This window comes from Hypomesus nipponensis, chromosome 4 (genome assembly GCF_054491055.1).
Source record: "Hypomesus nipponensis isolate SF chromosome 4, ASM5449105v1, whole genome shotgun sequence".
Lineage (NCBI taxonomy): Eukaryota > Metazoa > Chordata > Actinopteri > Osmeriformes > Osmeridae > Hypomesus > Hypomesus nipponensis.
The window spans coordinates 12,965,620-13,036,351 of NC_140364.1; the positions used below are offsets into that span (position 1 = coordinate 12,965,620).

Genomic DNA, 70,732 nt, shown 5'->3' on the forward strand with positions numbered 1-70,732 from the left:
TAGGTTGTGTGTACAGTAAACACAATGTGAGTTAACATTCAATGTTTCTCCTGGAATGTGCTGCGATGACCCAAGCCACATCCTCTCCTTCTATACTGCCCACAAGCCCAACGTCATCGTGGATGTTTCCAAAAACCACTGCTCCAAGTCAGCTAAGATAACCGTTCAGCCCTCCCCCTCCCCCAATCTTTCTACCCTCATAGGCTGGGTAAAGAATAGACTATCCAACTGATTTAATCACCTCTGTAAGATTCTGGAGCGAGTCTGTTTCCCATTTCAAACCTCAATGAATCCCATCCTCCTCTTCTAAAAGCAGTCACACAGAGAAGCATGGCCTCAATCGATGCGGCTCTCTGTCATCTCTGTGGAAAGTTCCAGAAGCATTCAAACTCTGCCGATGCATCTACAGTATGAATCCCGACATGTAGAACAGACAGGATTGCTAACAATTGCAATGCTGAGTACAGCAACAACAACGTATACAAATGTTCCAAATGTGTATATGGTATACCAAATAATTTCACTAATTCTAATATACATTATTTTCACATTATTGCTCATGAATTATTTTGAACCCTTTCAGGTTTTTGATCCAATGGAATTAAGTCAGAGAAACCGATGCAGGCTATAGTGTCAAGTATTCTACAAGGTCTCTTTCCAGAACCCCTTCCCCTTGTTGTGTGTCCCTTGATGGGCTTACTGAGTCCTCTGGGTGAACTCCAGTTCCTGGAGGCTGGAACCAGGACCTGAGACGGTCCTGTCTGCTGCTTCTGGCTCAGTGGACCAGCAGAGGAGGGGGGGTGGAGAGACAACCCCAGCTGCCAGTGTCTCTGCAAGTAAACACGGAAGGAAAGACGGAGCCATTAATGTCCTCTGCGTTCAGAATTCATCACAAAGGGAAAGTCCCAAATCAACCGCAGAGCGTGCAACCTCGAAATGGGAACCCCTTCAAACCTCCACTACCCCTGCTCCCCTCTGGTTAGAGTCAAAGCATTCAGTCGCTGTAGGAATGGTTTCACCATCAGCCAGGGTCACATTGATACTAAACATGTCTCGTTTTTATATCCTAATTCACTATGCTTTGTGAGTATATGTTGTATGGGCTTGAGACCAGTGGTAAAGCCACATACAGTATAATTGGACTAGTCTTCGTTTTATTACAAGAAAACCGAGGAGGAAAAGCCCCTAATAACGTGAAAGCTTTATATTTACTTACATAATCTATAAATCAGAGAACTGCAATATGAAATGTTACTCACTGTGAATATATAATACATTCAATTAATCATTATAGCCTTAAGCAGGCCCATTTGGATCTTAGCATAATTGCGACGTTTGCAAAGACTTCACTCAGCTTTGAGCTCTATACCCACAAACCTTAAGCCTCCAACATTAACTTCTGAGCATTCACGTTATCATGTGCAGGCTGTTATGAGCAACTCTCACGTCCAACTTCGTCTTCGTCTACAGCAACAATCAAGTTTAGTCGAAACGCCAGCCGAAAAACATCTTAACAACATACGTCCACCTATAACCCCAGACACGAGCATTACAAGTCCCCGCATTTAAAATGTCTGTTGGCATCACGTAGCAACAAGCAGGGCTGCCCCATGGCTAGCTCAGTGGTAAGGAATGCTTTTATTTTCTATTTCCTGATATTATTTACTTTAAATGCATGCAATGGACCAAAACGAGAACCTGGGCACCTGTGAACATACACTACAATTTCCCAGACACACTTCAATTAAACTTTTATTGGTCACATTCCCCATTGCCTCGAACCTTCGAGAGACTCGATGTACGAAAATGATCAGCCATTAAACACACACACAAAAAAACATGTAAATACTGCCGATTCCCAGTCTCTCAAATTAGTGAATAGAAAACATGTGTGTCACAGGCTTTTTGCCAATGCTCTACATGGAAGGAAAAAACTATTTTCCAGACAGACTTCAGGCATCAAAGCCAACAAGGCTGCAGTACTAAACATATCTGTAATAAGAAAATCATGCAAAGATATTCATAGACTCAGTAATATCCCATCGGACTGTTGCAACAGGGCTGGAGAGAGGTGAGAGGACTCTTTTTCTCACGGGCTGTGTGTGTGCGTGTGTGTGTGTGTGTGTGTCTGTGTGTGTGTGTGTGTCTGTGTGTGTGTGTGTGTGTCTGTGTGTGTGTGTGTCTGTGTGTGTGTCTGTGTGTCTGTGTGTGTGTGTGTGTGTCTGTGTGTGTGTGTGTGTAAGGGGTGTTTATCTGAGTGTCTGTGTGAAAACGCCTGGTTTGATACTGTAAAAGCAAACATGCACCCTTAAAAGCAGGTAAGCTTCTGATCCTACAAGGGCAGTTTTGCTAACCAACTTGACCCGACCATCCACATAGACACCCACTCACTTGTACACACGCACACACACACGCACACACACATTTCCTCCTAAATGCCACGATCAGCTGCCAACTCAGCATCTCTCTAAAGTGCAGCAGGTAGGGCAAATACCCTTTTAAAACCCGCCAGTGAAATCTCCAGGGCTTTGGAGCGCGCCATCCGCCCAACCCTTCAAACCTCGGCCCAAATCCTGGAGATCCCCCCGAGAGGGAACATCTGTGGGCAGGGAGGGGCTGCATGAGAGGGGGCTGGGCCCTGTGTGTAGAAGAGAGAGTGTGTGGACCGTGTGTGTGTGTGTGTGTGTGTGTGTGAACGTGTGAGAGAGAGTACATTCCTGTGTGTGTGTTTGTTTGTGTGTGTGGAGGGGGTGGAGGGAGGGCCAGGAGTCTACGAGAGGCTACAGGTGTGTACGCGTGGGTACCTGAGTGTGTGGAGGCGGTGGTGTCTTCTGATCCCCCCCCCCCCCCCCGCACCCCTGACAACAGGATCTCCTGTAATTGGGATCACATGTGAATAACAAGGAGGAGAAGTGATAGGTCTGCTGTCCAGGCACCCCCCACCAGGTCCCCAGCCCACCACACTGGATAACCACATGGACCAATCAGGGTGTTTTGGTGGCCTGATATAGGTGCAGGAGACGGCTGCCATTCAGATATGCTGTAATCCAGCACCAGGGTAAACTAACATGCTAGTCTGTAATCCAGCACCAGGGTGAACTAACATGCTGGTCTGTAATCCAGCACCAGGGTGAACTAACATGCTGGTCTGTAATCCAGCACCAGAGTGAATTTACATGCTGGTCTGTAATCCAGCACCAGGGTGAACTAACATGCTGGTCTGTAATCCAGCACCAGGGTGAACTGACATGCTGGTCTGTAATCCAGCACCAGGGTGAACTAACATGCTGGTCTGTAATCCAGCACCAGGGTGAACTGACATGCTGGTCTGTAATCCAGCACCAGGGTGAACTAACATGCTGGTCTGTAATCCAGCACCAGGGTGAACTGACATGCTGGTCTGTAATCCAGCACCAGGGTGAACTAACATGCTGGTCTGTAATCCAGCACCAGGGTGAACTGACATGCTGGTCTGTAATCCAGCACCAGGGTGAACTAACATGCTGGTCTGTAATCCAGCACCAGGGTGAACTGACATGCTGGTCTGTGATCCAGCACCAGGGTGAACTAACATGCTGGTCTGTAATCCAGCACCAGGGTGAACTGACATGCTGGTCTGTAATCCAGCACCAGGGTGAACTAACATGCTGGTCTGTAATCCAGCACCAGGGTGAACTGACATGCTGGTCTGTGATCCAGCACCAGGGTGAACTAACATGCTGGTCTGTAATCCAGCACCAGGGTGAACTAACATGCTGGTCTGTAATCCAGCACCAGGGTGAACTGACATGCTGGTCTGTGATCCAGCACCAGGGTGAACTAACATGCTGTTCTGTAATCCAGCACCAGGGTGAACTAACATGCTGGTCTGTAATCCAGCACCAGGGTGAACTGACATGCTGGTCTGTGATCCAGCACCAGGGTGAACTGACATGCTGGTCTGTAATCCAGCACCAGGGTGAACTAACATGCTGGTCTGTAATCCAGCACCAGGGTGAACTAACATGCTGGTCTGTAATCCAGCACCAGGGTGAACTAACATGCTGGTCTGTAATCCAGCACCAGGGTGAACTGACATGCTGGTCTGTAATCCAGCACCAGGGTGAACTGACATGCTGGTCTGTAATCCAGCACCAGGGTGAACTGACATGCTGGTCTGTGATCCAGCACCAGGGTGAACTGACATGCTGGTCTGTAATCCAGCACCAGGGTGAACTAACATGCTGGTCTGTAATCCAGCACAAGGGTGAACTAACATGCTGGTCTGTAATCCAGCACCAGGGTGAACTGGCTGCTGATAATATCCGTGGAGGACAACATTCCACCGACTGTTCCCTTGACGTGCACGTTTAAAAAACACAGACGTTCGTGCGTGCAGGTTCATGCATACACATGCCGACACCCCCACCCCCACACACACACTCACACTCTTAAAACTACACACACACACACACACACACTATAAAGCACACACACTTACCGGACACGTAGTTTGGTTTTGACGGTTCTAAAGGGAGACGCCCATCTCTAGAAGCTGCTGTGGTGATTGGTTGTCTGAAGGGTTCAATCCTAGACTCCTGTCCAAACAGAGGGCCGGGCATGTATTTAAACAGGTTGTTGCCAAGTAGCCAAGGAAAGCAAGAATTTGTAGCCACCTCAGCAAACACAACGATTAAAAGGATTTGCCATCGATTTCTGGGTTAAAGTTACAGTGGAAATATTTGCACAAAAGGCCGCTATCAACGTGAATTACCACTGACATGTTTGCACGTTTGCAAAAAAATAAAAGGTGGGCCTGGGAGAAACCAAAGAAAAACAAGAGGAAGGAAGGAAAAGAAAGAAAGATAGAAAGAACGATAGATAACAGGGTAGAAGTTCATATGTGGGCTTGTTTCAGATACTGTATTGGTTTGTTAGAAGGAATATGTTAGAGGCTCAATATGGTCTGTGGCTTTTCCAAGGACAAACCCAGACACGGCTCACAACTCTCTCTCTCTCTCTCCCTTTCTTTCTCTTTCCCTCACCCCTTTTTGTTCTCTTTCTCTCTTCATTTCTCTCTCCTCTTCCATCTCTCTATCTCTCTCAACCCTTCCTTCCTTCCCTCACTCTCTCCCTCCATCTCTCTCTCCTTCTCGCCCCATCCCTCTCTCTCTCCTTCTCCGAGGGAGAGCCGGGGTTTTCCTGTACACATGGAAAAAAGGAGGGAGACCAGAGAGGGAAGAATGAGAGGCGGTAACCCTAGCCGCCAAGGTGGCCCTCTGGTAGACCCAGAGTCCTGGACACTCCCACCCTCTCTCTCCCCCTCTCTCTCTGTCTTTCTCTCCTCTCTCTCCCCCTCTCTCTCCCCCTCTCCCTCTGTCTTTCTCTCCTCTCTCTCCCCCTCTCTCTCCCCCTCTCTCTCTGTCTTTCTCTCCTCTCTCTCTCTCTCTCTCCCCCTCTCCCTCTGTCTTTCTCTCCTCTCTCTCCCCCTCTCTCTCCCCCTCTCCCTCTGTCTTTCTCTCCTCTCTCTCCCCCTCTCTCTCCCCCTCTCCCTCTGTCTTTCTCTCCTCTCTCTCCCCCTCTCTCTCCCCCTCTCCGAAGTACATTCATGCATATCGTATGTATTGCATACAGACCTAATTCAGAGAAACACACACACACACACACAGGGACAATACGGTGACACATGCAGTGCTGATGTACAGAGGTGAGAGGGTGGGTCTGGACAGTGCTAGCTCTTCTCTTCATTTCAACCACAGCTATGTTACATGCCAGTGAGTGACTGTTCAAGAAGACAAACCAGGACATGGGCCTAAGCCAGGTCTCGTATAGGAAACATATGTCTCCCCACACATTCCTCTATCAGGGATTTAGGAAGAGTCATGCCGTTTACTTGACTGTGGCATGAAGGTCTTACGATCCCAAATGTGATTATCTGTCTTACAAATTGTTTGGGGGATTCCGGCGCATCAATGTTGATTTACAGCGTGGTATTGAGCTGTACTACCAGTGTCAGACATGGCGGTGTTGTGTTACTGGCTCGTATTCTTTCTGTCTCTCTCTCTCTCTCTTCCTTCTCTCTCTCCATCATCCTCCTGTCTCTCTCTATCGTGCTATTTAATAACTTATCTCTGTGTATGTCTCCCCCTTTCTCACCTTCTCTCTAATTCCCTCTTTTCGTCTCATCATATTCTCTCTCACGTCCTCTGTCTCTCATTATCTCTCACCCTCTCTCTCTCACCTTTCTGTCTGTCTGTTGTGGTGTAACTGGTGGATAGTCTCTCTCTCTCTCCATACTCCTCATTCCTTCCCTCCCTCTGTTTATCCCTTCCTCCTCGCCGTGTATCTGGCAGGGTAGCTAGCGAGGGCTCCTATATGATTCATCTCCTGCTGAAGCAGGGTCTGTTGAGGAGGAATATGTATTCCATAAAGAACTCAGCCATATAAATGTCTTCCAATCCACAGTCAGCACCTGGCTAAATATTATCCCAGCGATGCTTTGGTGAAAACAAAAAAAGTAAAAGCTGACAAAATAGATAGTTTTTGATTCACTAAGCGCGGGCCTATCGCTGGCAAGTTTCCTAGCAGGCAGCATTTATTCACACGTCTGAAAAGACGGCAAACGCGTTGGATTGTTGCCCCGAAAACCTGGAAAGTGCTTCAAAACAAACATCCCCTCGAAAACAGCGCCGTAAAGAAAAACACAACAAACACAGCAAAAGCTTTCTGTGGTCTATTTGACCATGCCTCCCTCCTCGGGCTGAGAACAATGTCCAGTGTTTGGACAGCTACTGCCTGGAGAGGGTCAGCAAGGGTTAGGGACCTCTTCCTAACCTGAGACCCATCATCACACAAAGGGGCCTGGACCATAAAACCTGTAGGAAGGGAGACACAGAGCCATGTTTCCTTGTTGCAGTGAACCAGATCCCAGATCAGATTGTGTCTGTGTGTGTGTGTCCGCATGCCTCCGGCTACATACACCTTCGGCCTATCCGTCCACTAAATCACCGACGACAAACACAGGAAGACAGACACTTTTACAGCTCACTTCCTCTTTTTTTTAATCGTACAAAATGGCTGACCAGAGACATACCAGGTGGTAAAAATACTGACAGGGGAGACCTTCAAAGTCCATCGAAACACATTATGAGGCCATAAACATGGCACAAGGACTCAGACCTGACATGTGGCGTGGTGGGCCGTTAAGACGTCACAAAGGGGAAATGGAATACATGTCAACAGGCGAGTTCAGCATCGAGCCTGGCGTTTCCCAGCATCCTCCGCTGACACAGATGGAATGAGTTACGGTCAGAAGAGGCGTCCCAGAATGCTTTGCATTTTTATCCGCGACCGCATTGGTTGTTTTTATGAAGAGAACGTCTTGACTCTGAGGCATCCTGAGCTGTTAAACAATCTTTTGGGGCCTTGCAGCCTAGAACAGGGATGGAAGGGATAAAAGGAGGAATGGAGGGAGGGAGGGAGGGAGGGAGGGAGGGAGGGAGGGAGGGAGGGAGGGAGGGAGGGAGGGAGGGAGGGAGGGAGGGAGGGAGGGAGGGAGGGAGGGAGGGAGGGAGGGAGGGAGGGAGGGAGGGAGGGAGGGAGGGAGGGAGGGAGGGAGGGAGGGAGGGAGGGAGGGATTTGTGCCCCCGGTGCTCGATTCGTTGAATGATATCAATCGATCAATCAGATTTGTGAACTCATAACAGAATGCTGTTTGGATTGGGCCTCTGTTTGTCTGGACATCCATCCAAAACTGAACTTTTTAAATCTCTTCACAGGATCCCAGTTTCAATTCACCACAAAAACTGACTAGTAAAATGAGAGCCAAACCTAAAGCTGTACAATAAACACATCTCTATTTCTGAGGTTTGGTAGTTTCATACACAAAAGGCAAGAATCGACTGGATTCATCTGACAAAAAGCACTCTGACAACCCTGTGAAACCAACAGGAATTTGAGCTGTCAAATCGAGTGCTACAGCTTCATTCCCCTTTGCGGAAGTGACAGTCGCCATGAGCTGGCTCCCATTAGGTGTGCTTAGTCAGTTGCATTCAGTCCCCTTTAAGTTTGGGAATCCCATAGACACGGCTGGAGCCAAGATGGAGGCAGGAGACTGTGGGCTCTGTGTGACCTGGAATAATTCACCCAGTCCACTGACAGAAGATGGAAAAGAAAAACAGTTGGGCGGAGGAAATTAATATCTTACAGTAACACATGGTGTGAAAGACAGAAATGGGTCTAGCTGACCTCCTCGTGTGCCCTCCCTCCCTCCCTCGCACGCTCGCTCCATCCTTTCCTCCTGCACTCCCTCCCTCGCTTCATGCAGATTGAAATATGCAAGCATTATAGTCTAGGAAATAGAAGCGAGAGGTTTATAGGGGGAAAATGGCTTGGGTTGGGCTCCCTCCTAAAGGAAGAGGTGAGAGAAAGAGAGGAGAGAAGGAGAGGGAAGATAAGGATTCAGGGAGAGATAGATGGGGGAAGAAAGAGTGAATTAGAAAACAGTTTGTGGACGTAGCAGAGAGAGAAAGAGAGAGAGATTGGGTTGAGAGTTTGGGGGATGAGTCCTGCCAAAGTCAGTCCTGGAATGAGTAAATGCATCCAGGGTTTTCCTAGGGTTCCTTTGTAATTAGGGCTCAACAAACACCCACACACAATCCTACACACAGACACACACAGACACACACACACAGACACACCCACACAAACACACACAGCACTAATGTATGCTCTCTCTTTGTCTTTTCAACGTGTCTCTCTCCAGTGTCACCTCAGACCCTCTGCTTGTCCTCCACGTGAGCACGGAGACCCTCCAGTCTCCACCACCAGGGGGCCAGCCTCTCCAGGTCTCCTCCCCCGAGCGGCCCGCCCTCCACTGGGGAGAAGCAGAGCCGAGGGTTCCTTCCCTCTGGAGGATGGGGCTCTGTCTGCACTCAGTCATCCAGACCAGGATAATAGAAGCCAATTTTCACGGACCACTGACCTGATAATTACTCTGCTGCAGTCTAAAGACAATTATGGAGGCACAGCTTCCCAGACATGGTGAGCCGACAGCCCTCTGACCTGTAAAAAGGGCTGTACATGGACACATTTACATTGAGTCATTTAGCAGACGCTCTTATCCAGAGCAACTTACAGTAAGTACAGGGACATTCCCCCTCGAGGCAAGTAGGGTGAAATGCCTTGCCCAAGGACACAACGTCATTTGGCACAGCCGGGAATCTAACCAGTGACCTTCTAATTACGAGCCCGATTCCCAATCCGCTCAGCCATCTCACTCCCTGACACAGGACACAGTTTGACACCAGACACTGGTCCAAAGTCTGTACATGCTTGTTTCCTGGGACTGGATCATGGATCACAGATCCCAGGACTGTTCCTCAGCGACAACCCATATCATATCAAAATGTCTCTGTTTAGAACTTCTCACAAGCAATGTCACAGAGGGGAATATGTATTTGGCTTGCATCTTTAGATTGGAATTCTTTTTGGAAAATGACTTTTCTTCCCTTGTCTACTTTGTACATTGAAAAATAGAAGTGTTCTTTGTGACTAAGACCAGTGCAACATGACATGCCACTGTTGAATACAAGAAAGCTGACCTGGCAGGATGTGACATCATCAGTCCTTAAAAGGGCCGAGGCGGGACTTTTGTCTCCAGGGCGACGTGAACAGTGCTGGTGAAGGGGACAGCTGAGGTGGTGGGATGTGTGTCACATCTGGAGAGCTCACTGTTGTAGGAAACACACACACACACAGCAAACACACACACACACACATATGTAAAACTGTCGCAATTTTAAATTCAATGATCCTAGTCTCAGAGCTATTTTTCACTTTGTACTGCTGCAGTGTGTAAAGAGTCATATCTCTCTCTCTCTCTCTCTCCCTCCCTCCCTCTCTCCCTGAGGGGTCTAATCTTATTGGGCAGTAACGAGCTCATGAAGGCTAAAGCAGGGTTCATCCCTGACTTGTGTTACCCAGCTGTTAAACCACGCCCTCACCCTCCTCCTCCACGCAGCCTGTCGGTCATGCCCAGGCCTGTAAGCTGCTTCATCCCAGTGTGTGCATGCATGTGCTCATCGTTCCTGTATGTGCGTTCACTCGTGTGCACGCGTGTAAAAGACTCTCAATGACTGTTGGGGTGGGGGCCTGTGGTGTTTGAAGGGCTCCTGTGTTCCTTTCTGGGTGTGTGAGGTCAGGGGTGACGGAGGTGTGCCCATAGTCTGTGTGTGTGGGGGGGGGGAGGTGAAGGAGGGGGGGGGGGGCAAGAGGGACGATGTTGGTGGAGTGTAGAGGGCGCCGGGACTTTGATTGACAGGGGCTTGTTATAATCACCCACTTATGTTCTGCCTGGAACTCTCTGCGTGTTGCGAACATGTCAGCCAGTTATTATTCCAGGCCTCTCTCTCTCTGTGTCTCTCTCTCTGTGTCTCTCTCTCTCTCTCTCTCTCTCTCTCTCTCTCTGTGTCTCTCTCTCTCTCTCTGTGTGTGTCTCTCTCTCTCTCTGTGTGTGTCTCTCTCTCTCTCTGTGTCTCTCTCTCTCTCTCTGTCTCTCTCTCTCTCTCTCTCTCTGTCTCTGTCTCTCTCTCTCTCTCTTTCTCTCTCTCTCTCTCTGTCTCTCTCTGTCTCTCTCTCTCTGTCTCTCTCTCTTTGTCTCTCTGTCTCTCTCTCTCTCTCTCTCTGTCTCTCTCTCTCTGGTACACGCCACTCTCAGTTAGTGGTCGATTGACATGTTTTCCCAGAGCTTGTGTTATTGCTAATACGGTTAGCGCTGGAAAACCAAACACACCGTGACGATGCACTCCATCACCTTGGCAAGGCCTGGGGTCGTGATGTCATCACGACCCAGCATGCCCCGGGGCTGGGGCCAAAGTCCCCAGCTACCTTGCCTCACGTGTCAAAGGCGCGAGGGGGAGAGAAAGTGTGTGTGAGTGCCTGTGTGTGTTTTCAGGCATGTGTCTGGGCATAGTGGCTCCCCCATTTGTTACAGGCGTGAGTTGTGACAGGGCGAGTACCTGATGCAGTAAAGCAGAACCAGGCCATGGTGTCCCAGCCCTGGCTGTGAATGGGGACCTCTGTACCAGAACAGTCCGCTCTTTCAGCCTCCTCCCGGGGGTCCACCCTGCCAGAGCCAGGGGTCAGGGTGGAGGTGTGACCCAGGGGAGGGTAAGCCACTCTGGCCTCAGGTGTCAGGGGGCCTCAGTATGGTGAAAGGTGTGACCTCTGCCCCTCCTGGTTCCTGTTTACAGTGGTCCACATTACAGTAGACGTTGTCCAGTGGTCACCGGGAGCTCCAGAACCAGGAGGGAAAACTTCTCTACCTTTAGAATACATTGTATTATTACATGCTGTTATGTTAATCACATCGTATGCCTTAGACATTTCCCTCAACCCAGTTAGCACCTTGGAAGAGTTCTGGACATCGTTTTTAATCCACTCAACGCTGTTGGTGTTTGTGTCCAGGGGGCTGGGTTTTACCGTGGCACACACTTTAGGAGAGACACTACCTTGGCGTGTCTGGAGGGAGGCATAGCTTGGTTTGCCAAAAGATAGGAAGACAGAGAGAGAGATTGATGGGGTTAGAACATGCGATACAGAGTCAAATCAGCGTGGCTTACTGGAACCATATGACTGTCCACTTCTCTGACTAACAAAGCCAGGGTGTGTGTGTGTGTCTGTGTGTGTCTGTGAGTGTGTGTGTGTGAGCGACGACAGTCGGGAAAGGCAGACGTCGCCAAGCACACTTCCACTCCTCTGTATGAGGGAGCCCAGACAAGAGGCCAAGAATCCTCCCCACAGGTTAACAATCATTAATATACTTCGCTATGCTCTCTCTCTCACCCTCTCTCTCTCTCTCTCTCTAACCCTCTCTCTCTCACCCTCTCTCTCGCCCTCTCTCTCGCCCTCTCTCTCTCTCTCTCTCTAACCCTCTCTCTCTCACCCTCTGTCTCTCTCACCCTCTCCCTCCCACCTCTCTCTCTCTAACCCTCTCTCTCTCACCCTCCCACCTTCTTTCTCACCCTCTCTCTCTCTTACCCTCTCGCTCACCCTCTCTCTTTCTTTCCCCCTCGTGACTCCAGAACCAGTGTTATGTCTGGGTCCGATTTGGAGATCCGTGTTCCGGCTGGTTCCTGGTGGAGGAGTCCAGGTCGTGTGAGGCCCGTGGAGAAAGAGGTGCTTTCGACACCTCGAGAGAGGCCTGGGAGAGAAGGCACATGCATGAAATGCTCGCACACATACATGTGCACACACTCATGAATTGGATACCTCTACACGTTGATCAATGCCAAAGCAACTCACAAAACAAGTGCACACACGCACACACGGATACACACACACACGCAACTTGAATGGCCTACACTGAGCCATAAAATGTGAGGGAACTCATAATGAAACTTTCAAGATGACAGAAATGACAAGGAATAAAGAAAGCACAAGAGGCTTGCAAATGAGCTGTTTCAATGTCAGTCATACACAGGCGCGCTTTTCCACATGCAAACACACACGTATGAGTAAGTACATTTGTCAAAAGGACTTCCTGCTTGAAAATACAGACATGCCCATGTGTGGACCCTCAAGGGTCGTACTGACACACACAAACACACACACACACATGCATACACTCACACACACACAAACACACACACACACACACACACTTGTCCCCTTCTGAATGCAGGCATGTCCACCTCCCTCTGGAGTTAGTGCAGTGTTGACAGGCTCTGTAGGACATGTGTGGATATCGTAAGGTAGTTCATTCTAAGTGTTTTTATAACGTTAACCCTCACTCTGCCTCTGGCTGCTGCATGTATACAGAGTCGATGAAATGGCTGAATCTGAATCGTTACAGGTAAGTGGGATGGGTGTAGCTCAGTGATTAAAGCATTTGTCTGCAGATCAAGAGGTTTAAGTTTCAATTCCCCTGCACGATGCTTAGGATTGGGGACTCTGAAACGACCACGTTATCGCTGATAGAGATGTGGTAGCACAGTTCTGCCGTCTGAGAGAGAACTTGTACATCTGTGACAGGGACATGTGATACAGAGAGGATGCCTATTGGCGTTTTTTTACAGGATCTTAACTCTTGAACCGAATGACAGGAAAATGATTCGGCAAGGGTTTCATGTCAGTGACATCCTGTCATCGAAAAGATTTAGCTTGTGCCTTTCAATGGAGACAATTATGGAAGGAAACCATGTGGGATTTAAGTTCATTTCATCGTGGAAAGGAACTAGTAAAAATCGCAGACAAGGGGAGAGAAACAGAGAGACAGAGAAGGAGGGAGGGAGACCTTACCTTAGGTATGTCCCTTCACACACACACACACACACACACACACACACAGACACACAGACACACACACACACAGACACACACACACACACAGACACACACACACAGACACACACACACACACACACACACAGACACACACACAGACACACACACAGACACACAGACACACACACACACAGACACACACACAGACACGTCTCACCACATTCAGGTCTCTCCTGATTCCTCATGCTACCAACAGGTCTCAGTGTGGAAAGTCCTCCTCACTTATCACTGAGATTCAACGTAGATTCCTCACTGTCTCGTCAGTCGCACAAGACGGTGGGCGAGGTCCTGGCTGGAAACGAATTAGGAAAGGTTGTGTTTGAGCTTGGTGAAGGGGGACTCACTTCGGCTTGGACGACGGACAGACAAGGGCCGTGACGTTTGACAGCAGGGGAGTTAGTGTGTCGGCTTTTTTTAGGCGTACTTGTTGTTTCACCTTTTGTATGTGTGTGCGTCTTCCTGTTCTCAAACACACACACGCCGGTACACACATACTTGGTCACACACACACGGTCCAGCCTTGGCAGCGCAGTCTGGTCATATCTCGTCCACACCAGCTGGTGTGCAGTCATCAGGCAACCCTGTGTTCTGGAAGGGTAGTCTGGTTAGAATTGAGTCCAGGGCAAACCAGGACTCTCACATTCCTGCTTTTCAATAGAAATTACCGTATTCGTTATGGCGAAGGAGATTGATATAAATGTATGCTTACATATGAGCGTTGGGAGGAGAGGCTGTGGAATGCTTAAGTCTTGGGCGAGGGAGAGCTAGCCTTCAGGGCCAACTGGTGTCAAATTAAACATGACACTTTCTTTTTTTCTTTCCCTCCTTCAATCTTGGTGTGATCTGTTCCAAGTTGGAACGTTCTGCTCGAGTTACATAAACTCCACCTAGCGCTGCACAGAGGGGTCAGGAGACAGAGAGAGGCGAGGACAGAAAAGAGAGAGAGAGAGATAAGGTGAACCCCCCTCCTCTCTCCCCTCCTGGAGAGAAAAAAGACGAGGGAGAAAATAAGGAGCAAAAAAAAAAAAACAACACAAGAAAACGAAGGGAAACGGTGAGATAAAGAGGGTATGGAATGGATGAATCCTGCATCGTCCCAAGACCTTCCAGAGAGCCCTCTTCACAAGATCCTGTCGATGGAGGAAGAGTGAGGGATCAGGGGGAAATTGGAACCAGAGGGACAGCAGCTTAGCAACTCGCTTCCAGCAAGCTGGGAAGAAAGGGAAGAAGGGAATATCAAAACAAGCAAGCAGCCGTCTGGGCCTCAAGAGAGCTCAGCCCCAACCGGGGGAGGATGGCGGGACCCTCTATTCAGCTCACCCCAGGTACAAACAGCGCTGGCCTTCTCTGAAACAACCAGAACATTAAGCATCTCCAGTCTGTAATTACAGGGCCTGTGCACTCAGGAGATACCCTTTGAAAGTTGTGCCGCCGGATATTGCATTGATTCAATCTGAAAACAGAAATATCCAGGCACAATAAGATATTACTAGGGTTTTGTCTTTCTCCAATTCATTTCCTTGTTAAACCATTAAAGTGTCGTATATGCTAAGACAAAACACAGTTCTCATCAAAGAGAAGATTAGCTTCCTTCCTGCTTTTATCCCATATGTACTAAACCTACCTATGAGAGCAGTATGGGGACCAGAGCATGTGACACAGGGACCAGAGGATGTGGCGTGCTTCTTCACAGGAAGCAGCAGGTGATTCATCTCTCAAAATGACTAGCAGGTGGGCACACCAGATATCCGCTCTTCCAGAACCTGAATACCAAACGAACAGAACACAAAATGAGATCACAGACAGAATACAGGCCTCAGTCTTATTAACTGTGAAGTGCACAAACTGGGACATGATATGAAATCGGAAATACACAGAAAAGCTAGCAACAGTACTTGATCCAATAGCTTCATTTCTATGTGCACTTGCCAAGAATGCAAATAGATCGGCAACATCTTCCTACTTATACGATTCACACACACACACTCACACACACACACACACACACACACACACACACACACACAAACGGCATAAGCAGAAACATATGCATCCTGATACACTTTAAGTTGCATACCTCTCTCTCTCTCTCTCTCTCTCTCTCTCTCGGCTCTTCTCTTGAGCCACATTAGCCTCTCTATGACCTCATTACAGGACTTGATCTGATGACGACTGCAGCATAGACATGTATATATGTCTATGGTCTGCAGCCTCTCTGCCCACGCTGCCTCCGCATCGCCGCGGGAGAACACTCCTGTCACAGTTAGCATCCCAGAGCATTAGCTGCCATGACAGCAGCCTGGTCGGCTCTCCTTTCCAGTTCGTCTCCAGTACATCAACCCCCCCCCCGGTCTTCTTTACTGGAAACGAGGTGTTCGCGGTTCATCCTCCCCTTCCCAGAATCCCGAGGGGCTTGCTGTCCATCCGCCTGTCATCTCCTACCCTTCTGCCGGCCAGAAGCGAGACACGCACGGTGACGCACCGGAAAACGCCGGAAAGATCTGGGACCTGGACCGCGCTCCTACGGCTCACCTGGTAGATGAGGAATTCCCGCAGGATGTTTTTATCAGAGCGTGTCCAGTCCAGTGTTCTGATGTGCACATACGGCCCTACATAAGGTCTCTCTCTCTCTTTCACTCTCTATCTCTCAAACTTCCTCTTTGTGTCTTTTCTTTAACCCTTGTCCTCGCGTTGGCAAAGCACAAAAGGGGTTTACTACCGACCAAACTTGTCTGGAAAACCTAGACACATACAGTTGGTAGTAAACAGAGAAGAATGGGGGGATGGAGGATTGACAGTGGAAGAAGTCCAGCTCGAGGCTGTATTACCGAAGCATGCCATTCTCCATTTGTTTCTCATGAAGGCCACATTGAAGCGTTTTGCAGCTTTTAGCAGATTGGCTCACATTGTCTCAGGTCTGCACCATTTGCTACTTGTTTGCCCGGACTGCCTTAATAAAGTTTTGTGAAAAATATAGGGAGCCAGACAAAGGATGAAGTGTGCCGATGGCAGACACGAAACAAATTGTGTGTGGAATAGATGAATGAGGCATGTTCGATACATGAGAAAGTTTCTGTTTGCTGTTAAAGAGATACAGAGAGAAAGGGAGAGAGACAAGACAAATATATTCTCTTCGTGGCTCATGGAAACACTTAACTGTCTCAGAATGACGTACGTGTCATTTTTCTTTTTCTTTTACCTGATACCAAAAACAAAACATTCCCACAATAGAAGTAATCTCCACAAGAGCAGCCAAAGGAAGAATGAAGATAACTACATAATGATTGCGTTTTGGCCATCCTGTCCTCGAAATAACCCATTTATGGAACCCTGATACGCATAAAAACAGAATTGTATCTTTTTTTTTGACGGAAGACAGGGATATATCCCTAAATTAAGGATATATATATCCTTAATTTAGTTTGACAGATGCTTGTCACAGAGACGCACTTTAGAGTCATAACGGCCACATTTATTTAACCACGCCGCAGTTGGGCCTCGTACGTTCGAGTGTGTCCGAGCTAGCTAAATTCCTGGGAGCATATGGAAGAGTGATACACGTTTTAACAGTAGCCTACACAACCCCATCTGTACATCGCCCCCTGATACAAGCGTCTAATTCTGCCAAATGATTTACATTGACCGTCTGCACATAGCCATTTACTTCCCTGCTGTCCTTCCAATATACACAATACTGACCTTCACAAAATGCGACTGTAATGTGGAGGGGAGAGTAAGGGGCTTATTTCATGCTGACAGCCCACACAGCGCCTCCGCTTTCCACTATATATCCTCCGAACCGTCTGGGTGTCCAGACTTGAGGGAGTGGATAACGGGTTTATACGGGGGGACGCTATAAGGAAAGCAGGCGGATGAAAAGCACCTAAACAGAGCCTTAGGCAACCCACGACCGGGGGCATCAGAGCTACCGTAATTCAAAAAATAAACGTTTAAGCACCTACTGTTCAGTGAAAACTTTGACGTGATCAGAGTAGTCTATTGTGTTAGCGTAACATGCCTTAAACTACAAATCACATTAAAAAACAAGCGAGGTAAGACAGCGCACACTGGTCCACCTGAATTAAGGCCTACACGGGTGCAAGAATACTCTCAATGTGGACTTGCTCAACGCTTACAGCAGCCTCTGGTGGCTACCTTTGGAACTGAGATCTTATACCCAGAGTTATAAAAGTCAGGTAAAAGTTGATTTGTTCAAAGCAGATATGAAGATGATTCCAAGGCCCGGAACGCTCAATGGCAGTGGATTTCTCCAGATGAAACCAGATACCGCTGACTGGGAAAACTGAAGGACAAGATGGACGCCCTGTGGTGTGACCCACAAGCTAAATTGCATGCGCGCCATAAAAATAAAAGCATGGTAGAAGTATATTGCTAATACATTAACCATACTTCATATAAACATTCATGGGAGCGTTGTGGGAAACAAAATAAATATTGAACCAGTAGTTCTCAGCTGTCTGAAATGCACTCAGATTGGAAATGATAAAACTGTATCTAGTTTTGCGACACTCTTGACCGTTCAAGTGAATGCCGGCTCTGTGCGTGTAGTGATTAACGAGGTGAGTGGTGTTTCTAAACGAGGTGAGTGGTGTTTCCAAACGAGCAGTTGTTCTCGTGACTTGTGGGTGACGTCAGGCCATTCACAGGTGTTAAGGCCAGAGCAGACCAACAGAGCTCCTTAATGACATGTTTCTCTCTCTTTCACACACACACACTGCCTGTTAAAGTGTCTGTTCCTAAAACATGCCTGTCTGACACACCTGTACACAGGTTCTCGCTCTCTCTCTCTCACACACACACACACACACATCTGAGAGGCATTAGGTCTCTGAAATCCTTGCCTGACTGTAAAGGTCCTGGAGGAATTCCACTCCTACACTGCACTGACTTCTACCTGCTGTAGAGCTTTCTATGAGGTTAGGTGTGTGTGTCCAAGCAAGGGTGGGAAAAGGTGACACTTCATTACATCCGTGTGAAGAGACCTGGAACCAGTTAATGAGACGCATAGGTCTCACACACGCGCTCACACACGCTTCAATATCAAGTTTCCTTGTTCTGAGTGGGACATTCCTACAATCAGTGCTGACCACAAAAGATTCAATGAGTCATCGATTTATTCAATGACATCCTTAAGATGGATGAATTCACATTGCCACACAGGTAGCTATATTGTACGTGACATAAACAAAGATTTAGATTTATTTTAAAATGTATAAACAAAAACAAAAAACTAGGAACCAAAACAATTTAAGACAACCAAGACAACCGTGAGATTGCGATGGGGCCCCGGTCCTCCGTTCCCCCTCCTAAACCCCCATCTGCACACGACTGAAGCTGTACAAGAGCCTCTGGTGTGTGTGGGGAGGGACTAGTGGTGAGAGGAAATTCAACAACTTGGGAGAAAACAATAAAAATGCCTCCATCCTAGCTCCCGCCTCGTTACACACTATCCAATCACATCTGAGATGACCTCAAGGAGAGGAAGTGAGGAAGGAAGACCCAAAACTGTGCCGCTGTTTGAAGCAACACCAGCTGAAATCCTAGAGGATAACAAACCCAGTATCTCCTCTCATCCTAACCTCGCCCATCATGACGGCTCGCTGAGTCTTGGTTCAGAGGCTCTCAGGTCTTTAGGGGCATCTGGGTCTCAACAGTCCACAGTGAGTTCCTCTCCAGGCCTCCTTCCCTTCAGTTAAATAATAAAGAAGGGTACAGAGACAAGGGGAGAGGAAAAGGGGCAAGGAGATCAGAAAAGGCCGCCAGTGTAAACTATCGAGACCCACCCCTGGTCCTTCTAACTCATTCAGTCTCTGTTAGAGAGGCTTTGGTGTGCCCTCCCTTCCTCCTCCTCCCCACCAGATGAAAAACCAAGAGAGGGTGGAGGTGGGGGGGAGGTGGAGGGCGTGGGCCCCTCACTCGTCTCCAGCAGGGATGTTCTCCTCGATCCTCTTGATGAACTTCATGCGGATCTCCGTCACGTTGTCTCCTCGGAGGGTGTCCTGGGCAAACTTCACGTCCACCGCCATCTGGACCTGGAGAACCGAGAGGGAGCGTTATACACACACACACACCTCACATCCTCCTCACACACCTGTTAGATTCTCTTCTGGCAGACACACACACACACGAACGCACGCACCATCTCCAGGGCCCCCCTCAGGACCCCGCAGAGCAGGTTGGAGTAGACGAGGGAGCTGTGGTTGTCCGGCAGCTCCACCAGGTCCACCAGGGGGTTGCTCTCTAGGACCAGGGAGAACTCGTCCCCAGCAGGGCTCCAGTTGGTCACGCTGGGGGTGATGCCCAGGTACATCTTAAACGCCACCTGGCAGGGAAGAACACCATAGGATTAGGTGGGGGAAATGGTGGTAGGCATCGAGAGATCGGCACAGAAGCTAGCTGCAAGAGTGTGCCATGACCAGGTGACCTGCTTATCAGGAGTCTAACACAACAACCTGTTCTCCACAAAGCCAGCCCCAGCTCACCACACACACACACACACACACACACACACACACACTTGGCTTTGTGTTGGCATAGCTGGGATGTTTCCGTACCTGTTGGACCCAGGACAAATGAAAAGCAGTATCCAGGAGCGCTGAAAGCTCAGAAACTTTGTGGAACCCTGTACGCTGGAGTTCACATTCCTGCTACCCTCCCTCCCTCTCCTCCTCCTGGGAGCACGTTTACTCTCTCCTTCCTCTCTGTCGTGTGTGTCTGAGATCTATCTTTCTCTCTCTTTACCCCCCCCCGCCCCTTGACTCCCTCCATCCTTCTCGCCCCGCTCTGGGAGGTTTCCACGGTCACGCTCGCACTGGCCCTCGCAAAACGCCTCCCCGTTACCTTGGCAATGACATCTGCGGTTTCTCGGAAATCCTGACACCGCCCGACGCTGGAGCGCGCCAGGAAGTCCTCGATGAGACGCACGCCGATGTTGTAACCCCTGAGGGACGGTCCGAGAGGGGGGAGAGAGAGAGAAAGGGGGGAGAGACACATTAAGAGTCACCATGCCCATTCATACCCTCAAAAAACACTGGAACAGAGTAAGACTGACAGGGAAGGATACACAGACATCATCAAGAACCATCATCCATGCTGATCTGCTACATGCTAAACCTGCACCGACCACAGGGCCGACACAGAGGGCACAGCAAGGCTACCTTCTATGGCCATGCCTGGTCCTGTCTCAATCAGCATGGCTCAGCTTAGAGGGGGAAGAGGGCTCAGGAGAGTGGGCTCTCCAGACCAGGAGGGATAATACTCTATCAAACAAGGCTCACCATACACGGCACAGCCATTCTCTCCTCCCCCTCCCCCTGGGGAAAAAGATGGCGTTGCGGTCGTGAGCTAAGCTGGAGTACGGAGCCTGTCCACACCACCACCCCAGGCCACGTCTCTGTCCTGAGGAGACAAGGCTGTGGACTCTGTTCCTGAACCGGTCTAGTCTAGTACATTAAACAGAGGAGAGGACACCTCATATGGGTGTGTGAAAGACGGTTATGACCTGGTTACTTCACTAGCTGGCTGTCTGTCTGTCTGTCTGTCTGTGGGTGTGTGTGTGTCTGGGGTCACTCAAAAGGGGAGAAGAAGAATGTGCCAGTGTGGTGGTAGAGTGTTGATACACAGCACTTCATAGACGTTCCTCTGAACCGGTTGTTTGGCAAGTTCTGGACAAACTAGAATAAAGTGCATGCAAACGTAGTGGTCCATTTCACACGCTCAGGATAAACTGCTCACTTCACATGCATAGGTAGAACACACACACACACACACAGGCTAGGTTGTCGAGGAAAACATATACCCCGTCATAAACCAACACACCCAGGGATGGTGCTTACATTTTGTCGAGTTGTTTATTGACTTCCTCGTCGTTCTCATAGTCCTTACACAGCTGGGTGACCAGGGCCCCATAGGTCAGAGTAAACAGCTCTGAATTCTATATTGATGAGAGAGAGAGAGAGAGAGAGAGAGAGAGAGAGAGAGAGAGAGAGAGAGAGAGAGAGAGAGAGAGAGAGAGAGAGAGAGAATGTTAGCCTTGCTTAGGATATGGGACTGTATTACTTGCCTTGCCGGAGTAATGACGGATTAGAAATAAGAGCTCACATATTGCAGAATTGGGAAGAGAAAACAGTTTCGTATTCATGGTTTGTCTGCTGTAGCCTACAATGAATGCGAGTCTATGGGAAAACGATTTCCAGGTAAATGGGAGAGAGTACTGGGCGTAACAAATACATTGCAAGATCGCCGTCTGGCGGAGTCAAACTGGTACAACTATTTACTGCCAAAACAGCATAATCCTTTGTCGACCTTTGGTCTGTAATAGCTGTAGTGTAAGTTCATTGAGGGAACTACGAAATTAACCCATTCTGGTAATGAAGGAAATCTATGGTTGTCATCCATGGCACTCACTGTCCCGGCGAAGCATACCTGTCACCCGACCAACATAGCAAGCTGATAACTGGCAAGGTAACTTCCTGTGGATATCAAGTGTCAGCAGAAAAATATAAAGCTAACAAAGTTGGTAAAACTAGAACATTAAGCAGGCAATTATTAGGGTATATAAAACAGGATAAATAACCGAAAATTAGATGCCCCGGATAGACTGTAGTTAAATTACCCAGCAATGTTTGCTAGCTAGCTCTAGCCCTTCATCGCTAGCTAGATTAACATCTAGTTTCCCAACAAGCTATCGCGTAATACGGCTCCTTACCATCTTTTTGCTGTCTGACGAACGGTTGGATTGCCTTGACATCGTGTATAGTGTTACAGGTTTATATAGGTGACTTGATAGCTCTTCTTTATTTTTTAATGCTCTCTTTCTACGACGTTCCCGTGATCGCTGTTGTACTGGCGATAGGTGTCAATTCTTCTTCCTCTCTTAGAAAAGGAAGCCATGATGTGCGCAGTAGCGCCACCTTCGGGACTGGAGACAGTAGAATGGAGGTTCATCTGTTTTTACTTCAATGGGCCTACTCCTTTCCAATTGTACCACATGGTGGCGGAATATTACGAATTTTAAACTATGAGAATTACACCTTTGAATTACAAATAAACGTAAATATAGGTTAACTATTACCGGTATGGCTAGTTTATTCTACGTAAATGTGAGCTACCAGTCGTAATGCAATTACCCACGCGCGTGCGTGTAAGCGTGTGTGCGCACGTGTGTGTGCGCGCGTGTGTGCCTTTGCCTGTGAGTGAAAGAGAAGGGGAGGTGGAAACTGTCGGAGACAAGAGGACGTGATACAGATGCGCAAGAAACTCGTGCTGTGATCGTCTTTTATTTTACTCTTTAACATTGGCCTATGTGTTTTGGAACAAGCTTATTGACACACAAGATCATTACTAAAGTTAATGGCTGTATGATTGCTGCTTCGCTGTTAGCCTTCCCGAGGGCAATTTCCCTAGAAGCAAGGAAGAGGAAGACAAATCCTATCGCTAGTTCAACGTTTCTTTAGGTCTCGTTCATATTTTCCTAACGGACCGTTTGAAATACCCATTGTACAAAACAGGACTACGGCTGGACCAAAGAGGTGTGAGAGATAAAGGGGGCGATGATGACGGGAAAATCTGTGAAAGACATTGAAAGGTATCAGGCTGTTCTCACATCGCTACTATCACTAGAGGAGAATAAATTCTGCGCAGATTGTGAAGCGAAAGGTAAGTGTTCAATCTTGATAGGGACATACCCGTTATACGGTCAACCAAGTCATCATAGCAGCATGGTCAAATCTAAGGGGTGGACAAGACCAAATGAGTCAACCAACGTTTCCTGTGTCAATTGCCTCCAGCAACTCAAAGAGTGTGCGCGCTGCGCTACCTTTATCTAACGGAACCTGCCGATAAAGAGGTCAAATCACACATCAAGACGCAAAATACACCTGCATTGACATTCACTCGTCCCGTACAAACTGTTGTAGCTTGAGCCTTATCTGGGTAATAAGAGTGTGTGCGTTTGTGTGCACGAGCGAGCGAGCGTGCGCACGCGTGCGTGCGTGCGTGTATGTCTGTCTATGTTTGTTTAGATGTCAATCTGTAATTGAACAACAGTTCGAGACAAATAATTGGAAGTGTGTATTTTGATTGTATTTGAACAGCTTGCATTTCTTAAAGCATGTTTGCCTAACCGGGTTTGACCCCCTAAATGAAACACTAAACATGGCAGTAATCTTTTGTGTGTGTGTCATAGGCCTATAAGTTTTATTGCATGACACATTTATATGTATGTTGTTGTAGTGACATTACAAACCTTAGTAACATGAGTTGGAGAGGCTTGTGTTACCATGGTTGTGTAAGAGGGCAAAGGTAAGTACTTAGTATTGGGCTCACTGCCAGGCTAGTGACATTGCCCTTGAGGCTGACAAACACACCAGCTCAAACTGTGGACCAATGCATTTAGTGACAACAGGCACATGGGATTTTAACACTGTGCAGGCACACTGATGGGCTGGAGCACATGGAGGGCTTTCCCACATGAGCAGAATTCAGACAGACATGTTCCCTATTGTTCATGCTTGTACACACACACACACACACACACAGTGGCTAGTATAAGAGACATTCAATCAGAGACGGACATTGTGACTCACTTGTTGACCTCTGTGCCTTGGTAGACAGACAGAAAGACAGAAAGACAGACAGTCAGACAGTCAGACAGACAAACACTAGCAGTCAGACAGTCAGACAGTCAGACAGTCAGACAGACAGAAAGACAGACAGACAGACAGACAAACACTAGCAGTCAGACAGACAGTCAGACAGTCAGACAGTCAGACAGACAGACAGACAGACAGACAGACAGACAGACAGACAGACAGACAAACAATAGCAGACAGACAGACAGACAGACAGACAGACAGACAATAGCAGACAGACAGACAGACAGATCAATTCAGTCAGACAGACAAACAGGCAGATCAAGTCTGACAGATAAATAGACACACACTAGCTGTCAGTCAGACAGACAGATGTGTTTTGACCTCTGGTCAGTGAGCTAAGTGTCCCATCCTTCCATCTCCTCCCTCATCTTCCCCTGATCTGTATCCATAGGGACAGGTGCTGTTCTGAGTGTCATACCCCCCCCCCCCCCCCCCTCTCTCTCTTTCGGTTTGTTTCTTTCTCTCAATTCAAGTCAAAATGCTTTATTGGCATAAATGTTCTCTCTCTGTCTCTTTCTCCTCTATTTCTCTCACTTTCTCTCTCTTGCTCTCTATTTCAGCGCTGAAGCAGCATCTTTGTCCACAGCACAGAGAATGGCTCATGTTCAGACACAACAGAAATGTTCACAAACACACACACAGACACACACACACCATACATTTGCTGTGACGTCTAGCAGACAACCCAGTCTAAAGCACCTTCTGTCCTAGCTCTGGAAGTGACCTTCTCAGACTCCTCGCTGTTGATAGTCAGCAGCATCGCCTCTTAACAAGACCTAGATAGCACCAGCCCTGGCAATGATCGTAACCATACTGTGAGCCACAAAGCTCTGGGGAGTCCGGGGCTTCATTGCAGCCATGGAAACAGTTCAGTGGGACACACACGCACATGCAGGGCCCGGGAGAAAGTGTGTTTTGTGTGCCATGGGACATCTAGTGCAGATTGCCCTCTCTAAAATGAGAGCAGGCCTTGATGCGCAAGAGACAGGCAAAGGGATTGAGTTTATCGTGAGTTTGTGTGTGTATGTCTATGTGCCGTACGACATTCTTTTCAAAGTCATTTAGCCTGTTACTGTGAGTGTATACCTTTGTATATAGTCTATGGTAAATACACAGGTAGGCCTGTTTCCAGAGAACACAAACATTCTGCCGTGCGTGGCTCTGTGTTGCATGGCGCTAACTGTACAGAGCCTTGCTAATTACACTGGATAGGATTAGGGGTTAGCAGAGGAAATAGCGGCACGTGTGCAATGACACACATCCACTGAGCCACCCACACAAACACACATGCCCACATACACACACACACACATACAGTACGGGCTATGGAAGAGGTGGAATTAGAATGAGTAGAATGACCTCTTTTCCAGCCTCTTTTGTGTAATCAGTATAAAGTGTCACTGCCACTTTCTCTCTCTCAAAATGTGTGAACAGGAAAGACATGAAGTAAAGTGAGGCAAAATTATCACAATTTCGTCCTTCAATCACTTGTCTGGAGGATGACAGAAAACATTCCCCAAAAGATGTTCATTTTGTCTTTTTCCTTCCTCTTCTGTCCTCACGTTATGGTAACGTTTATGTAGAGTCACTCCCTCAGCACGTAATGCGCTCCTTCTTGTTACTATAAAATGACATGGTGTTACAACTGAGAGAACAGGTGTCACCTGTTTAACACAGCCGGGACCGGGGTTGTCAATGACTGTACTGAACAGGAAACCCACATGCAAATACTGTACTGATACACTTACATGCAAACCAACCCAGACATCCAGTCTCTCAGACACCTGTAAGGGGCCATATGGCTAAGGTTGGTGTTGTCTGATCCTGTTTGCCATGACACAGATTACTGTTGCACTAGCATCAGCTCTGTTCTTCCTGGTTAAAGAGGAAGTGACTAGATTGCATGTTGACAAATGCTAGACGTAAAACGCAAACACACAAAACGAATCATTTGTTTCACTCTCACTCAGTTTCTTTCATTCTGTCTCTCTTCATCCCTCTCTGTTTCCATCTCTTTCCTCTCCCCCACTCTCTATCTTTTTAGCCTCTTTCTTCAGCTTTCTCTCAATATCTCTCTTTCTCTCTCTATTTCTCTCTCTCTTTCTCTCTCTGTCTCTCTCTCTCGCTTGTCTCTCGTGCTTGAGCGGGGCCCATGTTTGCATACACGCAAGCCCCGGGGTTGCTATGGAGACATCACCTGAAGATGTCACTTCCTTATCCTCCACTTCCCACAAACAGCTACCTCTTGAATGGAGGGGGGTGATTGGCTGCGTCGAGGGCTCTATGACCGCCACGTCCTGTGACTGTGAGAGACCATGGCTGTGAACTCACATACAGATCCAGGCACCTTTAGTCCTGCAAAGCCGCTAATGTGACTGTCCCTGGTTCCCAGGGCTCTGTGGGTGGGGTCTGGAGGGTGGGGGGGGGGATTTGCCATGGGAGGGGGGGGGGGGGGTAGGGCATATGTTGTACCAAGAGCTGCTGTAATGGGGTCTGCTTCCGCTGGGTCACTGGTGGTGCTGGTGCTGGTGGGGGGGGGGGGGGGTGATGGAAGGGGGGGGTTCGAAGGACACGAAGTCTGAGCCCATGGGATTAGACCGCTGACGCATGTGGAGGGCTCTGTGGATCCTGGTGGGATATGGGCTGGGGTATGGGGTATGTGCTGTGTGTGTTTGTTTGTGTGTGTGTGAGAGAGAGACAGAGAGAGTGGGAGAAAGAGTGAGAGAGCAGAATAGGAAGTACTTAATGCATCAATTATTTATTTTCGTCTCCTCTCTTCCTCTCCATATTGCTTGGGTGTCCTGGCAGGTCAACGCAATAACAGTCCACCATTTGAGAACTTGATCAAAGTGACTGTGTCTGTGTGCCTGTGTGCATGCCTGTTTCCCTCTCCCCATTTTCTGTTCCTAACTCCAACCTCTCCACTCGTTTCTAACAGTCAGTGTACGACCCAAAAGTACAACCCAAAAAATGTGTTTTGGTCCAAAACAGGAAGTGTATACTACACAGTGGTGCGTTACTCCACTGGTTAGAAATGCTAAGAGATTGCCAAACAAGACTTAGTTTCCACTGCTGTTGAGACTGAACAAGAATAACCTTCTCACCCTCAGTGTAAATGTTAGGATTCTTGGCTCAAAGCTGTTCTGAAATACACACTGTAGGTCTGATCACAATCAAGTTATCTGTCAATCCTTCATAATTGACCTGTCAATGTTTTCCCTCGATCCCTTATAAAGTGTCCTGGTCTAACTGTGAGGTTGCAGAATTGCTCACCAGCCTATCATTCATCACCTTTGAGCTCCAGACCCCCCCCCCCCTTCCCTCTCTCTGTGCCTGGACGTGAGGGCCTTCCTATGGGTTTGAGCATTGCTCCACTCCCCCTCCACATCCAGAGAACCAGGCCCCAAGCCAGCTGCACACTCTAATACCCTCAAGCAGATTAGGCCTGCACTGTTCGCTATGCACACACACACACACCCTTAATCATGATGCACTGCAAACACACACACACACACATATTTGAGATGCAGAGATTGAAAATGAGAGAGGTTGAGATGAGAAAAAACAAATGTTGGGCAACATGCAAAGTTGGAGGAAAGATTTGAAGGACAGAGGAAAGCAGAGAGAGTGTGATAGGGAACAGAAGTGAACGGGAAAGAGGGATTACAACTGGGTGCTGGAGATACGGACAGAGAGAAAGAGACAGAGGAAAGAGTTGCCACGTGGACCAGAGTCAAGAAACAGAAGGATGAGAAGAGAGAGGAGAAGGAGGGAGAGAGGGGAACAGACTAAACTGGCATGCAGAGCCAAATCAATCCTCTTGTTTACTGTGGCTACCCCCTCCAACCCAACCCCCCACCACCACCACACACCCACACACACACACACACGCTCGCTCACACAGTCCCCAGCATTGTGTCTAAATAGGCTTTGCTGAGTAATTCTGCTATTATTAGCCCTGCATGCTAACTAATGCTGCAGACAGACGTTCAGGATGGACCCAGCCAGCTTTCACATTAATCCCCAACGCTCTGACACAGGGTGTGCACGTGTATATGCAACAATCTGCATCATGTGGGATCAGAAAAGTCCTGGGGTACTCGTGATACGTTTGGACCAATCAGGACAGACAGACAGACAGACAGACAGACAGACACTGTTTTACACAGGTGCAGTCTCCATAGCTTTAATCCAGCCATGTTGTTGGCGTGTGGTTGATTGTTTAGGTCTTTGGCCTTGGTGAAACAAACCCACTATAATAAACAAGCTATTCGTGGACATGCTGCCATGATGTGCCTACAGGATATTTCCTGATCTATCCCATTAAGGCAGAGAGGATATGACAGCACTGCCACCCAGTGGAGGGAAAGGTACGCTGCACGTTGCACTGATTTACCTAAGAGGGTGGTGGGGGTGTGATGGAGGTTTTGAGAGCCCTTCAGCCAACCAGAGAGAAAGAGGGAGACTGATGGAGGGAGGGAGAGACGGATTGAAGAGGAGGGTAAAGGAGAGGAGGAGGGGGAGAGGCTCCAGTATTCTCTTTGAAGCTTCCTGTTATTCTCTGAAGAGGGCTGTTGCATAATCTGAGACGAAAAATAGCCGGAGAGATGCGGAACAGTCTCCACAGAGAGCCCTGCAAATGGACACATACTCACTAATGTGTAGTGCACACACACACACACATACACACTCACCTGCACATGCAAACAAGCGGCACAATAGTAGACACACTAACTTGCACACATACACACTGACTTGTACAAACATTTCCTTGTTTCCAAGTGAATAACAATCCATTTTGTAATTGGCTTTTATGAAAAAGGAATGTGTGCGTGTGTGTGTGTGTCTGCATGGCTCTCCCTCCCTTTCCTTCGGTTCTCTCCTTTCTCTATCAGAACATGCAGACTAAACACTTGTGGTGGAGCTGGATATTTGTCAGGGCACCACATGACTTCCACAGGATTAGACATACTCCTTGGTGAACACAAGCACATCAATGAGGTCTGGAGCTTGTCGAAGCTATGATTAGATGAAAACTAGTCAATCAAACTCTGTTTCTCTATCTCTCTTTTTCCCATCACTCTCTTTCCTCTGCTCTGGCTCTCTGTCAATTTTACTGCCTCGTTCTATTTTTCCACACAAGCTTTCCTGCTCTCTTTGATTGAATGTCTATTTTTATCTGTCTGAAATCGGTGGTATACTTAGAAATACGAGTACAATACACTGTTCACAAGGGTCTCATCCTTATCTTTCATTTTCCTTTCTCTCTCTACACCCCCCCTCTCTATCTTTCTACACCCCCTCTCTCTCTCTCTCTCTCACTCTCTCTCTCTATCTCTCTCTCTCTCTCAGGTCCTAGATGGGCATCCTGGAATCTGGGTATCTTCATCTGCATCCGCTGTGCAGGGATCCACAGGAATCTGGGCGTCCACATCTCCAGGGTCAAATCAGTCAACCTCGACCAGTGGACCCAGGAGCAGATCCAGGTCAACAGCGAGGCCAGGCCCAGGGCCCAGCAACGTAGCATCATTGTCCATGCTGGGGGGTGATGTTTCTGGGTGATTCTGGTCTGGTTGCAGTGTATCACATCTGTCTGTGTCTATGTCTGTGTCTATGTCCAGTGTGTGCAGGAGATGGGCAATGCCAAGGCCAGACGGCTCTATGAGGCTTTCCTTCCAGAATGCTTCCAGCGCCCTGAGACAGATCAGTATCCTCATCACTTTGTGTCAGTGTGTGTGTGTGTGGGTGTGTTTGTGTCAGGTTGTCATCTGTGTGTGTGTGTGTGTGTGTGTCAGTGTGTCCTCAGTATGTGTGTGTGTGTGTGGACACTTGAGACGGCTGCTCTCCTTGACTGAGTTGCGCAGGTCTGCAGAGATCTTCATCAGGGACAAGTACGATAAGAAGAAATACATGGACAAGGTCATTGACATACAAAGGCTACGGGTAAATGTGTAGACACTCACGCACACAGAGAACACACACAGAGAACACACACACACACAGAACACATACACACACAAAGCATGTGGCTTGGTGGTCCCATAGCCCCTGAAGCCCTCTTCCCCTGCTCTGTAGAAAGAGAAGAGTTGTGACAACATTCCTAAGGAGCCCGTGGTGTTTGAAAAGATGAAGCCGGTGAGCGTGTCCTAGTTCTGACTCTCAACTTCAGGAATTCGTACTCATCCAGATGAGACCTGGGACGTGATTGGGATCTCCTCTGATCTCCTCTGTTCTGTGCTTGACCCCTACAGAAGAGAGATGACTCCCAGCAGACGAAGAACAGCCCCAAATCCCAGTCCGTCTCTGACCTGCTAGGACTGGGTATGGTAGCTAGCACACACACACATACACATGCACACGTACGTGTGTGCTGACACACACAGACATTAACAGACACACAAACACAGATCCCGCTTAGAGCCACTGTGGTTTTTCGTGAAGAGGACTCTAGGTTAGGCATGTCCATTTAAAAAAGCCTCTGGTGCACAGCGGTGACTCAGCATCCATCTGACCCTCCCTTCCCTCCCTCCCATCCCTCCCTACTCCCACCGACCCGCCCGCCCTCCTTCCTCCTCTCTTCCCTCCCTTCACTTCCCTCCATCTGCCTTTCCCCTCCTCCCGCCGGCCCGCCCTCCCTCCGTCTCTCCCTCCCTGTCTACCTCCCTCTTTCTCCTCCTCCCACCCTTTCTCCGCCTCCCTCCCTCCCCTCTCCCCTCTCCCCTCTCCCCTCTCCCCTCTCCCCTCTCCCCTCTCCCCTCTCCCCTCTCCCCTCTCCCCTCTCCCCTCTTCTCTCAGATGCCCCAGGCCCTGGTGCAGCCGTATCTAATGGGTTTGGTGCTCCAGGAGAGAGGCCCAGTCCTGTGGTGGCCAGACCAGCGATGCCTCACTCACACACCACGGTGGATCTTTTCACCTCCTCCTCAGCCTCCTCCACCAACAGCACGGTGAGTGGGACACCCCTGCCCTCCTCCAGCGGCCCGGACGGCCGGCCCGCCCCTCTGAAGTACTCTGAGAAACTTCCAGCACTCACGTGTACAGCTTTCACTGCTATTCTCTCTCTACCTGTCTGTCTCTCTCTACCTGTCTGTCTCTCTCTACCTGTCTGTCTCTCTCTACTTGTTTGTCTCTCTTTACCTGTCTGTCTCTCTTTACCTGTCTGTCTCTCTCTACCTGTCTGTCTCTCTTTACCTGTCTGTCTCTTTCTACCTGTCTGTCTTTCTTGACCTGTCTGTCTCTCTTTACCTGTCTGTCTCTCTCTACCTGTCTGTCTCTCTCTACCTGTCTGTCTGTGTGTGTGTGTACTCGTCTGTCTCTCTTAACCTCTTCCTGTCTCTCTTTACCTCTTCCTGTCTCTCTTTACCTCTACTTGTCTGTCTGCCTCCCTCCCTCCCCACCTGTCTCCGTCTCTCTCGCCCCAATTTCTCTCTGTCACAAACACAAACATCCTCACCCTGTCTAATCCTGTCTGCTCCTGTGTCCTCTCCAGCCCATGTGCAGCTCCATGCCCAGGGGCCGCGTGGCAGCATCTGTCCCCGAGAACCTCAGCCTGTTCCTGGACCCAGCACCCAGGGCAGGGGAGGGGACCAAGAAGCTCTCCAAGGACTCCATCCTGTCCCTCTATGCATCCACGCCCTCAGTACACACCAGCAACATGGCCGCCCACGGTAAACATTGTGTGTTGTGTGGTTGTCGATTTGGGTTTTGAAGAGAAAACCATTACGATGAACAGTATTCATCTGTCTTGACTCCATCCCTTACATCGGTAATTTTTTCCTGTTACCTTGCTTGTGTTTCGATGGGTGTTTGACATGTTTTTGTGTTGATTTTATTTTGTCTCTAGCTGGTCTTTACATGAATCCCGCCCAAATGGGTTATACCACTTCTCCCTATGGACCGTACCATTCTTTGGCTGCCCAGAGAGGGGGGATGGGAGGAGCCATGATGGCCCCTCAAATGGCCCTAATGGGAAGTCAGCAGAACTGCATGATGGGACCACAGCAGAATGGCATCATGGGAGCACAAGGGGTCATGGGGCAGTCCAGTGGGGTCCCTCCTACTTCCTACATGCCAGGAATGCCCCAAGGAATGATGGGAGGTCAGCCCCAAGGCATGATGGGAGGTCAGCCCAACGGCATGATGGGAGGTCAGCCCAACGGCATGATGGGACAGCAGCAGAACGGCATGATGGGACAGCAGCAGAACGGCATGATGGGAAGTGCGAGCGCCGGGCCCCAACAGGTGTATGGAGCACAGCAGGCTCAGCAGCTGCAGTGGAACATCACCCAGGTGTGTATCTGTGTGTGTGTGTGTGTGTGTGTGTGTGTGTATGTGTGTCTGTGTGTGTGCATTCACCCATGTGTTTTTAGCCTTTTCCTCGTGTGTTTGTCATACTGTTTTGTATCTGTGCTGTTTGTGTCACTTGTGTGGACTGTGCTACTGCCTCCTGGACAGGTCATCATTGTAAATGAGAATTGGTTCTCAATTGATTTTACCTGGTTAAATAAAGGTCATATAGGTAAAGGGTTGTGTTTAGGAGTTAGGGATAGTTTTAGGTTTCAGGTTAAAGTGAGGTCTAGGGCTAAGTTGTGGTTTATGTATGTGCAAATGATGCATTCGTCATAATACCAAAAGCAGTGCCCAGGACGATGCTTGTGTAACACGCTACATTTGATCTGTCCCAGATGACCCAACATATGGCAGGGATGAACTTCTACGGACCCAGCGGCATGGTGGGATACGGCACTCAGCATATGGGAGGAGCCACGACTCCAAGCTCCGCCCACACGATGGGGTCACATGTCTGGAAATGATGTCAACGTGTCGACGCGACAGAACGACCAGTGTTGGCGGCCTGGATGTTTCTCGACTGAACTCGATGGGACATTTTCTAAAAGCAGAACAGCAAAAGAAGCGTGAGGAGACGACGATCCTGAAGAGGGGTTTGGAGACGACCGCCATCTCTCCTCTCCCCCTTTCTCCTTCCGCTTCCTCTCCTTTTCTTCATAGCCATTTTTGCAGATTTCCATGCTTGCCTTCTAAGACCACACAGAGAGCAGTTGTCAGATGATCAGAGTGAAGGGCGGAGGCCGACACGTCGGGAACACAACGTTCAGCTCATCTCATTCCCAGCCTGTGTGTGTGCTTGTATGAACAGGTTCATGAAAGGTTAAAACGCTGAGTCGCAAACCACATGTACTTCCTAAATCCCCCCCCGGTTCCGACTCTGGATTCCATCTGTATCAGGAAAAGTATTTTGTTTCTGCAAATCTCAGAACAACAAAACATGTCTGCCACAGTTTGCATTCATTTTTTTTGCCGATAGCAATCATACAATGCATAGATCTGGTCTGGTACTTATGTAACTAGAGACATAGAGCAGCTACAGTACAACACCTACCTAGATACCCGTGAATTTTATAACAAGGGGTCTTCTATTGAAATCCCTGGAGGGCTCTGGTCAACATGGTAACATCATCAAGGTGTCAAATGACCTTTGAGTAACCTAGCTGTTAGGAAACCAAAGATTCAAAGATAGCTTTACGGTAATTGTACCCCTCTGTGTTATGTGGGTTACATCTATATACGTAGGTATGATAAGGTCAACATACTAGTGATTAGAAAAAGTGCTGTTCACATATTCACGATTTTGTTTGAGCAAGTGCAATACATATCCATTGTTTTGTAAGAGAAGCGATACGTGCTTCACTTATTTGACAGCATTAGCAAGTGTGCTAACGGTTCCCTTTCGTTTTTTTTTTTAATCTGTTCTGCGTTAGCGCCGAGTGAGTGGTGGAACATATCAATTCATTGTGCTACTTCCTCGAGGGAGCTCAAATGTTAACTTGAGCTTAATTGCATGCGAGTCTTCACTGTCAAATAAAAATAGATTGTTTTAAACGCCCCACTGACCTCAAGCTAGAAATTATGAATATAATGTTTAAGGAACGAGAGAAGAGCAGAATTTGTTGCGGGTCAAAGATGTGATTCAGGTGTCATTTGTAATGTAATGGCTCATTGGAACTGCATGTCATGACGGTTTCTCAATGAATGTGACCCTCAGGTCAATGAATGTGTACACATTTGTCTGTGAAAAAGTGTGGGTGCGTAAGTGCACCGTTCGAATGTTTCTCTGAATGTATATCTGAATGTTTCTCTGTGTCACTGAATGTGTCAAAACTGATTTAAAAAAATTTAATCCTTACCACAATGCACCCTTTCTTCCCCCGTTCAACTGAGTCGAATGATGTGTCCTTGAATGCATTGTCTGTCGAGTTCGTTCTTTACAGTGTAATCTGGCTTTCCACGAATATATCATGTTTGTCTGTGTCAGCGTCCTTATTGTCCGTGTTGTTAAATGTTCTGGATGTCTGAATGTTTTTGTGACTGTACATTTGTCTAGGGGGGAATTCAATTTTGGCTTCTCCCTTTGGCTTACTACAGAGCTGTGAATGTAAACTCACATAGCAAGCAGTAATATGCCTACTGTTGATACTTCAGGTTGTTTTGTCGGCGTTTACAGTTTTGGCAAAGAACTTTCTACGAATTTAGCAGCAATCGATCAGCTGACTCACTTCAATCATTCCTAAGTAGGTGCCCTCTCTTACCCATGCCCCACCCCCTGTCCCATGCCCCGCCCCCTGTCCCATGCCCCGCCCCCTGTCCCATGCCCCACCTCCTGTCCCATGCCCCACCCCCTGTCCCATGCCCCACCCCCTGTCATGACCACACAACTTTTTTTCTCTGCTTGTTATTATAATCAAGATAGTTATGAGTAATTATGATGCATGAAGCTAATAGTGTAAATCATTTCAAACCATCCCACCTTTCTGATGATTTAAGGAACAGGGAGAGTATTGTGTGAATGTTAGGAAAGGAAGAGAAAACCATAAAACATGGATGAAGCAAGAGAAGATGTGGTAGACAGGAGGAGAAGAGACGGGTCCTTGTCGTTAGTTAGGCTATATATACCGCTTACCGTTTCTCCTACACAGCCACTATAGTACTGGTTCAGCCGTGGTTCTGCTACGTTTTCTGTTTGTCTGCTCAGACTGGCAGTGTAAAACTGGACTAATCTATAGGGATCACATCGCAAAGCAATGAGCCTTTAGAAAAGCAATGAAACACCATTCTATTCTCAAATGTTTATATCTACACCTGTAGGTCTGAAGGCGCTATAATGTCACAGTTTTGTCCTTTGCAAGAATCTTTGGGTTTGTTTGATATCTTTTTCCCTTTTGCTTGTATACAAAATGAATGTATATTTCATTATGTAGTCGTCAATAATTCAATAAGTGTATTTAGAATTTGTTTCTGTATATTATGTTGTAAAACAATGAATAATATGTATATAATTAGTTCTGTATATTACAATTGCATTGACATTTTCAAACATCTGTTAGTGTATCAAATATGTATAACACATCAAAAAATTAAAAGCTTGTTTATGTGTGAAAAAAATAAAGATAGACATGTTTTGTTTAAAATTCTGCGTGTGGTCTCCATGGCCTCAACGGACGGTACCATCTCTCATTTAAAAACAGCTTGAGTAGAAAGAAAATTGTGATTCAAATCAAACTTTATTGACTTGGCGTCCAGATGGCAAAGGGCATGCAAATACAGGCTTCTGAATCTGACATTTTCTATCTTTTTTTTTCCTCGGTTTGGCTCTATTTTCTTACAAAACTACGTGCACTTTAAGTAATCAATTTTGCAGCGTACAAACCACAAAAATACCAGTTTTACATTATCAAATACTGCACATAGAAAACATTTACAAAGCACAGGTATAAAATTACAGCTCCTTTTCTTTGCCATGTACCACATCCTTAAGTCGTTCCGCAATGCTTTGTGATGTCAAACTCACTTCAGACATTTCTGAGAAGACGAAAGCTATTGCCAGGCCAGTTCGAAAAGACAACCTTCATCTACCAACACCGCCCCCTCAGTCAGCACAATTACACCAAGTCAAAAACATCACTTTGCAATTTTGTGTGTGAACGAGTGTGCCTCAATGGGATTAAACATAATTGGCTAGAGGCGATGTCATGTAAATGTAATTTCAATTTAACGTGTGTGTTAAAAGGTGTGTGAGGGACATGCGCTAGAGTTTACACATGGTTTGGGAAGAGTATTTTGTCAATTGTCGGTGCGTTAAGGCTTGGTTTGGGGAAGTGGAGGTTGTCTTTTAGGGGGGAGAGATACGGTGGACTACAATGCTTTTGTGCTCATCTACAGACAGTGAAGAGGACAAGATAGCCAAACAGGAACTTGCTGTGACTAACGACCATTAAAAACGTGAAAATCAACAAACAGTCTTTCAACATACAGCAGCAAAATTCAAATTTGCTCATTGGACTCAGTGGGCAAACAAAAACAAAAGAATCATTCTTGACCTGAATGGTGTTTGCTACATTGACAAGCAGCTGTTAAGACTGCAGACGTTTTTTGTTGCTCGTGGAAAACATGGGTTTTAAAATGTTATCATAAAATGTCATTTTTGTTCTCAATGCAGTACGTGGAGTTGTCCCTTGGTGGTCTCCCTTTAAGAAAAACTGCAATATATTCCCATTAATAGCCCGAACATTCCTGTTCTGTTCAGTTCTACAGGGTTTAACCGGGGTACTGGTAATGCTAGTGCAACTGAAACAGTCAGAGGTTGTCTTGGTAACTGAGACCCAATGAGACCTTGCCCCAGGCAGGCAGACCAGTTCTCTCTCTGACATCAGGAAATAAATTATTGCCAGTAGAAGTAGGCCTACTCTATTTTGTATGTCTGGAAGGCTAAATTCATGCTACGCTAGGATACATTTGTTCACAATTCTTGCAAGTCGCAGTCTTCCTATAACAGGATACAGAGTATATTTCGACAGTTGGTTAAATTACATCATAATCATCTTCCTTTTATCATAATCAATAATACATATACAATAATTTTGTCAAAGAAACCATGCAAAAAAGTTTTTTCAAAGTACAAAAGTATTACAATTCAGCTAATAGAGGACTTCATTTAGCAATTTAGCCATGAAATTGATGCGGGGAGTTATCATCTTAGACTAATCATGACAATTTAAATAAATGAAATTTGTTTAGCCTGATTGAGTCTCTTCCTCATGTTTAGCTTAGAGAAAACCACAGACCTGTGCGAGTCAGTTAAATAAACAACAGAAGAAGAAAGAATAATAAAACAGGCATTGCTTCAATCGACACAGAAGTTGAAAGATCTGTAATCATTTACAAAAAAATTAATGACATACGTTATGTCGTACACTAACACGCAGATTTGGTGTTACGATTAAGAAATACATTCAGAAAACAGAATACATATACAGAGATATAACATCAGTACAATATTTTCAAGCCCATTACTTTGTTTCCAAACTTTCAATTGTGTGTCTGTGCTACAATACAGCATGCCCTCCTAAATAAAATAAGGCCTTTGTAAACTGAACAAGCCCTCATTTTCGCGAGAATCTACAGGCAGAATCCCAAAGGACACTCCATCACTCGTCTGTCTCCTCTAAGACTCATCTCCTTAGAAAAATAAAAATCATTTTCTTCATAATATTAAATAGATATTGGGTTGATCAGAGACATTATAAAACAGTTTAAACAGAAAAACGGAAGAGCTCCAGCTCCAGATTCTACAGCAGAACAAGCTTGAAGACAGCTTACATCCAAGTGAATAGCCAGTAAAATGTCTCAACTGTAGGGGGGTTCAATCTTACAGGAGACAGCTCAGTGCTTGTGGTACATTCACAACTTTGCTAGACTACGGTATCTGAAAACAGAGGCAAGACAAAGAGTGGGAAAGTTGAATGTCAATCTGGAAATGTATATCAGACTACCTTTCACACCTTTCTCCATTCCCTCTTTAGCCAGTGCCTGTACTGTATGAAATGACACGTTAGCCAAGCCATGCAAGATAACTGAGAAAAATTGCTTCTCTATTTAGTTCCAGATTGTTGGCCTGCCTCTCTTCTATCTAATGCTCTATCTCTCTTTTCTCTCTCTCGCCCTCCCAAACATTGTTTTTCCATGATTGTTGATTCAAGAAACAACAGCACTCCCATGTTACCAATATACCTGTCTAGCTGTGCTAAAACGGATGTACCCATCCATCTTTTCATCCATTATCTATTCATCCATCCAATACTCATCCATCCATTTCTGCATCCATCTGTATGTGTGCTAGGGTCATCCATTCGACAAGGATTTGTCTTGGCGTCACCCAGCTCCACTCTGTTAGCCTTGAGTGGGAGAGCTGAGACACTTTCAACACAACTGTGCTTCCAATCCAGGCCCCTCTAAAACTCATCCCCTAAAGAAGTCTACTCTTCTCCACAGGTGATTTAATAACAAATAGGTTTCCACGCATTATTTGTCATATAGCATTTCTACTTTCTATAAAACACTGCCATTTCTCCTTTTGGTTGAAAAATTATTGGACAAATTTGGCAAATATCTTCCCTCAATGTAAAAAATAATGTAAAGAACTTTACATTAGGGTTCATGCAGTCACTCTCTCTTGCTTTTCTCACCATTAAATACCCAAGATTAACATTGTGTTGCTACTCAATATAGTACAGTTAAAGGACAGAGAATCTCATATAAGTCCCCAACACGGACATCACATGTAAAAATATCAATATCCAGTATCAGTAATCATTTAATAGATTTTACCAAGGACTAAACATTTAGCAGTGAACAGGGAAATTTTGCTCTAAATTACACAAATTCACTAAAAATGTTTTTCGGAATAGCTACTTTTTTCTTTCCACCAAACATTTGTTTACTCTCTATTGGAGGTCACAAAAGGCTTTTGCTGAAGAAAACATTTGCAAATACCAAAAAAGTAAAGGTTCTTGTTTCTAATGCACCATGCCAGCCGTTCACAAAACATGAATAAACATAAATAAATAAATTACACTGAGAATGACTTCATATACACGACCGTGTACTGTCACAGTACCAGCAAGTACCAACAAGGAAGTACTCCAGAGTTTAAAGGAAATAATCGAATGTTCTCACTTGCTATTTGTAAATGAGACGAATGCCAGGCGCCAGGGTGAGGAGGTGGGCGTGGCCAGACCTTGGCTTTGAGAGAGGAACCATCCGAAGGGCTAAAGTCTCAAAGGAAGGGAAGAGGGGGAGAGGGGGGAGTGATCCAGTTGTTTGAAAGTTCAAAGTGCCTAAGAAAGCCTGTCAACCTCATGTCTAATTCATTGGACACTCATCCTCTTCAGTCCATTTGAGTGTCTGTCCGTTTGAACGTCAAATTTGTCATGCTGGCGCATTCTGTTGAGGAGACCAAGCCACCCACTGCAGAGGGACTCTCAGTTGAACAGAAAGACTAACTAATTCAAAGGAAGTGGAACACTGAGGTTTGTGTCCTGTGACGCTCACATAGACTAGTTGTTGTTGTTTTTTAACACTCATGTGCCGCCATCTTTGACACATACAGCTGAAAAAACCACCACACGATTGTGCATGTTAGCTTTCTAAAGGATGTAGAGCAAGGAGATTGTAGAGTGTTTATAATGATCCTATATTCATACAATATCCATGTTCTGGGTAGGCTTCTGAAGCAAGGTTTTAAATGTGTTGACACACCCCCCATCACAGAAGAAGAGAGGAAGTATGTGTGTACCTATCAAAGTGTGTGTCTGTGAGTTTGTGTGTGTAATCTTGGGTAATCTGTCCAGGCGTTATATGCTGACACTTCTCAGCCGCAGGTGTGAAACTAAAAACAATAGAATAAATCAGTAAAACAACAGTGAATTCAACAGATTGAGTCCAGTTGCTGGTTGGGTTTATAGTGGGACAGAGCTTTGGTCCACTGGGATGTGAAGTTTGTTGTGGGAAAACAATAACCCTAGAGGCTGCAGCTGGGACTACGTTTCCCAGTGTGCCTAGGGAGTGTCGATAAAGGAACAGGACTTTGTGTAATTTCTCCTTTACACCTTAATGCAGCTTTTCACCAGGGATGCTGGTTAGTCAGGACTAGCTCTCTGATCTTAAGATGAGGACGTCACAAAGGCCCCGCCTTCTCCCTAACGCAATGTGTCATTCCTTTGACAGGATAGAGAGCTAAATACATAAAGAACTACTATATTCCTAATATATTCTTCAAGGCAAGCTAAAAAATAGCACTTTAAAATTGTCTCAATAAGGGTTGCAAGCAAACGTGCAGATAAGCAGCTAATACATGTAAACACAACAGAAGCTATCTATATATATTTATTTCTATAATAAACTCTGTTTTGTGGTGATCAGAGGTTTGTGTTGCTACCTCACATAATCATGTAAACATCTGAGCCTGCCCAAGTAAGTGTGTGTGTGTGTTGTGTTTGTATCTGCTGGTATGTGTTCTGTTTCTCTCCATTACAGCCTGTGTGTTTGTGTGCGTGTCTGTTCGTGTGTGTGTGTGTGTGTGTGTGTGTTGGTTATTCTAGAATGTATCTTCTTTTTTGCAGCCTGTGTGTTTGTGTGCGTGTCTGTTTGTGTCTGTGTGTGTGTTGGTTATTCTAGAATGTATCTTCTTTTTTGCATTACATCTAAGTCATTGACTTTGCTACATATCCATATCTGAACATTCTATTCTAGCTCTGGTATTACTAATACTAATTGCTTTGGTTTTTAAAAAATAAAGTTTTTTTTCCCTTAGTTTGGCATAGAGAAGTTTTAAAAACTGGCATCGGAATGACCCTCAGATGAGAAGTTCCTTGGAATTCTAGGAGCTGGATGTAAAGAACATCCCCTGATTACCCCTGGGCTAGGAGACCCAGGACGTGAGAGTGGAGATGCTACATATTCCACACGCTCTGACTAAATCAGATCTCCTTTACGTAAAATCAGACGACCACCGACAGTTGTGTTCACTGAACTGCGGGGGGGGGGGGAGGGAGGGAGGGGAGGGGGGGAGAGTGGACGTGTGCGCGAGTGTGAGTGTGTTTGCACACACCTACATGCTTGTGTGAGTGCGAGCGAGCGAGTGAGTGTGTGTGAGTGTGTGTGTGTCTACGTGCCTAGGTACAGGTGGGGCTGGTAGCGCTTTCCAGGGAGGACTGTGAGAGGCGGCGGGTGAGGGGGCCGATGCTGGGGTCGGCCAGGGAGGAGGTGGGGAACAACTTGTACCACCCGCTGACCGTGGCTGACAGGTCCAAGTCCTCCAGTAGAATCTGAGCCATTCCCATGAAGCACTTGTGGTCCATGCGCCCATAGTCCCCCCACACGATGACCTGGAGCATGGATGGAGAGAGAAGGAGGGAGGGAGGGGGAGATGCGGAGAGAGAGGGAGGAAGAGAGATGGAGAGAGAGGAAGAGGGAGAGAGATATGGAGAGAATGATGGAGTGAAAGACAGACAGTCAAAGAGAGAGAAAAGGAGAGTAAAAAAAGAAACAGATAGTGAGATAGTCAAAAAGACAAAAATACTTTGAGTTGTGTCCAGTAAGAGAGGTAGATACAAAGGGGAGGAGGTCAGGGGAACAGCATGGGGGACAGAAGGAACAGCATGGGGGACAGGGGGAACAGCATGGGGGACAGAAGGAACAGCATGGGGGACAGGGGGAACAGCATGGGGGACAGAAGGAACAGCATGGGGGACAGGGGGAACAGCATGGGGGACAGCATGGGGGACAGAGGGAACAGCATGGGGGACAGGGGGAACAGCATGGGGGACAGCATGGGGGACAGCATGGGGAACAGGGGGAACAGCATGGGGGACAGGGGGAACAGCATGGGGGACAGAGGGAACAGCATGGGGGACAGGGGGAGCAGCATGGGGGACAGGGGGAACAGCATGGGGGACAGGGGGAACAGCATGGGGGACAGAGGGAACAGCATGGGGGACAGGGGGAACAGCATGGGGAACAGCATGGGGGACAGCATGGGGGACAGCATGGGGGACAGGGGGAACAGCATGGGGGACAGGGGGAACAGCATGGGGGACAGGGGGAACAGCATGGGGGACAAGGGGAACAGCATGGGGGACAGGGGGAGCAGCATGGGGGACAGGGGGAACAGCATGGGGGACAGGGGGAGCAGCATGGGGGACAGGGGGAACAGCATGGGGGACAGGGGGAGCAGCATGGGGGACAGGGGGAACAGCATGGGGGACAGAAGGAACAGCATGGGGGACAGAGGGAACAGCATGGGGGACAAGGGGAACAGCATGGGGGACAGGGGGAGCAGCATGGGGGACAGAAGGAACAGCATGGGGGACAGGGGGAACAGCATGGGGGACAGGGGGAACAGCATGGGGGACAGGGGCCCACCTGAAGGACTTTTCCCTGAGGACTCTCTTCAAACAGCAGAGGTTGCTGGTATGTTGGGTCCAGAGTCTTCTTCACCACTCTGGTCTTCTTCTTCGCCAGGCACATTCCATTCTCCAGAACGTACACCTTCACGTATGTCGCTGCTCCACAGGTCAACACACACACACGCACACAAACTCAGCTACACGATAAACACGGGCTTTCCCATAGATGAATATACCATGGTGAAGAATGACCTAAGAACATTTCTGGTAAAATTGTGTGCTTGCGGCTGCCCCAACATGAGATGCCACAACATTGTTGCAGCAGCAGTGGCTAATAGTAATAGTACCCACATCACAACACCTTTCACGTCTACGTAGCACAAGTACTGTAGGAGGAGCAGGGGTGTCTATAACAATAACATACAGGCTGTTTATCAATCCATGTTTTTTTCCGTTCTTGTGTTCTTGCGAACTCGTTTGACGTCATCTTTCACTGGCCAAGTACGGTTCCAATCCAAGAACACAAGTCACCAAGAACGCCAAAAACACCCGGAAATGTTCCTGATCCGCCCCTTTTACCGAGGATGCATCGGATGGTGACTTGACCAGCGAGAACGCTTCTGATTTCCCAAAAGTCCTTGCGGACTTGCAAAACCATTCACGCAAGGACGCTTGCAAGAACGTTCTTTAAAAGAATGTACTTGCGTTCTCAGCGTTCTTCAAATTGATAAACAGCCACATTGTGAGGTAACAGTCGTGTGCCTTGCTGGGAGCGAGAACACTAATAAAGTTATTTGAAAGCACTGCAAAGGTACCTGGGATGTTTTTGGAGCCTGGTTTGGGGGTCAACCCTCTGGCTTGGTTTACTTCCACCTCCAGCTGCCCTCCCCTGTCCACCATCCCCACATGGACATCCCCTGGAAGAAAACAGACACACACACTCTAAGAAAACACACATTTGTAGTCTTATTTATGAAACGACATTACCCTGTCACCATAACAGAGCAAAGTAGCTCTCTATTAGCCCCAGCTGGTCAGACAATGTGGTTCAACTGAATCTGCAATACCGATGTTGAACAGGAGGGGGAGTATGTTCCTTTGCAAACCGATGATGAAGTTCATCCAGTAGCATTTTGCGGTCTGAAAGCTAACAAGATATTTTTTTGAATGTTCTGACAACCCTCTGCACAGAGGTGTCAAGCATGGAACGATCGGAACCAAGAACAAAATGTGTGTTCCAGTTTGTGACCCAATTATACAAATTAGCCTGAATTTCATGCAAACAGCATGCAACAGCTACAACATAGTAAGCACAGCAGTAGTACCAAGTAAACAGTAAGTAGTAAAGCATGTGGCTGGGGGCATAGTGACTAACTTACCCATGGGGGGTGTGGCTAGTGTCTGCCGGCCAACAATTTGGGCGGGACCTAGTCCATCCAGGAAGTCGCTGAACTGACTTTCTGGGCCCAAGCGCGCTGTTGGAAAGACAAACCTGAGAGAAAGAGAGAGAGAAAGAAGCAGAAAAGGAGGATTCAATAAAGAGGCCGACAGATTGATGAACAAACAGATAGATCGGACACAGACACACAGACAGACAGACAGACAGACAGACAGACAGGCAGGCAGGCAGGCAGGCAGGCAGACAGGCAGACAGGCAGACAGAAAGGCAGACAGACAGGAAGGCAGACAGACAGACAGGCAGACAGACAGACAGACAGACAGACAGGCAGACAGACAGACAGACAGGCAGGCAGGCAGGCAGGCAGGCAGACAGGCAGACAGGCAGACAGAAAGGCAGACAGACAGGCAGACAGACAGACAGGCAGACAGACAGACAGACAGACAGACAGGCAGACAGACAGACAGACAGACAGACAGGCAGGCAGGCAGGCAGACAGGCAGGCAGACAGAAAGGCAGGCAGACAGGCAGACAGGCAGACAGAAAGGCAGACAGACAGGCAGACAGACAGACAGACAGGCAGACAGGCAGACCGGCAGACTGGCAGACTGGCAGACAGACAGGCAGAACATACGTTCCGTCGGAGCTGTTGGAGTTGGTGCTGCCGTCGGTGGACTCCTTGCTGCCCTGCCTCGTCACCCGGTTCCTCATCTCCACGGCGATGCCTGTCTCCGTGCTCCGCCTGATGGTGCTGCGGAGCTTCTTGTTGCCGCCGTCTGAGCGAGGAAAGGTCAAAGGTCACAGTGTTACCACAGAGTCCATGTGTTACAGTGCGTCACCATGGGTACGGTATTGGAAACTCGTACTCGGGTTCTAGCGGATGCAACGAGCTGAAAGATAATAGTTTTTACTGTGGGGGAGCATTCCTATTGTCTTGATAACACTTCTACACTACGATGTGTTTTGAACTGGGGGCACTCGAGCATGAAAGTCAAGAGTCTCTTCCTCCCTCTCTCTCCGCCCTCCCTCTATCCTTCGTGCACTTTTTCCTCATTCTATCTCTGTCTCTCTGTCTCTCTTTCTCTGTCTGTCTCTCTCTCTCAACTTCTCTCTCTCTCTCTCTCAACCTCTCTCTCAACCTCCCTCTCAACCTCTCTCTCTCAACCTCTCTCTCTCAACCTCTCTCTCAACCTCTCTCTCTCAACCTCTTTGCTGTTTCAGAAAAACCTTTCTCTCTTGCACTCACAAAGGCTGACAAACACAAGCACTGTGGCGTCTTCAGCCCTGGGATGATGGGGTGGGCAGTAAGCCTGTTTACAGAAGACATCCAGGGTTTTTTCCGTGTTGGACACACACACATACACACACACACACACACACATACACACACACACACACACACACACTCTATTTAGGCTTTGCAGGTCTGCTGACACCAGGAGAAAAGAGAGCTGGCCTGCTAACCCTGGAAGCGGCTTTCAAGGTATCAGTCATTGTAATGACACACTGAGAGTGATAAAGGGTGTGTGCGTGCGTGCGTGTGTGTGTGTGTGTGACTGGAAGCAATGTCAGACATATTATCCCACGATGTGTCTGTGTGTAAGCCTTTGTGTGTGTAGAACAGTGGAAGCAATGTCAGACGTGTCATCCCATGATGAGAGTGATGTCAGAGGAGTGATGTCAGAGGAGTGATGTCAGAGGAGTGATGTCAGAGGAGTGATGTCAGAGGAGTGAGGGTCTACACTCAAGCAGTCTTAACGTCCACCTCTTCCCTGTTCTTCATTTCCCCCCCCTCCCTTCTTCTCTCTGCTTGTCTGCCATCTTTCAGTCCTCGGGGAGGGGGGAGGGGACTCATAAACGCTACGGCTTATGATCTCCTCAGAGTGTCACACATACATTTTCCAGTGCTCAGGTGAAAATAGCTTGTTATAAATACCTGAACAGGAGGGGTCTGTCCACTGGCTTCCACTACAGTATGAAATATTAAGAGAGTAGGCAAGGGAACACATGCACTTTCCTCACTCACACACACACACACACAAATACACACACACACACACACACACAGGTACACACAGACACACATTCACTATTGCCTTCTTTTACATTCTCACTGGTGAACTTAATACACTGCTATGCTTTCAGAGCCCGGATCTTTCTCTTCGTACATAATCCCAACACATATCCTTCTTTACACAAGCTAATGTCACAGGAAGGCACCCTCACACTCACTCACTCACACACACCACCCCAGGAAATGTGACAAGGCCACAGCAGTGTTCCTGGTAATGACAACCTAACACAAAAACTCTCTCACACACACACATGATCGACAAGGATATTTTGGGGACAGACTGTTCCGGGGAGGTCTGAGAAATGTTGACAGAAACGTTGACTGTCCCTGGTGATTTACAGTGACTGAGGCCCCAGGTACGTCTAGAGATGTCTGGGTCTGGTCTCTGACCTACAGCTTCTATATGGTTCTATTTCTGGCAAAGACAAAGAAAAAGCAAAGGGACAGATGAGAGGGAGAGGGAGACAGAGAGAGAGAGAGAGAGAGAGAGAGAGAGAGAGAGAGAGAGAGAGAGAGAGAGAGAGACAGAGAGAGAGAGAGAGAGAGAGAGAGAGAGAGAGAGAGAGAGAGAGAGAGAGAGAGAGAGAGGCTCCAGGAGAGAGGAGGATCAGAAGAGGGGTGCTGTTGCCTTGCTATTTATAATCCTCCAGACAAGAATACCTCAGCTCTGTGTGTGTGTGTGTGCGTGTGCATCACTGGCGCTCCAACAAACCCCATGCACCCCTGCTGCCATGACAACCCCCCACCCTCAGATAGAGGCTCATCCCAGACAGTGCAACCTGAGACAGTAGGGCGCCATAGCGACACAGCCCCCCCCTCACCCCCTCCTCCCACCAAACAAATCTACATTCACCATCTCACCCTCCACATGAACTAGCCCTCCACCTCTCTAGTGTTCATCCACCAAAGGCCATGCTGACTCCAACCACTGCTCTTTACTGTAAGAGCTGGGGGCTGGGGCGGGGGTTAGGGGCTGGGGATAGGGGCTGGGGCTTGGGCGGGGGGCAGGGTCTTGGGGGCAGGGGGCTGGGGATAGGGGCTGGGGCAGGGGCTTGGGCTGGGGCTGGGGCTGGGGAGCAGGGGCTGGGGATAGGGGCTGGGGCGGGGGGCAGGGGGGCAGGGGCTGGGGGTTAGGGCTGAGGCAGGGGGTTGGGGCGGGGTGCTGGGGGCAGGGGGCTGGGGCAAGGGGTTGGGGGCGGGGGGCTGGGGGCAGGGGCAGGGGGCTGGGGGGTTGGGGCAGGGGGCCGGGGCAGAGGGTAGACCTGGTGGAGCGACGACATGAGAAGGTGAAGAGGCCAGGTGAAGAGGCTGGAGGCACAGTCGTAGAGCCCACAGAACTGACTCAACACCACGTTGTCTTGTGCAGATGTGTTCTCCGCCCCTAAAAATATCCACCGTATCAAAGCCCCACTCAAACAGAAACACCTGTTACCCTATACCCACCATCCACCACACCCCACCCCTTGTGGTGATCGGCAGTAATCTCTTCCTTCAGCTCTAATCCCCTCCCTTTTTTGCCAGCTCTCTCCCTCTCTCGCCCGTTTCCATGGTAATGCCGTCTGCATTGCACCAAGATCGCCTACCAGCGTGTTTGTGAGCATCCTGCCCCCCTTGTCTATCTGTCTCTCTCTCTCTTCGTATCTTTCACTCTCTTTTCCTCTCTCACTCTCTCTCTTTCTCTCTTTCCCTCTCTCACGCTTTCCATGTTTCTCTCTCTCTCTTTTGTTACAGGATCATCACCCCCCCCCCCCCCTTTCCCCATCCTTCTCCCCATTTGCTACGTTTCCAAATCGCCCAATCAGTTCAGTACCCCTCCCTGTTGTCTTCTGGCATCTGTCCATCTCTATCATACACCCCTATATCACCCCCCTCCACCCCCCCATCTCTATCATACACCCCTATATCACCCCCCTCCACCCCCCCATCTCTATCATACACCCCTATATCACCCCCCTCCACCCCCCCATCTCTATCATACACCCCTATATCACCCCCCTCCACCCCCCCATCTCTATCATACACCCCTATATCACCCCCCTCCACCCCCCCATCTCTATCATACACCCCTATATCACCCCCCTCCACCCCCCCATCTCTATCATACACCCCTATATCACCCCCCTCCACCCTCCCATCTCTATCATACACCCCTATATCACCCCCCTCCACCCCCCCATCTCTTCTCCTCTCCATATCACTCCATCATTTTTATCCTCCTTTCCTCCATCCATCCATCCATCCATCTCAGGGTTCTAAAGCCGCGTATCTTCTGCATCTCTGAAGATCTGGGCTGTGATGTGGCGTGTACGAGTGCCAGGTCCTGGTGGAGCATTATATAAGCTGCTCTTGTCTATTGTTCTCTAAGACGACGGGCGGGGGGGGGAGGGGGAGTCTAAATATGCTGCATGGCAATTAGGTTTATCCTGAATCAGGAGGATGAGCAACACAGGTCCCAGCTGAGCTCCACTCCCAGTCAACACACCAGACATGATACATGTTGCACAACACTGGGGGTGAAGGGGCACCATGCAGACAGGATAGAGAAGCAGAGACTCGGATAACCCCCCTGCTGAAAATCTCTCTGTGTGCTCCGCAAGGCCTAGGGGGTAAAAAAAAAAAAATGCTTAAACCCCTAAATAGCAATAAAACCCATGGATTGAATTTAAAAAATCCAAATCTGTTTCGCTTGCGGAAACGACCTGTCAGAGGGTGTGCCCTCTTCACAGTGCAGAAAGACTGACGTTCATCAGTAGACACCACTCGTGTCGGTGACATGAATCGGCATCTTCATGGCTTCAGCAGAGACAGACCTGAAGGTGCTGTCATCTGCACCACCTTTCTACTTCTGGATCAGTACTCAGTAGCACACTTCATCTCAGTACCTCATCGTGTGTGCTTTTTGGGGAAACGAAGTGATTATATATCAGACATGTCATGGAAATATGAACAAAGGGGATGTTTCTTCGAATAACGGCGCCACTCTGGGAAAGGTTCACGCACATATCAAGATAAAAAGAGATCATTCAGGGGGTTTTCTGCTGTTGAGCGAAGTGGCGGGTGATTCTTGACTCTCAAGACAACACTAGACAACACAAGACAACACAAGGGTTTAATGGTGTGAGATGAGCATGGGAGATGAGAGAGGGGAGGATCTGAGAGGAGGACAGCTCTGAGGAAAGTGTCAACAATGCAGAAAAGAGAACCGTATGGAATAGCAATGTGTGTGTGTGTGCATGTGTGTGTATATGTATGTGTGCGTGTGCATGCATGTGTGTGCATGCATTTGTATACGTGTATGTGTGTGCATGTGTATATGTGTGTGTGTGTGTGTGTGCCAGTGATTGTGTGTGTACATGTGTGTGGCAGATCATTAGGCTGCTCTGACATTTGGAGAGAACACTGAAGAAGTCTTTCTCATTATGGTCTGTAATATAGATTGCCGGTGGCTCCTGCTATTGGCTGCATCAGCGAAGGCTGACGTTCCACCGTGCATAGCAACAGTTACCAAGCAGGGCTGGAGAAGGTTACTGATGGGGTGAGCTGGAGTCCACACTGAACCTCCACATGTTCAAACAGTCCGCTTGGCTGGATGGCTCACTGCAGCCCTACATAGCCACATGTGTGTGTGTGTCTGTGTGTGTTTGTGTCTGTGGGTGTGTCTGCCTATGTGTGTCTGTAAATGTGTGTGCGTGTGTATGTAAGTGTGTGCCTGTGAGTGTATGAGTGTGCGTGCATTTTAAGATCCTTCTGTCTGATTCAGCTGTTTACAAACCAGAGCTGGTGCTCTTTGAAAGTGGTCCAGCTCCATCTCATTACACACACTCACACACTCTCTCACACACTCTCTCACACACATACACTCTCACACACACATATACACGGTGTAAGGTTCAATTCAAGTTATAGACTTACTTATGCTGGGGACACACCACAGGATAATAGGGCCGATTTCGGCCCTTCCGACAATCCTAGGTAATGTCCCAATTATCTTGATGGTTCCGCAGATTTATCAGATGTTCCCTTGGTGTGAGGTGTGTTAAGAGTGACCACACACTGTAGGAGCAAAACGGCTAAATCTAGGATTTTTGTCCTCATGGTTGTGGTCTCCACAGTTTTAAAATCTTATACAATTTTTAAAAATCGTTTAGTGTGTCCCCAGCATTAGAAACTGTGATTCTGTCCCCCAAAAAATCTCTTGACCTCTTAAATTGATTAAACCAATCTTAGCAACCTTGGTGCTTGTTTATGTCTCGGATTAGTGTGCTTTCACTGGATCATTGAGAATCCTTTAAGATTACAGAAAATAAGTGTGATCACATGGCCCGGCCGCGACTACAGCTGTAAATGACGTCCTCACGTGGATTAGAAGATCTATTGCACTAAGAGAAAGGGATCGTCTTATTTAGTCTATTCATTATACGGGGGTGAAGTGTAATTTAATTCTGTTTCAATCTTTGCTTGATTAGTCAATTCACAGCAGCTCACGAGACAGAACGAATCAGGCATTGGATTGGATAGGATGAGAGGGAGAGAGAGAGAGATAGGGGGAGAGAGAGAGAGATAGGGGGAGAGAGAAAGGGGGAGACAGAGCGAGGGGAGAGATAGGGGGAGACAGAGAGAGAGACAGCATGTGACAGAGCAGTCTCAGAACCTGGCATCGTGTTCAGCAAACTGCCTGCACATATGTCTCTTTGGTTTAGCGGGAGCAGTGTGTTTGTGTGTACGTGTGTGCACACGTGTGAGTGTGTGTTGCTACTCTGCACCAAGCTCACGTGCCCTCATTTCTGCTACTGCACCACTGTCAGAAGAGGCAAAGAAGGGGTCGACGGTCGGTGGAGAGAGGGGGAGAAGGAGAGCAAGAAAGAAAAAGACAAGCAGAGAAATATAGGAAGCCACAGCGGGGTTGTGTGTCTGTGTGTGTGTGTCCGTGTGTGTGTCTAGATGTGTGTGTGTCTGTGTGTTTCTGTGTGTGTGTCTAGATGTGTGTGTGTGTTTCTGTGTGTGTGTCTAGATGTGTGTGTGTGTGTGTTTCTGTGTGTGTGTCTAGATGTGTGTGTGTGTGTCTGTGTGTGTGTCTAGATGTGTGTGTGTGTGTTTACAGGTCTCCTAAGTAGAGAGGAGTTCTGATGAAAGTCCAGTGATGAAACCATTATTATGGTATGCTGAAACACACCAAACACACACACGTGGCCACACCACACAAAAACACACAGAGGATCCCATCATCACAGTGACTCCCCTCACACAAGCTTCTCCTGCTCTGGGTCACACACACTGTCATTTTCTGACTGTTAAAAGTCCTGCTCCCTCTCCCTCTCTCTTTGTCCATGAACAAGGGGCTGCCGCCGCAGCAGGGAGCCATGGATGAGTGTAAACCTCACCACAACACGGAGGGGCAGAGGGCAACTCAACTGGGTTAGAGGAACACGAGAGCGCCAGTCTTTACCCGGCTCAGAGGATTCACTCTGAGGAGGAGCCGTGGTTGTGTCCTGATATGGTTTCACGGTCCAAATCAAGTTCTGGTGAGATGACATCCATCTACCTGCTACCTGACGTCCGTGCACGCGTCCTAGGGGTGTGCACACCCACGCAGGTATATATATATACATAGGTACATACTCGTACACACACACACACACTCACACAGAGAGATACACACACACAGACTCTCACTATCTGACTACTCTACACTATTGGAAACGAACCAAAGAGAAGATCAGGAGCCATGGATCCAGTGAGTGACAGAGAGATGGAGATGAGATAGAGAGAGAGAACAAAGAGCTGGAAAGAGGGAGGGGGGGTGGAGAGCGAGAGGAGAGAAAGGCAGGGGTGAGATGAAAACAGCATGAGAGAGAGAGAGAGAGTGCGAGAGAGAGAGAGAGAGAGAGAGAGAGAGAGCAACAGCACAGCTGGAGTCAAACAGCCTCTCACAACATTTTCCAAGAGAGGGAAAGAGCAACGCTCTAGATATATGACTCGCGATTTAAGATTTAAAAATGTCCCTCTGGCAACTACCCTGCTACTTTTGACCGAAAGGGGTGTGAGGGAGGAAGGGCTGGTGGGGGGAACAGATGAGTCAAGGACAGCTATGATAAGCTAATCAGAATCAGAATGGGATTTATTCGCCATGAAAGTTTGCACAGACAAGGAATTTGCTTTGGCAGGAAGGTGCATACAGTAAACATATAGGAATGGTCAAATCTCTGTGTTTACATTTAGTCATTTAAGAGACACTCTTATCCAGAGCGACATACAGTAAGTATAGGGACATTCCCCCCGAGGTAGGGTGAAGTGCCTTGCCCAAGGACACATCGTCATTTTGGCATGGCGGGGAATCGATCCAGCAACGTTCTGATTACTAGCCTGACTACCTCACCGCTCAGCCATCTGACTCCCTGGGCCAGGGAAGAGAGCCTGAGCCCAGTCCTTGACTCCTGGGCCGGGGGAAGAGAGCCTCAAAGAGGCACACCTGCTGCTCATCTACCCCACTCCTGGTGAGAACAAAAGGGGGACAAAAAGGAGCTGAGATGGTTGATGTGGACATGTTTTCCTGTACACTGACTCTCCTAACGATTGAGCCAGGAGGGCCAGAGGCTAAGAGACTCGGCGACCGAAGACACACGCCCACACAGCTTATTTTCTCAGTTTCCTTAGTACTGTTTTTGTTTTACACTCAAAAGTGCTATTAAAACCCTTTGGCTTACCTTCTCTCTCGCAAGTTTGTCTCAGCGCTTCACAACACTGAAGGGGACTCTGTACGCCACAGCCATCCTGTGGAGCCAGTCTCAACACACAGAATCAGGAGGCAAGTGAGTAAAGCATGTCTGACTCACTCTCAAAACACCGATATGTTAATTCCCACGCCTCAGCTGTGTTTATATACACACAGACGCGCCCACACACACACATACACACATACACACAAGGACACAGAAAGTGTTTGTAAGTTACTATTAAGCCTCTAATCGTGATGACTCAGACAAGCGCCAGTGGATCACAAGTATCAAACAAGGCGTCTTGTTTTGGCTGTAGGCGCTAAGCTGTCTCTCTATTGTCCTCCGTTTAAACCCTGTGATCGTCCTTGTTGGAGGTCAGCTCTGGGAGGCAGAAGGGGAGACGCCTAAAGAGGATGGGATAGTCACAGAAGTTTTAGTGGAAACTATTTGCAATATTGGGATTGTGTCTGTTTTTTCTCTCTCCCCCCCTTCTCTCTCCCCCCCTTCTCTCTCCCCCTGGCCCTTCCTCCCTCTCCCTCCCTTCTCTCTCCCCCCTTCTCTCTCCCCCCTGGCCCTTCCTCCCTCTCCCTCCCTTCTCTCTCCCCCCTTCTCTCTCCCCCCTGGCCCTTCCTCCCTCTCCCTCCCTTCTCTCTCCCCCCCTTCTCTCTCCCCCCTGGCCCTTCCTCCCTCTCCCTCCCTTCTCTCTCCCTCCCTTCTCTCTCCCCCGTGGCCCTTCCTCCCTCTCCCTCCCTTTTCTCTCCCCCCTTCTCTCTCCCCCCTGGCCCTTCCTCCCTCTCCCTCCCTTTTCTCTCCCCCCTTCTCTCTCCCCCCTGGCCCTTCCTCCCTCTCCCTCCCTTTTCTCTCCCCCCCTTCTCTCTCCCCCCTGGCCCTTCCTCCCTCTCCCTCCCTTTTCTCTCCCCCCTTCTCTCTCCCCCCTGGCCCTTCCTCCCTCTCCCTCCCTTCTCTCTCCCCCCTTCTCTCTCCCCCCTGGCCCTTCCTCCCTCTCCCTCCCTTCTCTCCCCCCCCTTCTCTCTCCCCCCTGGCCCTTCCTCCCTCTCCCTCCCTTCTCTCTCCCCCCTGGCCCTTCCTCCCTCTCCCCCCCTTCTCTCTCCCCCCTGGCCCTTCCTCCCTCTCCCTCCCTTCTCTCTCCCCCCTGGCCCTTCCTCCCTCTCCCTCCCTTCTCTCCCCCCCTTCTCTCTCCCCCCTGGCCCTTCCTCCCTCTCCCTCCCTTCTCTCTCCCCCCTGGCCCTTCCTCCCTCTCCCTCCCTTCTCTCTCCCCCCTGGCCCTTCCTCCCTCTCCCTCCCTTCTCTCCCCCCTTCTCTCTCCCCCCTGGCCCTTCCTCCCTCTCCCTCCCTTCTCTCTCCCCCCTGGCCCTTCCTCCCTCTCCCCCCTTCTCTCTCCCCCCTGGCCCTTCCTCCCTCTCCCTCCCTTCTCTCTCCCTCCCTTCTCTCTCCCCCCTGGCCCTTCCTCCCTCTCCCTCCCTTCTCTCTCCCCCCTGGCCCTTCCTCCCTCTCCCTCCCTTCTCTCTCCCCCCTGGCCCTTCCTCCCTCTCCCCCCCTTCTCTCTCCCCCCTGGCCCTTCCTCCCTCTCCCTCCCTTCTCTCTCCCTCCCTTCTCTCTCCCCCCTGGCCCTTCCTCCCTCTCCCTCCCTTCTCTCTCCCCCCTGGCCCTTCCTCCCTCTCCCTCCCTTCTCTCTCCCCCCTGGCCCTTCCTCCCTCTCCCCCCTTCTCTCTCCCCCCTGGCCCTTCCTCCCTCTCCCCCCTTCTCTCTCCCCCCTGGCCCTTCCTCCCTCTCCCTCCCTTCTCTCTCCCCCCTGGCCCTTCCTCCCTCTCCCTCCCTTCTCTCTCCCCCCTGGCCCTTCCTCCCTCTCCCTCCCTTCTCTCTCCCCCCTGGCCCTTCCTCCCTCTCCCTCCCTTCTCTCTCCCCCCTGGCCCTTCCTCCCTCTCCCTCCCTTCTCTCTCCCTCCCTTCTCTCTCCCCCCTGGCCCTTCCTCCCTCTCCCTCCCTTCTCTCTCCCCCCTGGCCCTTCCTCCCTCTCCCTCCCTTCTCTCTCCCCCCTGGCCCTTCCTCCCTCTCCCTCCCTTCTCTCTCCCCCCTGGCCCTTCCTCCCTCTCCCTCCCTTCTCTCTCCCCCCTGGCCCTTCCTCCCTCTCCCTCCCTTCTCTCTCCCTCCCTTCTCTCTCCCCCCTGGCCCTTCCTCCCTCTCCCTCCCTTCTCTCTCCCTCCCTTCTCTCTCCCCCCTGGCCCTTCCTCCCTCTCCCTCCCTTCTCTCTCCCTCCCTTCTCTCTCCCCCCTGGCCCTTCCTCCCTCTCCCTCCCTTCACTCTCCCCCCTGGCCCTTCCTCCCTCTCCCTCCCTTCTCTCTCCCCACTCTAGTGTTGGAGGGAATGAGAGCCTTTTATATTATGTCGAGAGGGGGGGATTCAATTTCAGAGCTTCAAGCTCCATTCCCGCTTAATAACTCAGTGATGTTCTGCTACACCCTTTCTCTCTCTGTTCCCTTCGTTTATTTCTGTCTTTATGAATCTCTCTCTGGCTCTGTCTCTCATGATTCAACTTCCATTCAGTGCTGCTTCATCGGAAATAACAAATATATTTAAATGACTAAACCATGAAATAAATACTACTCGTCATATACAGTACCACTGACAAATCTCATTCAATTGGGTAATGGAGTTGGCTTATAAACTGGAAGTGGGTCTTCACTTGTATCTCATTTCGGTGAATGTTTACTGTCTCCCGTTTCGCAATGTTAGATCCTCTTATTCCATTTAGTGTGACCTGCCACACTGGACCACACCACCCCACACGACCAGAGAGACATTGTAAATGAGGTTTGTGGATGAGCACTCAATAGAGCACAATGGAGTGTGCCATTGAGTGTTAATGCACACCAGTCGTAAGTTCACACACGCACACACGCAATCACACGCTTCTGGGTGATTGAGTGTGAACACACACTGGCCTAACGTAAGCCATGTCCACTCTCAGTCAGAGACAGAATTCTCTCTCTCTCTTTCTGTCTCTTTCTGTCTCTTTCTGTCTGTCTGTCTGTCTGTCTGTCTGTCTGTCTGTCTGTCTGTCTGTCTGTCTGTCTGTCTCTCTCTCTCTCTCTCTCTCTCTCTCTCTCTCTCTCTCTCTCTCTCTCTCTCTCTCTCTCTCTCTCTCTCTCTCTCTCTCTCTCTCTCTGTCTCTGTCTCTGTCTCTGTCTCTGTCTCTGTCTCTGTCTCTGTCTCTGTCTCTGTCTCTGTCTCTGTCTCTCTCTCTCTCTCTATACATCCAGACTGGCTTGTGAGGGTTGTGTACAGGTTTGCCTCTTCTGTTCTCTCAGGCATGGGTAAACCTGAACAGGAGAGAAGACTTACTCTCTGGGAGGGTGACTCACCGATTAGACCCGGAACACTGCCCCTCCCACTGCATGTGTGTGTGTGTGTGTTGGAGTGAGAGCGAAAAAGGGAGAGACTAATAATAGACGTTAAAAAATAGAACAGGGATTGGAGGAAAATGTCAGCCCTAACACTTACCTGTTACTCAACCTTAAAATACAGAGAGTCAAACGGAAGGTGATGGAGTGCTGGGCGAGGATGCGCGTTAGAGCCCCTGTCGTCCGACCCTTCAATGATCTTGATGCTCAATCGCACCAGATAAGTCGTGCTTGTGGCATCCATGACAGTTCCTTCATCCACACGCCACTAGTTTGACGAAATCTCTCTGTCTCGCTCTCTCTTTCTCTGTCTCACCGTCAGTGTCTCTTTCTCACTCTTCCTCTCCATCTCTCTGTCATTCGCACTGTCATTCTCTGTCACGTCCCCCCTTCCCCCTCTCACCCTCCCATCCCCATCCCCTGGATACAGGTTCCACCTGCATGTGATTGGTCATTAGCTGACCAATCAAGCAGAGCTCCGCATGTTCCCCAATCAACACTCGGAAGTGACCTGGGCTGGCCCACCCCGTCCACCAATCGATGGTGGATCTGTTGTTGGGAACACGACAGCTACAGTTCGCTCTATTGGTCAGCACACAAGCCTCTCACTGAGTCGTCTAATGAAAGTGGATTGAGCAAACTTGTTTGCCAAATTAATAAATGGCTGCATGTTGTCGAGTGCCAGTCACTTAAAGTCACGAGTAAACAGACTGCATGTCAATGTTTCAAATCTGGTCTTGTTTGGCTTTAGGCTCAAGTCAACTGACAACTGGGGATGCAATATCCTGCGAGTAAAGCAAAAATCAAAGAGGGCCGTTGAATTGATTTACTGTGTTTGTGTAGATGAAGAACAAGCTGCTGCTGTTGAAGCTAAAAGAGGGGTGGAGTGGGAGGATGAGGAGGAGTTGAGGATGATATGAAGAGTGCGGAGAGAGAGAGAGAGAGAGAGAGAGAGAGAGAGAGAAATAGAGAGAGAGAGAAAGAGAGAGAGAGAGAGAGAGAGAGAGAGAGAGAGAGAGAGAGAGAGAGAGAGAGAGAGAGAGAGAAAAGAGGAGAAGAGATGCAATGGGCGAGAGGAGAGGAGAAGAGCGGTAAGGAGAGACATGAGAGGTGAAGAGAGGAGGGGAGGAGAGGAGAAAAGATGTTACCGTAATTGTTGCAGGCACAATGTGTTTCTCTGGCAGCTGAGAACATCTAAATTTAGACACCCTTTCCCCCTCCTTCTCCTCCATATCTCCATCCCTCCTTCCTCTCCTTCGTGATCCCTTCATCATGAAACATGAAAACCCCATGGAAACTAAATTGACAGCCCTCCCTGCATCAGACAATTGTCAACTGCGCCTCAAGAGTGCCGCTGTGTGTGTGTGAGTGTGTGTGAGTGTGTGTGAGTGTGTGTGTCTGTGAGTGTGAGTGTGTGTGAGTGTGAGTGTGTGTGTCTGTGAGTGTGAGTGTGTGTGTGTGTGAGTGTGAGTGTGTGTGTCTGTGAGTGTGAGTGTGTGTGTCTGTGAGTGTGAGTGTGTGTGTCTGTGAGTGTGAGTGTGAGTGTGTGTGAGTGTGTGTGTCTGTGAGTGTGAGTGTGTGTGAGTGTGTGTGAGTGTGTGTGAGTGTGTGTGTCTGTGAGTGTGAGTGTGTGTGAGTGTGTGTGAGTGTGTGTGTGTGTGAGTGTCTGTGAGTGTGAGTGTGTGTGAGTGTGTGTGCCCATGTACAAATGTATCTGTGTGTGTTTGTGCTCATCCCTGTGACATAGTGGCACGACGTCTCCACCATATGGGGACTGTGTCAGAGTTGGCACATGGCAGGCAGAAAGGGGTGAGGTAACCTTCCACTCCCTCCCTCTTTTCCTCCCTCTCTCTCTCTCTTCCTCTCCTCAAGTTCATCCCCCATCCTGTGGCTCTGGTCCATGTAGTATCTCTGCATTCTGTATAATCTCTTAAGTAGACATGAGTATGATTTATTGGTTCTAAGTCTGTGTGTGTGAGTGTGTTTTGACGCCACATCGAGGTGCAGTTTCGTAGCATGAGGGCAGATTATCCCCTTGACAAGCAACGCACAACCCCCCCCCCCCCCCCCCCGTCTCTCTCTCCCCCCAAGGAGAGCGAACAGAACGATGTGACACACTGACCCCAAAACACCAGCCCCTTCCACATACGCACCAAGCCCCTCCACTCTCTGGCTTTACCACCCACTACCCAGAATGCATCCTGGGATGTGTTTGTTTACATCCCGGGAGGGGGGGAGAGGCCGAGGTCTTGTGTTGCCACTGAGGTGTTTCACCAGACCTTCCACTCTCACTCCCTGCTGTGTAATCACGCCCCACGGGAGACTGAGCACCTGGGAGATGTCACAGGCCTCACAGCTGTGCCACACGGAAGGGAGAACTTGCAGGATTTATCACACTGTTCCTCACCACTCCCTCTACGCCCAAAGACTTGGTTCTAAACCCAACAGATTGATTACATTTGACTGCTAAATGGAAAAATGGTTAACCGTCATTTGGTCTTTATGCTAAACAAATGCTAAGCTAAAGTAGTTTGATGTAGAGTTGTTCTGGAGCTATCCTTAATAATAATGAGCTTTTTCACGGTGGTAAGATATTAAGCATATGATGTCGGGCCAAACAATAGCATGTAAAAAATGAGATTCAATTTCAAGGCAGAATCCCAGGCATGGTCAACCTATTGAAAAACGTTCCCATTAAAAAACTCCAATCTTGGTTTCGGATAACAATATCTTTTTTTTTTTGCCTTTTAATCACACTCATATAAAAGATGAAGCCCCTGAACCATAAGATGAATATCCTGCCACGCGTACAGTCATTTGAACCCCATCAGAGCAACTTGTAGAGACGGGGAAAAAGCATCTCTGGAAACAGACAAAAGGGACAAAGGGAAAGAAAGAGGGAAAAAAACGGAGGGGAAAGGAAACACTAGAAATAAAGGAAGGGCAAAGGAGGAAGACGAGAGCGCTATTACGGGGCCTGAGAGGAGGAGAAGCGAGAGGGAGAGGATGAGGGAGAGAGGGTGTGACAAAGTTGTTCTGACCTAACGGGGATGGTGAGAGATTAGAAACAGGCGGAGGGCGAGGGAGGGCAGAGAGAGACAGAAGGGAATAACAAGAGATCGCAGGAACAGAAACTGGTGGAGAGAAAAGGATGGTAGCAACAGATCGCAGGAACAGAAACTGGTGGAGAGAAGAGGATGGTAGCAACAGAGTCCAAGAGAAGGGAGAGGGAAATAGGGCAAATGTAGAGGGTCAGTTAGCTAAAAGCACAAGCTGTAAACTTTGGAAGAACAGTGCTCTTCCATCCAGCACTCCCCTAACCAAGCAGAAAAACATCCCAGCCCTGCCCAGCCCAGCCCAGCCCTGCCCAGCCCTGCCCTGCCCTGCCCAGCCCTGCGTCCACTAACCTTGCTGGTTGAGCTGCTGTGTGCTCTTACTCCACTGCGACAGTCCTACAATGGCCACCATCTTGGCCCCCAGACTGGAGCGCCTCTTCTTGTTGCCGGCCAGGCCCCCGGGGCCCCCGGGCCCCTCGGGGCCCCCTCCACAGGGGCTCTTCTCCAGGCTGTACATGGCCCCTGAGATGCTGGAGGAGCGCACCACGTTCCTGGCCGCCGCCGCGCTCATCCCGCCCGGGCTGGACACGTCCACGGAGCTACTGAGCATCATGGTGGCGTCAGGGGTGGGGGGGCTGGAGGGGTGGGGGGTGAGGGAGGGAGGAGGGGAGGAGGACTGGGGGGAGAGAGAGAGGGAACAAGAGGGGTGGGTGAGCAGCCTTTTTGGATTCCTATGACGCCCAAAAGAAGATTACTGGCACGTTTTTTTATTTATTTTTACAAAAGGAAAGCTGTGAGATAAGCATAAGCACTGAGCTGCTGTACGCCCCCAGTACACACCACGAGGCTCTCACACACGTCAGATAGTGTAGAAATATCAGCAGAGGCCGGCTGTTGAGGAGTGACCTTGTCAGCTGGTATTTGTCTTCTGGGTTATTCTGTAGACTATTTTCACAAGTTGACCTTAAAAAGTGACACATCACAAACTCAACATCCTTGGAGAACACACACACACAGGAACACACAATACCGGATCAAGTAGTAAGGTCAAGTTCCTCAGTACAGCAAAGTCATGGAACGACTCCGTTTTCCTCCCCCTCTCTGATGTTCTTTATCTAGTACAAATCTCTCACATCTTGTTTCTGTCTGTTTCTGTCTCCTTCCACTTCTCATGGAGGCACCTTGCATCTTTCCTCATCTTCCACATCCTGCCTCCTTTCTCAGCTCCTTATTCCCTTCTTTTGTCCTCCTCTCATCTCCTCTACCCTTCCCAACCCTCTCATCTCCCCTCCTCTTCTCCCCCCCTTTCCTTTCCTCGCCTCTCCTCTTCATCCTGAAAATAGAGTGACTATGCTGAGACTAAACCGACAGCTCCAGGGCACATTAAATATGAAGGTGCACTGTGGCCGACCGCTACCCCTCACACACCCAGCCCCAATGCTACTTTTTAAATATCTCTCTCTCTCTCTCTCTCTCTCTCTCTCTCTCTCTCTCTCTCTCTCTCTCTCTCTCTCTCTCTCTCTCTCTCTCTCTCTCTCTCTCTCTCTCTCTCTCTCTCTCTCTCTCTCTCTCTCTCTCTCTCTCTCTCTCTCTCTCTCTCTCTCTCTCTCTCTCTCTCTCTCTCTCTCTCTCTCTCTCTCTCAACATGTTCCACGAGGAATATGTCGTTATGAGTTGTCTCTCAGGTGGTTTGTAGCCAAACACATGGGTGTGAATGCACAAAACGCATGAGCACACACACACTGTCACACACACACACACACACAAATGCCACACATGCTCAATCACACACATGGATACACCATGAAACAATGACAGCACAGGTAAGCACACACACTATAGTGAGAAAAGGAAAATGAGTTGGAATGCAAGATGGCTTGAATGCATCTGTTAAGCACTATGGGGAGCGAGGGGCCCTATTCTTTAAAAGGTTTATTTTAAAACGTTTTTTTAGAGAACACTACATAAAATGTTGCTGGTAAACCCTGTTCTGTCAACTCAGATTAAGGCTAGTTCAACACTTTTACGTTATTATGTCATATAACCGCATGGGAGCTGCTTGGTCCTACTATAGCCTACAATGCTGCTGAGAATACGCATTTCAGATTCAGTTCAAAGAACACAAACTGTTGTTACGTTATGTAGTAAAAAAAAGTACAAATTGTTAATGACACACACACAAACAGAGAAAGACACAATTAGAAAGAAATCATGAGATACAATAAAAATGTAATAAAAAACGATCAGATCTTAAGAGATACACAGTTCCTCTCTCAAACACACAAACACTTGCACACACTTTCCACCTTTTCTTCTCCTCTTTTCCTTCCTGCTTATGACACAAGGCTGCGGCCCGCTCTCTCTTGGGGTGCACCTCAAACAGAGAGAGATTGAGGAGGGGAGGGAGGAAGGGAGGGAGGAGGAGAGGGCGATGAATAGAGAATGAATCTATTAGTGGCTCCATAGAAGAATAAGGACACCGAATATAAACGAGGGAAAGAGAGTGAAAGACAGAACTAGATGGGTGCTCGCAATTACTTCAGAGAGAAAGGATGGAAAAAGAAATGAAGGAGAGGGGAGTGTGTGAGAAAGGAGAGAAATGGAAAGCAATGTAGAGAGTGGGGGGGGTGGAAGAGAACTATACAGAAAGAGAGAAAACACGTTTCAAAACCATCCTTTTCTCTCTCTCTCTCTTTCTCTCTCTCCCCTTCTCCGTCTCTTCAGGCCTCCGTTTATTGACCAAACAAGCTGCTGAATTTCAGTGTGCGCAAACACTAAACCCTCCCATGGTGTCAATGCCATTATACTGTGTTTGCACTTTATACTTGTTTACAAGCCATTACTGTTTGCACTTCTGGTTAGACGCTAACTGCATTTCATTGGCTCTGCGTTCGTACTGTGCACAGTGACAATAAAGTTGAATTTAAATCTAATCTCATCTATCCTGTCTATGGTCACCTCGAGGACTATGTGGGTACGCTGAACACAGCTACCCTGGTGCTGGCTGATGTACAGTATCTCCTCTACAAGAGAACCTTGGAGATGATAGTACTCCTCTATAGGAGAACCTTGGAGATGATAATACTCCTCTATAGGAGAACCTTGGAGATAATTGTACTCCTCTATAGGAGAACCTTGGAGATGATAGTAATCCACCATGCAGTGTGCTAAGGGAGTGCTGTGCTAGGTTCAAGCTCTCAGTGTTCTTGATGTGTGAAGTTTACCTGCAGTTTAGCCATGGTTAATTCATGATATCTGGACATGTTCCAAGATTATGCAAGCAGCAAGCTAGCAAACGTGACGCCAGCCTCAAACACGTGTTTGCAAGTGTTCGTGCATCACTAACGGAAGCTAATTCTTGCTTAAACGCCGCACAAATTCTCACAAGCATTTTCAGGCAGCACAGACCAGGCCCTTGGGGTCTGATTCCCCCCCCTCCCCCCTGCAGCTTCAGAGAGGCGGGGTGAGAGTCCGGTCCAGGCTCGGACCATCCATCTTCCTCAGCCGGCCGGCCCACTCCCCTGACGTATGGGGGCCGTCACTGGGCTCTCGGGCATCTCATCTGGGAACTTGTTCATTTCTCAGCCTGTCAGCACAACACCAGGGCCCTCCCTGTCCACCTCCAGACCTACCCTCGCTCCGCCCCCTTCCTCCAGCCCTTCTACCTGCGTGGACAGTGTGTGTGAGGATCTCCGTGTGTGTGTGTGTTGGTGTGGTTTTGTTTTACCGTGTGTGTGTGTGTGTGTGTGTGTGTGTGAGTGTGTGTGATACATGAGGCAGAGTCACAAAGGCATTACAGAAGGACAGACAGGAGGCCTGCCGTACTTCCTGTTGAGGTTACCATGGCAATATCCTGTGTTGCGGGAGGAAGAGGCTTGGCGCCCGCTGTTGTGTTTAGTGTGTGTGTGTGTGTGTGTGTGTGTTTGTATGTGTGTGTGTGTGTGTGTGTGTGTATGTATGTGTGTGTGTGTGTGTGTTTGGCCTGGTTGGTGGAGCTCTGTAATCATGGAGTCTCTTTGGGAAGGATAGCAGAAGGAGAGGTTTGCAGTCACATGAAAACACACACTGCATAAGTGCCAGGGAAACCGGAAGCCAAACATACACACGCTCACAGGCTGTCCACATACATGGGACCACACGCAAACAGAACATCTGAAAGACGCGTTAACAAGTGCCATGTTGGAGGAGGGAAAGAGTCAGAACATGAACATAAAAAGGGTGAACACAGCCAGTTCTCTAAATCCACATTGAGACCAGTTACTGGCCAGAAGAAAATAAAACAGTCTCTCCACCCTCAGCTAAGCACCTCAATCCAACAGCACGGTTTCACACAGATAAATCATTCAAATATTCCTTAAGCAACAAAGAAATCATTAAAAAAAAATCCACAAACAAATTATGTATTTATTTGTGATTTCATATTTAAATTGCCATTACTACGATCCAATCACTGGCATTATTGCACACAGATACGGTTGCACGCTTGCTGTTGAACGTTAAGTGCTGTGAAATAGACAGAGGGCTTTACTCTGAGGCTACAGTCTGGCTTCTCCCATTGGATCAAGGGAACTCAATCAAACCTTTAATGAGGTGAGTCACAGAGTCCCTCTTGGTAACGCACTGACGACGGCGAGCGTTTATGGCGTCGGTCACGCCATGTTTTCAGACAAATTGGTTGGATTCTGCTCAGAAGTCAGGAGACATGTTTAATGTAGGAGTGTGTCTGTCGTACAAGAGATGGGGCGGGGAGGGGCTGTTAAATGGACGGAGATGTCATCAACACAACTACAGTTGGCCTTAACTGGGTTCGATAGCCTAGTGGGAGGGTTTAGGTAGGGTCTGCCATTTTCCTTGTGACGAGTGTGGTAGCTGATGGACTGTTGAACATCTTGCCTGAGGATTTACATCCTTAACTGGAGGCACTTGTGGATCCATCGCTTCCTGTTTTCTTTTTTATGTTGTGTGTGTTTTTTTTCAAGCATAAGCATGTGCCTGAGCCATTTCCACTTAAGAGCAGGCTCACAACACTGAAGGTCTCAACTGGGATTTGATCTGGATGACTCTGGTGAAGTGCAAGCACTCGTGTCACCTCTGTAACCTCCAGCTCTCCCCTAACCTGACAGTTTTATCTGGGTTTACATCAGGGTAACGGAGAAGGGAATACCATGTTTTATCTTGAGCTGTCTCTATCTTCAACAAACATTTTCATTAGAACATTGCAATGTTCTAATAAAAACAGAACAGTAGGAGGAAAATAGGTTAAAAAAAACGGTAAATGGTGTTCAAGGGAGAAAAAAATTGATCTACTTTTGCTTCATCTTTTCACTCGAAAAAAGGAAAACAGTACCCTTATACAAACTTGATCTCTTTTAATTTCTAATTTCTCTACACGTCAACTTCAAGGGGATGTGGGAGGAAAAAAAGGAAATGAAATAGATTAAATATCTCCTTTCCTCTTTCAGCCTCATCCCCTCTCAAATCTTCCTCCTCTCCCTCTTTCTCTCTCCTCCGGCACCAGTCAGGCTGAGAAGGCCAGAAAAGGTACACCGTCAGCAAAGGACAGACTAAGACATAGCGGAAAATAGAAAAATGAAGAAGAAGAAAAAAGAAAAAAAAAACGGGTTATGAAGCTGCCGGGCTGGTGGGAAAATGGGTTAAGAGGTTCGTGATGGATGAGACGGAGAACTGTCCTGACTCATGGGCTGCTATCTGGGGGCTGACTAATACTGCCTTGTGGCTGGCTGACTGCCCTCCCCCCTGCCCCCCTCGCCTAAATCTGCCCGACTACCTCCCCGCCCACCTGGGACTGTGCTGGCAGGCCTGAGGGAGGCGGGGGGGGGGGGGGGAAGAGGCAGAGTGCCTTCCCGGATGCGTTTCACTTCTCATCCCCTCTGCCTCACCTCAGCCCTGCTCACACAGCTTGTGCCTGGTTGTGGGGCTGACAGAGGGGCCTGTGGGGAGATCAGGGAGATCGAATCCAAGCACGCTGTTACTCCTTGCTTTAGCTGAGGGTGTGAACGTGCGGATGTGCAAATCTTTTGGGATGAGATGAGACATCTGAGGCACGTTGCACATTTACGACTCAAGCCTCCCTTTGCTATCAATGCAGGCCATCGCTCTATTCCTCTCAGTCTCTCCCTCTATTCCTCTCACTCTCTGCCTCTATTCCTCTCAGTCTCTGCCTCTATTCCTCTCACTCTCTGCCTCTATTCCTCTCACTCTCTGCCTCTATTCCTCTCACTCTCTGCCTCTATTCCTCTCAGTCTCTGCCTCTATTCCTCTCACTGTCTGCCTCTATTCCTCTCACTCTCTGCCTCTATTCCTCTCACTCTCTCGCGCTCTTCTTTATCTTTGATAGTTCTCAAAGCTAGGAACCGACAAGCCTGAAAGTACCCAAGACGCGTGCTTGTCTCTGCCTGTGTGTGCCGTCTCATTAGCATAGTGAATCTGAAGTGGACACTGGACACCACTCGTGGTCACACAATCATGGACGCTTCCTTTGATCCAACCGCCCGAGTGTAAGGTTGTTATGCCCGGTAGGTCACATACACACACACACACTTACACACATACACACACACACACGTATGGAGTGCAGTCATTACTATGATAAGTATCTGTTCTGCCTCTTTTGTTTTCATTGGATTTTCATTTCAAAGGGAGGCCAGACCAACAGTTCCTTGCAATGGATCAGGTGTGTGTGGCCACTGTGTGTCTGGATGAGGGAGGGAGGGAGGGAGGGAGGGAGGGAGGGAGGGAGGGAGGGAGGGAGGGAGGGAGGGAGGGAGGGAGGGAGGGAGGGAGGGAGGGAGGGAGGGAGGGAGGGAGGGAGGGAGGGAGGGAGGGAGGGAGGGAGGGAGGGAGGGAGGGAGGGAGGGAGGGAGGGAGGGAGGGAGGGAGGGAGGGAGGGAGGGAGGGAGGGAGGGAGAAACCTAGAAAGAGAGAGATGGGAGACCAGTCCTCTGTTTTTCTGTTGGCTTAGTTGTGTGTGCTGGCCTTTGGATCTGCCCTTCCCCAGTACTACATCTGAGTCACTGTGTCTCTTTGATGACACAGTGACTTCTGGCCAGGTTGGCCTTTTGAGTCGTGAACTTATCTGATTTTAACTGTCACATCTCCTAGGTCCTCACAAACACACACCAAAATCACCGTCCCCCCCTGGTGAATATTTCAGGAGGCCTCACTGTGGAACTGTGAGCATCTGTGCCACGCTCTCCGCAGCCCTTAGAGCTGGTACACACACTTGTCTAGCTGTGGAATAAACTGTGTGACACAGATGCATGAATACTTAATAAATGCACACGCGTGTGGGAGGCCGTAGAGGCCAACAAGGATGGAAAAAAACTGGAAAGTGAAAAAAAATCGTAATTCCTGTATTCAAAAAACGGTTTATGATACATCATTTTTTGCATTACAGGGATCTAAATGGACAAGGCTGATGATAATGGGTGCTTAGCACCGCCAATTGTTGATAATTGTATTTCACCTTTCTATAGATATAAGAATATTTTCTTACCATCCCATGCAGTTGTAAGAGGCTAGAACATTGTGGTCGTGTGTGTGTGTGTGTGTGTGTGTGTGTGTGTGTGTGTGTGTGTCTGCATGTGCGTGTGTGTGCGCCTTCTCATATCACATGTCAGTTTGTGCTTTGCTAAATCACTCTAAGGATGGAATGGAAAGTCACAAAACATGAACAGATGCACTTTCCCTCTATCATTACCTCAAACACACACACACACACACACACACACACACACACACACACACACACACCACCACACACGTACCACTATCACAATCCTTTGTTTCCTAGTCCTTCATTCCAAGGTACTGGGTTTCCCGGGTGTAAGACCACATGACCTTTGAACCCTCACATCCACCTTTTGACATTCAACAGGAAGAGTAATAAGGGCAGTGAAGACACTGATCTACAATCAGCCTCTCCTTCTGCCCTACATGGTTCGACTCTGAAATTGGGGAGTCACCCTGGAGTCCAGCCTGCCTTCAGTCCACATCATTTTGAAATTCCAAGGCCGAATGTTGCCAATATTTCCCCAAGCCCACCACAAGGGAAAACAGTTAAATAATACACTATCAATGAATTGCAACACATTAAGACATCTGTATCACCCCAGTCTATGCAATATAGTTTCAGCAAGAGATCACCTCTGGGATTCAATCTACTCCTACTTATTGGCAATCCTGATTAATGTTCATCTCTAACTGGATACCTAATGTACCCGAGCTGCAGATTGTTTTATTACTCCCAGCTTTCATGCGACTAGTTATTATGATAATCCCCTAGGACCGTCAACGCATTAACGGTCTGTTAAGTTGTCTGTAAGAGATTTCGGGGAGCATAGGACTTGTGTAGGTACGGGATGACAAACGTAACTTTATAATGCATGCATTCTCGATACGTGTTTCTCTTCGAGACAGACCGTTGATGAGTATGGCTATTGTAGGAAACAATCACACTGCATGTCTAAACTGACGTTTTCGTGAACTAAACAGTAGCTTTGTGAGGTAGCCTATGCTGGCACATTCATTCAATACCTACTAGGTTGCTTATATTTGTGTTTAAATATTTGTACTACAATTCCGCAAAAAAAAGGAAGCCTATGGTTATGATGAATTCTGCAGAGTATAATAGCCATTCCCAAATTAGATTGGGCTTGATCCCTGTCATCATTACGATCATTATTGGCATCCCGCACAGGAGATTCTGCTTGGACAGAAAATGATAGGATCATTTCCCACACATTAAAATCAAAACAAAAAATACTTACCAATTACAGCAAGGTGCGGCGAAGGCAAGGAATGGGTCAGAAGTTGTCAAATATCGGTTTGCGCCTGTTGTATCTGTAAGAATGTCATCGTTTAGGTTTTATTTTTGCTTTGCTGGTGCGTGGACGGCGATGGTTCAAAACGATTCTCAGCTCACTGGTCACTGACTGCATCCAAGGCGCGGTGAGAGATACGGTAGAGGGATGAGAACGGGGTGGGGAGGGGGTGCACGAGGGATGCGATTCCTGGTATGTGAAATTGAGCTGTAGCGGTAACGGGTGGTACTGTTGAATAGCAAGAAATCGGTGGAGAAAGGGAGGCAGAGACTCAATCTCCATGGTTACACACCTGACCCAGTTATAACCACAATGCGCGGGGATAACAAGGAACTGATGATTAGGATTCTTAATTAACTTAAAAACTCCTTCAGCCCATATGGATACCGTGCTTATATCTCATTTACACGCCTTATCGCTATGCTGCCAAGCTGCAGCTTTCGCTGGCTGGGGAAAGAGAGCAAGGTTTGCGGCACGTGCAACCTCGGATGGGCCCATGGGATGCTCTTAACACAACACATCTTATTGCAATCAGGGTCTTTAATATCGATTGATTGTGTTGGCTAATATCGTGCAGTGTGGATTTCCTATAGAAAGGTTTGTTATTTAAGGCTCCTGTTCAAATGTGTTCCATATATTGACTCGTATGCAGTATTACTGCTCAGTTTATGTCTTCACATTAAACATTTTTTAATAAAAAGTGACAAAGGTAGATGAAGGGTCACAGGTGTTCTGAAGTACATTTGCAGTATGTGTGTGTGTGGGGGTGTGTACATGTGTGTGTGTTTAAAAGACAACAAATGCAATCCACTCTAAACCACTTAGCTGTGCCCAATGCGGGTTATAGGCGTGTGATACATATTCAGGTTGAGAGCTTTATGGATTAGAGAGATACAACTTGAATGATGGGTCACAGGTGACAGGAACCTCATAGGGGGGAGAAAAAAAAAACTTTGATCAAATTAATGGACGCTTAACAGACCTGTCTGGCTGCATTAAAAAGCATGACCTGTTTCCCTGACCACCTTCTCCCTGGCCTTTCCCACCCTACATCACACACTGTTTACCCACAATACATTTCAACCTTGATCCCAACAGGAACAGAGACAGTTACTCCCAAGCAGTGTTGCCAGGTCTGCGGTTTTCCCGCGGAATTGGGCTACATTTGAAGCGTTGCCGCGGGTTGTATTTTCTGTCCGTCCGGGTAGGCCTAATTTGCATGCAAATTACATGAATGTCTTTAAATAAAAATCCACATTTTAAATGAAATAATTTATTTATACCCAAATCCTACCAAACTGACTCCAGGTCATGACGTACACATATGGACATGGGACGCGCCCACATACACACATGCACTGAGAAAACCTCCTGAAAACTGCTTTTAACGCTGGCATACTAAACATTTGGTGTTACTTTGTACTGTAGCTTTTACAATATATTTGTCAATGATAACAATGCTGTTGGACTTTAAAAGCAGTGTATATGGTTTGGTAGGGGCATATTTTGAGTTCTGATATTGGGCTGGTTTTTGGGCTGGTTTGGATTGGCCATTGGGCTGGTTTTGTTACTCAGAACTGGCAACCCTGCCTCCAAGGCATATGAGCTAAAGAAAATGGCTTGGTTCCAACCCAAACTCAGCCACCCTAACCCCCGTTCACTTAAGTAAGGATAAGGGAAGGATTGCTATTTGAGATTAATAGGAGATTAGAGGCAGGTACGTTGACCTATAGGAGCCTGAGGGGCAGTTTGTTGAACCCAGAGCCATATTAGTGAGACCTTGCAGGTGAAAATGTATAGCGCTGGGGAAAGAGTCTAACAATTCAAACACATAAATCCGACTGCTCGGATCAATGCCCTGTTTCCCAAAGGCGAGCCATTGAACCACAACACCATCCATCCAACTGCAGGGTCCTTTGTTCCAATTACTAGCCTGTGTTTTAAAAGCTGGCTTCTACTGGGAAACTCAATCATGAGGCAAGGAATCTCTAAAGAAAACACTGAAAAATTGTGGAAAAAGCTACTCAAAAAAGGCATCCGTGGCTGAGAGTGATTGCGCGAATAATGGCGGCAAATTAAGTGACACGTCACATTTAAATCTGTCCATTTGGTTTGAGATTCAAATTGATGATAAAACCCCAATGACAAAGCCACCTGTACACCATGGCTATACGACACTGTGGCAAATACAGCCAGCGTCACTAATGCTGCTGTATGCTGTGTTAAGCGTATTACTGATTCTCTCTGTTCCATGTTGGGGTCAGGTCTGTGGTAATTCATTTATCCGGTTCTGTACGCATCCCCAGTGAGCTGGGTGTCCTCATCTCCACCCAGTTGTGTGTGTGTGTGTGTGTGTGTGTGTACGGTGCGCGTGTGTGTGTCATCTACAGTATGATCCCATGAGACAAGGAAATGGGATTAGTTTACCAGTACAAACCTTCTGGCCCAAAGTGGAATGTCATATAAAGGTCAAATCAAAGTAGGCATGTTTGCGTAAGCATTTCCACAATTGTGAATCTTCTCGCATTTGTCAACATAGAGGATAAAACACCTGGTCCACTGTCAGCGCAAGTAAAATGTTTTAACAAGAATGACAATGACAATTAAAGATTAAAAACAAATGATTAGGCGACACCTCAGGGAGATCACACACACACGAAAATTGTATTTGTCCCATCAATCCACTTCCTGACAAAAGTGTCACAAGTGACATTTTGTACAATAAATAGAAACATAAATGCAGAGCAATATCACAGGTTGCTGAGACAGCTAACTCTGGGGTGATAAACTGTTACCATAACAGCAAACGATGGACTGATTCGTCATCATCAATGTTGCTCGGATCCACACCGACCGGCGAGTGCATAAGCTCAATTATCCAAACACATTGAGTGGTGAAGAGGCAATTTTCTGCAGCAACGGGAACAGATGTCTGTTTGTGCACTGCTGGGGAAACAGGAAAACTAT

General features: G+C 48.2%; 3 protein-coding genes and 1 long non-coding RNA gene across 5 annotated transcripts; 1 reads left to right on the forward strand and 3 right to left on the reverse strand.

The window, feature by feature from the left end:
* Positions 1 to 7,636: 7,636 nt before the first annotated feature.
* LOC146295673 (uncharacterized) lies at positions 7,637 to 15,082 on the reverse strand. Its single transcript, XR_014753281.1, has 9 exons — positions 14,948 to 15,082; positions 14,033 to 14,216; positions 13,760 to 13,911; positions 13,481 to 13,615; positions 12,019 to 12,181; positions 11,386 to 11,515; positions 10,998 to 11,303; positions 9,582 to 9,710; positions 7,637 to 9,054 (listed from the first exon to the last, which is right to left on the reverse strand). It is a non-coding gene; the product is annotated as an uncharacterized LOC146295673 (long non-coding RNA).
* A 3,358-nt stretch (positions 15,083 to 18,440) lies between these two features.
* trappc3 (trafficking protein particle complex subunit 3) lies at positions 18,441 to 22,238 on the reverse strand. The gene is made up of 5 exons (XM_084696758.1): positions 22,052 to 22,238; positions 21,180 to 21,277; positions 20,185 to 20,284; positions 19,484 to 19,666; positions 18,441 to 19,376 (listed from the first exon to the last, which is right to left on the reverse strand). Exons 1-5 carry the CDS (start codon positions 22,091 to 22,093, stop codon positions 19,257 to 19,259), a joined length of 543 nt encoding a protein of 180 aa, XP_084552884.1. The 5' UTR covers positions 22,094 to 22,238; the 3' UTR covers positions 18,441 to 19,256.
* Positions 22,239 to 22,546: 308 nt separating this feature from the next.
* On the forward strand, positions 22,547 to 34,325 carry smap2 (small ArfGAP2). Of its 2 annotated transcripts, none has more exons than XM_084696894.1 (10): positions 22,547 to 23,001; positions 29,352 to 29,485; positions 29,621 to 29,706; positions 29,864 to 29,942; positions 30,075 to 30,134; positions 30,251 to 30,320; positions 30,795 to 30,943; positions 31,486 to 31,663; positions 31,840 to 32,285; positions 32,681 to 34,325. In XM_084696894.1, exons 1-10 carry the CDS (start codon positions 22,896 to 22,898, stop codon positions 32,807 to 32,809), a joined length of 1,437 nt encoding a protein of 478 aa, XP_084553020.1. In that variant the 5' UTR covers positions 22,547 to 22,895; the 3' UTR covers positions 32,810 to 34,325. The 2 variants fall into 2 exon arrangements, with proteins under 2 accessions (XP_084553020.1, XP_084553021.1); XM_084696895.1 differs by lacking the exon at positions 22,547 to 23,001 and adding an exon at positions 28,542 to 29,000.
* Positions 34,326 to 41,023: 6,698 nt separating this feature from the next.
* rims3 (regulating synaptic membrane exocytosis 3) lies at positions 41,024 to 59,535 on the reverse strand. Its single transcript, XM_084696035.1, has 6 exons — positions 59,274 to 59,535; positions 44,290 to 44,431; positions 43,636 to 43,748; positions 43,072 to 43,173; positions 42,273 to 42,412; positions 41,024 to 41,236 (listed from the first exon to the last, which is right to left on the reverse strand). Exons 1-6 carry the CDS (start codon positions 59,533 to 59,535, stop codon positions 41,024 to 41,026), a joined length of 972 nt encoding a protein of 323 aa, XP_084552161.1.
* Between the last annotated feature and the right edge of the window lie 11,197 nt (positions 59,536 to 70,732).

Bases quoted from the DNA above. Each gene is read 5' to 3' on its own strand.
- rims3 (XM_084696035.1), bottom strand. From the start codon at position 59,535: ATGATGCTCAGTAGCTCCGTGGACGTGTCCAGCCCGGGCGGGATGAGC. The intron at 43,749-44,289 runs GTATGTTCTGCC...TCTTTCTCTCAG, and splicing joins TCCAACAGCTCCGACGGAAC to GTTTGTCTTTCCAACAGCGC. The intron at 43,174-43,635 runs GTAAGTTAGTCA...GTTTTCTTCCAG, and splicing joins ACTAGCCACACCCCCCATGG to GGGATGTCCATGTGGGGATG.
- trappc3 (XM_084696758.1), bottom strand. From the start codon at position 22,093: ATGTCAAGGCAATCCAACCGTTCGTCAGACAGCAAAAAGATG. The intron at 21,278-22,051 runs GTAAGGAGCCGT...TCATCAATATAG, and splicing joins CGTCAGACAGCAAAAAGATG to AATTCAGAGCTGTTTACTCT. The intron at 20,285-21,179 runs GTAAGCACCATC...ACCGTCCCTCAG, and splicing joins AATAAACAACTCGACAAAAT to GGGTTACAACATCGGCGTGC.
- smap2 (XM_084696894.1), top strand. From the start codon at position 22,896: ATGATGACGGGAAAATCTGTGAAAGACATTGAAAGGTATCAGGCTGTT. The intron at 29,707-29,863 runs GTATCCTCATCA...TGAGTTGCGCAG, and splicing joins CAGCGCCCTGAGACAGATCA to GTCTGCAGAGATCTTCATCA. The intron at 30,321-30,794 runs GTATGGTAGCTA...CTCTTCTCTCAG, and splicing joins CTCTGACCTGCTAGGACTGG to ATGCCCCAGGCCCTGGTGCA.